At 36.2% G+C, this 72,089-nt stretch overlaps 3 protein-coding genes, 2 long non-coding RNA genes and 1 pseudogene across 5 annotated transcripts in view; 2 read left to right on the top strand and 4 right to left on the bottom strand.

Annotated features, from left to right (window-relative positions):
* Positions 1-17,196: 17,196 nt before the first annotated feature.
* LOC140866863 (uncharacterized) lies at positions 17,197-24,125 on the bottom strand. Its single transcript, XR_012144988.1, has 2 exons — positions 23,684-24,125; positions 17,197-17,353 (listed from the first exon to the last, which is right to left on the bottom strand). It is a non-coding gene; the product is annotated as an uncharacterized lncRNA (long non-coding RNA).
* Positions 24,126-27,225: 3,100 nt separating this feature from the next.
* LOC140866862 (uncharacterized) lies at positions 27,226-29,061 on the bottom strand. Its single transcript, XR_012144987.1, has 3 exons — positions 28,733-29,061; positions 28,143-28,592; positions 27,226-27,376 (listed from the first exon to the last, which is right to left on the bottom strand). It is a non-coding gene; the product is annotated as an uncharacterized lncRNA (long non-coding RNA).
* Positions 29,062-32,779: 3,718 nt separating this feature from the next.
* Positions 32,780-35,295, bottom strand: LOC140866100 (uncharacterized). Its single transcript, XM_073270994.1, has one exon. The coding sequence runs from the start codon at positions 34,942-34,944 to the stop codon at positions 32,968-32,970; it is 1,977 nt and encodes a 658-aa protein (XP_073127095.1). The 5' UTR covers positions 34,945-35,295; the 3' UTR covers positions 32,780-32,967.
* Positions 35,296-39,184: 3,889 nt separating this feature from the next.
* LOC140864640 (U-box domain-containing protein 40-like) lies at positions 39,185-41,209 on the top strand. The gene has a single exon (XM_073268926.1). The coding sequence runs from the start codon at positions 39,418-39,420 to the stop codon at positions 41,032-41,034; it is 1,617 nt and encodes a 538-aa protein (XP_073125027.1). The 5' UTR covers positions 39,185-39,417; the 3' UTR covers positions 41,035-41,209.
* A 26,847-nt stretch (positions 41,210-68,056) lies between these two features.
* On the bottom strand, positions 68,057-68,988 carry LOC140867817 (glyceraldehyde-3-phosphate dehydrogenase, cytosolic-like; annotated as a pseudogene).
* A 702-nt stretch (positions 68,989-69,690) lies between these two features.
* The window catches only part of LOC140862219 (putative late blight resistance protein homolog R1A-3), a 2,829-nt gene continuing 430 nt past the window's right edge, over positions 69,691-72,089 (top strand). Inside the window, exon 1 of the mRNA XM_073265226.1 lies at positions 69,691-72,089. This exon is cut by the window's right edge and continues 430 nt beyond it. Coding sequence (XP_073121327.1) covers positions 69,691-72,089 — 2,399 coding nt within the window.

Raw genomic sequence — 72,089 nt, 5'->3', positions numbered from 1 at the left:
ACATGCGGGCTTTGCTTGTCGGGCCTCAACTTATGACTAATGGGCCCTAAGGTGTTAGTGGCCTGCATTATAAATAAGTTATTACAGTACAGAAATTACACACAACAGGTCATAATTTGAGACAGGTTTTTCGAAAACCCTAGCCTCCTCTCTCTCAAATTCGGCCGCCCCTCCCTTCTCTGCGTGAGAAATTCCGGTCTGTGATTTTGAATTGCAGTCTGGAATAGCGAATCAAATTCGTTTATTCTCTTCGTAGAAAACTTCTGATAGATTTTCTAGTGCAATCTATCAGAGGGATTAAACCTCTATTCGTGGACCTGATTGAAGGAAAGCTTGTTCATCAGTTCCAGGGAGATACAAGAAGCGCAGAGAAATCTGTGTGGTGTCCAATAATCTCGCTTCGAGATTGAAGGTAAAATTTAATAATAGTTATTTAATTTTACACACACTTATAATTTAATCGTTAAACGGTTGATACCCACACTATGGAATTGTTCCATAATAAAAATTTTAAACTTCCGCCGCACCGGGTATCAATCGTGATTGATCTGAGAGCCGCGTTTTCCAACAATTCTTCCCAATAACCATCAAATAATCGATGAGTAAGGCAAGTTTAAATCCCAAAATTTCTCATTCGATCATAAATCGCAAACAACATTGTATTAATCTTACCAATTGGAAGAACAACACTCAGGTATTCATCTATATGCTCTGGAACTTATTTGGTACTAGTTACACTAATTCAAGTTTCTTCTTCTTCTAATTCGCTCTTTCTGATCTCAAGTGTTAGTAATTCTCGCAATTGAGTTCGAATGCTAAAAAGAAGATGCAACATCTCTACTAACACTGCAATTCCAGTCTTATTTCTAAATTCAAAATTCCGCTCTTAGTCCACCAATAAAAATTTACCGCAAATTTCCATAAATTCCCGAACAATCATCACAAAATCCAAAGATCAAAAGATAAATCCGTTATCACTGATTCATCGAGTGAATCATATCAATTCTTCTGAATCATCTGAAATATTCTTAAATCCTAGTCGAATCCATTGCAATTTGTTTCAAAATTTCTCAAAATACCTAAAATTGAACGATCTTCAGACATAATCTTTATCCGGATCGGTCAAACACTAAATTCAGATAGTGCTATCAATCTCTATCAGTTACGAGCCAACAAAATCGTATATACTGAAAATATAACTCAAATCATCAATGACTCTCAGAGTCAGAATCAAATCAATATCAACGAAAATCGCTAAAGTCATGATTATCAATAGAAAGAATTCTGGACAACAAACTCTGCTAAGTGAAAACAACTCAATTGCATTTCAAAATCGTGGGTAAATACTTCAGATCAGGCTCGAAGAATAAGGAAAATGAGCCAATCAATCAATATAAAATCAAGTGATCACTCATCAACAGGTACGACATAATGCCCATCATCAAGACAAACCAAAATCATGGTTGCCAACGTGGCCTCAATCACGAGGAGTCTGCACGCACTCATCGATTAGGACTCAGTCCTAAGGCATATTCGAATGTCGCAACAAATAAATCTAGATCACCAAGAAATCAGATAATCAAAATTCACCCGAATCAATATCAATGTCCAGAAAGAAATTTCAATTTCTCAAGAATTACGAATTTCTGAAATTCAGACTCGGAATTTCAATCGATGTCAAATGGCAATAATTATCAAAGTCAATGTCATGTGAATCAAAGTTGCATAACTAAAATAGGATTCAAGAATCTTCAAATTAATCGAAGGAAGGCTCAACTGTAACTGAATTCGGTGTCATCCCAAAAACACTAATTTCATCCTCTTATTCTATAGGAAAAATATTTTCTCCTCAACATTTCTCAAATTCACATCTTTCCAAAATATCAATCATAATAACTCCTCAAACCAATTCAATACTAGAAATTCATACAAGTTTTATTAAGACCCAATAAAACATCATTTTCCCAAAGAAAAATATTGGTTACATCAATGAAATCTCGATATCATCGATTGGGACCTAATCGAATTTTCAAAATATTTAATTAATCCTAATCTTCCCAAAAGTTTAGCATAAAAGTGTTGATATTCTTACATTCATAAATAACTTTCAAAAATATCGCAAACTTAGATCAATTCTCAATAATTCAATCATTTATCAACATCTAATCACAATAGATCCAAGCAATCGGACACAGTTTGTTCATTCATATATATCAATCTCATAATGCTATAAATATAAACATTAACTCAAAAGACATAATCAACTTAATGTCCTTACTGAGTACATCGGGATCTCAATTCATTTCTACTCAATCTCTTATTAACGAACACAATCAAGTTTATCATTCCTGATAAATCTATCGTCTATTCCGAATGCGCATTTTGAAACATCTAGTTTTGATCTCAGAGTATTATAAAACACTAACTCAAAACTTACACCACATTATTCAAATCAACGAGTCAGGATCAATAAAATTCTTACCTCGAGAATTCTTACAGGTTCATTACAATGGATGATCAAATCAGATCTCGTTCTGAAATTTTCTGAAATCCTTAATATCGAAGTTCTATCTCTGTTCTGTCTAAAGGTTCATCTGACGCAAATCAATTCAATCATTGCTAAATATTAAAATATCAACTCTTACCTCGATCAATCTAAGCCACAATAAACTTTGAGTGGTTTTTAATTCTATTTCCTCAAGAAGGAACATCATCTATTCATATTCTCGATCATCTCATCTTTCATCAATATCATTTCTCAATTTCTAGAGTATACAATTCTTTGCTCAACAAGGAGATTTAGTTGATAACGGCAGAGATATAACAATTCAGAATATCATAATAAAATCTCACTTGCCATCATACTCTCCTCAACAAATTCATGAACATAAAACTCTTTCCAAAACGTCAATTCTCATAGCGAGCAATCTAATCATCATAATTCAAATCTGGTTTGCTAGCTATCTGAACCATATCGGCTTAACAATTATAATCTCAAATAATCACAAGCACAAATCTCGAAATATCAAAATCATCAACTCTGTTTCGATCATCCTCTAATCATCATACTCATGTAATCGCATGAGTGTTTAAATTCTCATCTTGAATTCAGTTCTGATACTCTTTCATATAATGCATGCTTTTAAAATCAATTCACATAATCAAAGAGGCACATAATTCTGAATCAGTAAAGCATGATCGCATGTAATTCAAGTAATCAAACAATGAAATTAATCACATGCGAAATAAAATAATTCAAGCAGACTCGATCTACCCCACTCACTCACTTCTATTCCAGTCCAAGAATCTTATCGCTCTGATACCACTTAATGTGAGGACCTCGATTCTAATCAACTAATTTCAAATAGTAAAACAATCATCGACAAATAAATGAGCCAATTTTTTTTTTAAAGGAACAGTGCCTCGCTCGAGCGGTAGAAAAATATTCGGCTCGAGCGAGACCATCTCGGGCTCAACTATAAAAATCAATTTTAAACTCGTTATTCGACATACATCAATTCTAAGAATAATCGGGGTATAAAAATACATGCAGTATTATAAATCAACAATAAAAGCATGCTTCAATAAATAACCGAGTTCTAAAAAATTATTCGACTCTAAATCGACGCCTCACATCTATCATTCGATCCCAAGCTAACCATGCCGACTCTGACTAGCTCCTGCCCCACCTGTTGTCAAGTACATATACAAAACAAGACAACAGCCGGATAACTCCGGTGAGAATAAAATCCCAATAAAAGCGACGTAACATGCAATATCAAATAAATATGTCAAAATCATGTTATAACATAAACATTCTTCGATGATAAATAAATATGAAATGCATGTGCTTAAAAATCGGGATTATCAAATCAGATAATCAAGGGAGACTCGATACTTCGGTTGGGATCCCAAGAACAAAATATCGTATCAACTCATCTACGCTCCCGATCGGGGTGGCAATACGTATCTCAATCCTCTAGACTTCGAGCAACTATAATGAGTATTCGGGTCGCTAGGCGTAACTCAACAACCTAGGCCACTCAAATATAGCTCCCGAATCGTATAAATCCTATCGGGGCAACTCAGCCCATTTCAAAATCAATGGATTTAGGCTCAAGATGAATGCACATGAAACAGATGCAATTAAATCAAATTAAAACGACAATTCTATTTATTCAGACATCAAAATATCGTAGATGTCATCTCATTAATTCATATATTCAAAATCATGAATATAATATCAAAAATCATTGAAATAATTCCAAATAAGCAAACTCATGCTTTTCAATTCGAATATATGCATCAATTAATTCAAACAATTTCATATAAACAAAATCATGTCTTTTAAGTAATATCGAAATCAATTAATCAGTCAAATTCTCAGTCAATATCAAATAATCAAATAAACATGCAAGTATGTGATTTTAATCGGGAACTCGAGAACCTCAATCTCGCTCGAGTATTCATTCCCTTCGAAATCCACATCAGCTCATACCTCAATTTTCCAATCTGAAAAAGCTCAAATCCTTAGACTGCTGATTTCTGCCTCTAATTATCATCGACTAGCTTTTAATCTGCGAAAAATCATATAATGGTCAAAAGTCAACCTTAGTCAACTGTGGTCAAACTTTGACCAAAAATTTCCGAACTTTACTGCGCTCTCACCGCTTAATGATTTTGAATCTCGACTCGAAACTTGGATATTTAAATTCATCTCGTCGAGACGATCAAAATTGGGTAACATGTCGATGGTCGCCGGAAAATTTGGGGGAGGCGGCGACGCGGCGGCGACGAGCAAATCAACTCCAAAAATTATGAATTTTGGCATGGCTGTAGATCTCAATGAGACGATTCCAACCATATAAGCCACGATCGAAACGGAGGTCCGACGCGGTGGCAATCGGAGAAAAATAGGGTGGCGGCGGTGGCGGTTTAAAAACTCCGATCTGCACCAAATATGCCGAAATAATCTACCAAAAGCTAGTGAAATGTTCTACCCATCATCTACTATCATTTAGCAACTCGAAAACTAACAAAAACAAGCTCAAAATCGCGAAATCAAATCGAAGAAGACGATGAACAGTACCGAGAAAATTCTTTGCAGATTTCGTCCGTTCATTCTCACTTTTCCAGAGATCCAACCGTTGGATTTTTGATTTCTTTATACCAATAGATTCATCTTGATCTTGGCTACAATCTGACTGTTCGGATCTTCGATCAATCTCCGGTGAACGGCCAGAAAAATAAAAAAACTACGGCTGCTACAGTAAAGTCGAGAAAATGGAAAAAATTGGGGAAAAAATCTTGATTCGTGTTTTCTCAGTGTGAGTTTTCTATTTATAGTAACCCGATATTTTCGGGTCTCGGACTAATTTATTTGATACCCAACTTGTAAAAATTAGTCTTAAATATGATATTTTCTGGTACACGCACCCAACATCAATAACATCATTTTTCTGAAATTATACACTTTGACCAGTTAATTAAACTCATAAATTTCCAATTTAATTTCTAAGTCCAACTTAGACTCGGACCAGCCATCTCAGTCAATATTTTCCCAAATTAAATTTATCTGGCATAAATAATTATTTTTATTTCGATATCTCAATAATTATTTCAAAATGCCAAATAATACCAGATATCCAAAAATAGTCAAATTCATTGATTAATTGGTATGTGTATTTTATAAATACACTCTATAATCTCATTAGCAATAATAAATATTTCATCAACTCAATAATTATTTTAATTGCTAATTAATTCAATAATTAATTTTTGGGGCGTTACAATTCTCCCCCTCTAAGAATTGATTTCGTCCTCGAAATCGCATGCAATCTGAGCACATCAGATAAAGATCTGAAAGAATCTGTTGTAGCGACCCTACCCAGATCCACTACCTAATCAGAGTGATTAGCGCAAGCAACAATAATTAAAGCGTTAAATAGCGGATAATTCCAAAGTACAACAAATCCAATCAGCAGAATACAACCGACAATAGAAACAGTGTATAATTCTTTATACAACCAAATCGAAATTAGGGTATCAGAATCCCTAACCAACTACCTCTGCACGGTAGCAACCTCAACCCTGCTGGGAACCACCGGGACCGTCCAGCCTCAGACCTGACCCGCCACAAGGTGTCCCAAAACACGAAACATAAAGGGCGTGAGCGACTACGCTCAATACGGAAGCAATGATATAAATACAAATATGAGCATGCACATGACTTTAAAAATCAGGGTTAAATCACTTTACTCATGGCGCCTGGAATACACAGTACCGGGCAAGAGAGCGACTCCGCGTGGTACTCGTATATTCCCAAGACACGAATCCTCAGGAAGAATCGCCTCGACTGATGGAAACTGTCATGACTCACATCATACCCGATGCAGTCTCCGTAAAAACATATGCATGTGCTAAAAACAGTAAAACATAGCCAATACAGCACATACATCATGCATCACACACATATGTATAAATATCATGTCGGCTATCTCGGTCAGTACTTACGTACCTCTAACACTGCAGGTCAACTCCTAGCACACCCGTCTAGGTCCAAAGCCTACAAGTCTGCTCTACTGCGTCTACACATGCAAAAGTCCATGCATCACTATAAACGCTCTAAAAGCCTTAACTAAGCTATTTCATACTCCTAAATATTTTTAGGAAGCCAAATTATACCTTCATCCGTCGTCAGCCCGCTGGTGTAGAATCGCCTCAAAACTTAGGCACACCTCCGCTACGACGCCGGGATCGCTAGGAAACTTCCGGATTCCCAATAGGATGCCTAGAACTCCGTAGATCTAAGTAAGAAGGTTCGAAAACCAGAGGAGAGGAGGGAAATTGGTGCACAGAATGAGGGCTCGGACCCCTTATTTATAGACGGCGATCGGAACGTCCGATCCCTCATCGGAACATTCGATCGCGAACGGAGCATCCGATCGTGACATCGGAACGTCCGATGTCACCTCACGTGCGTAAGCAGTGACATCATCTTGCTGACATCGGTGATGACGCCAGCCCTAGCCAGAACGGAACCTCCGATCCTCCAACGGAACGTTCGATCCCGATCGGAGCTTCCGATCCATGCTTCGAAGCTTCCGATCCACTTCGGATAATTTTAGACAAATTTTAGTAATTAAATTCCTTAATTACCTTGATTAATTGCGGGTCACTACATTCTCCCCCACTTAAGAAATTTCGTCCTCGAAATTACATCTTAAGGAAAACATAGTACGCAAAATCAATGCTCTTATTATAACTGAACAATATACATTCGATACAACAGAGTACAAAATTTTAAAACAACTCGGGATGCTCGGCTAACATCCGACTCTCCAACTCCCAAGTAGCTTCCTCTGTACCTCTGCGTTGCCACTGTACCATCACCAATGGTATGCGCTTGTTACGAAGCACCTTGTCCTTCCTGTCGAGAATCCTGAGAGGTTTCTCCACATATGACAAATCGTGGTCTAGTTGCATCTCAGTCGGACGCAAGATGTGGGACTGATCCACCACGTACTGTCTCAACAAAGACACGTGAAACACATCATGAATCTTCGAAAGATTCGGTGGCAAGGCTAGACGATAAGCCACGTCTCCAACTTTCTCGAGAATCTCGAAAGGACCAATAAATCTTGGTGACAACTTGCCCTTGAGACCAAACCTCATCACCTTTCGGAAAGGTGATACACGCAAGAATACGTACTCTCCTTCTTCAAAATGAAGTGGCCTGCGGTGAGTGTTCGCGTAGCTAGCCTGTCGATCCTGGGATGCCTTAATCCTGCGTCGGATCAATTCTACTGCATCAGTCATCTGCTGAATCATCTGAGGACCCTCCACCTGCCGCTCACCAACCTCGTCCCAAAACAAAGGTGTACGACAACGACGTCCATAAAGAGCCTCAAATGATGCCATACCAATGCTGCTATGGTAGCTATTGTTATAAGCGAACTCCACCAATCGCAAATGATCGTGCCATGCTGGGCCAAAATCCATTACGGTAGCTCGAAGCATGTCCTCGAGAGTACGGATAGTCCTCTCCGATTGTCCATCAGTCTCTGGATGATACGCTGTACTCAAACTCAAAGTGGTACCAAGAGCACGCTGAAAAATCCCCCAAAATCTTGAGGTGAAACGAGGATCTCTGTCGCTCACAATACTCAGTGGAATACCATGCAAACGGACAATTTCTTGCACATACAGCCATGCCATCCTGTCGAAGGTGAAATCCCGGTTATATGGTAAGAAATGCGCGGATTTCGACAATCGGTCAACAACAACCCAAATCGCGTCGCAATTCCTGGAAGACATAGGCAAGTGGGTGACAAAGTCCATCGTCACATGCTCCCACTTCCACTCAGGAATATCGAGATTGTGAAGTAGACCTCCGGGTCGACGATACTCTGTCTTGACCTGCTGACACACAAGGCATCGGGACACGAACTGATAAACGCTGCGCTTCATTTCTTTCCACCAAAATCAAGTACGTAGATCCTTGTACATCTTCATGCTGCCAGGATGTACTGAGAACCTACTATGATGAGCTTGCGATAAGATCTCGTCTCTAAGTGTGGAATCATCAGGCAAAACCACACGGCCAGAAAGACAAAACAAACCATCCGCCTGAAAATGGAAACCAGCTGAATTCTCACCCTCAGTGAATCGGGCTAATCTCTGCATCTTGGGATCAACACCCTGTGCCTCACGAATACGTCTATACAAGGCTGGCTCGGCAAGCACAGACGCAACATGAACTCCCTGTTGTTCCTTCTTATGACGGAAAGTGAAACCCAAGGAACAACACTCGTCGACCATTCGTGACACTGCACTGGTACGAAGGGAACTCAAATAAATCTTGCGACTAAGCGCATCAGCAACCGGATTAGAAGATCCTGGATGGTAATTGATTTCGCAATCATAGTCCTTCAGCAAGTCAATCCAACGGCGTTGTCGCATGTTCAACTCTTCCTGAGTGAACAGGTACTTCAAACTCTTATGATCAGTAAAAATCTGGAATCGTTCACCGTACAAATAATGACGTCATATCTTCAGAGCAAAGACAATGGCTGCAAGCTCTAGATCATGTACGGGATAATTTCCCTCGTGAGTCTTTAGTTGCCTGGAGGCATAGGCAATCACATGCCCATTTTGAGTCAACACACACCCCAAACCCTGAAGAGAGGCATCGGTGTGGACTACGAAACCACCAGATCCAGTCGGCAAGGATAGCACTGGAGCAGTCGTCAATCGACGTCTCAACTCACGAAAACTGTCTTCGCACGCGGAAGACCACTCAAAAGAAACATCCTTTCGCGTCAACTGTGTCAAAGGCCTGGCTATCTGAGAGAAATTCTCCACGAATCGACGGTAGTATCCGGCCAAACCCAAGAAACTACGAATCTCAGATGCTGTCGTCGGGCGCGACCAATTAAGAATAGCCTCTGTCTTGCTAGGATCCACTGATACTCCATCTCTAGAAATGACATGACCAAGGAACACAACTCGGTCAATCCAGAAGTCACACTTGCTGAGCTTAGCATACAACTGATGCTCTCGCAAGGTCTGTAAAACAATACGAAGATGAAAGGCATGCTCATCCATGCTACGAGAATACACAAGGATTTCATCGATGAACACTACAACGAACTTATCCAAGAGCTCTCGGAAAACCCTGTTCATCAAATCCATGAAAACAGCTGGAGCATTCGTCAGACCAAATGGCATCACTAAGAACTCATAGTGCCCATATCGAGTACGAAATGCTGTCTTCGAAACATCCTCGTCTCTAACTCGCAACTGATGATACCCAGAACGCAAGTCGATCTTGGAATAGACAGAAGTACCCTGCAATTGATCAAACAGATCGTCAATCCGCGGGAGAGGATACTTGTTCTTTACTGTCACTTTGTTCAACTGACGATAGTCAATGCACAAACGCATCGAACCATCCTTCTTCTTGACGAATAGAACCGGGGCTCCCCAAGGTGAAACACTGGGTCGAATGTAGCCCTTATCAAGAAGATCCTGCAACTGCTGCTGCAACTCTCGCATCTCAGATGGAGCTAATCGGTACGGTGCTCGGGAAATCGGCGCTGTCCCTGGCAACAAGTCAATGCCAAACTCGATTTCTCGCAGAGGTGGTAACCTTGGAATCTCGTCAGGAAACACATCCGGGAACTCCCTGACTACTGGTATCTCCTCCATGTCCGGACCCTCTAAGGATGCATCAATCGCATAGATCAGGTAGCCTTCCCCTCCAGACTCTAAAGCACGTCGGGCTTTCAGAGCAGAAACCACTGGCATCGGGGGTCGCGCTCCCTCACCATAAAAATACCAAGCATCTTCAGCCTCGGGGCGAAATTGGACAAATCTCTGGTAGCAATCCACTACCGCTCGATACGAAGTCAGAAGATCAATCCCGATGATACCATCAAAGTCATCCATCGCTAAAACCATCAGGTTAGCGCTCAACAGATGTCCTTCAAATCCCAAAATACAACCCAAAACAAGACGCTTAGCTAAGACTTCCTGACCCATCGGAGTCGAAACCGCTAACAAGACGTCTAAGGAAACAAAAGGTAATCTATGCCTCTTAACAAACCGAGCTGATATGAATGAATGCGAAGCACCGGTATCGATCAAAAGATAAGCAGGAAAACCGCACAAACTAAAAGTACCTGCAATCATGTTCTCACTGTCTGCCTGAGCCTGCTCCTGGTTCAGCGCAAACACCTGCCCCTGAGCACGCGGGCGCGATGATTGTCCTCTCGAAGAAGACTGAGAATGATGTCGCTGCGATGGCTGCGAATGCTGATGCTGTTGCGGCGAAGGCTGCTGCTGATACTGCGATGGCTGATAGATAGTGGTCTGAGAACCACCAACACTCCCCGAACCACTCACTGTACCGGCCAAAGTGGGACAATCTCTCTTCATGTGACCCTCCTGGCCGCACTGAAAACAAACACCAGTGATATGAGGACACGGTCCTGGGTGATGCTTCCGTTTGCACTGACGACAACGTCGTGAATCACCAAAACAATGAACACCGCCAGATCCGAAAGAAGAAGAAGAAGTACCACCCTGTCTCTTAAAAGACTGGGCCCTTGGACCCAAAGAGCTAGATGGTCTGGATGCGGAAGATCCAAAAGTCCTGTTCCTCTGCAGACTGTCCTCTGCCTGGTGACAATTCTTCACCAAATTCTCGAAGTTCCTCTCTCTGCCCACGACAACCAACTGATGAATGTCAGGGTTAAGGCCCTGAAGAAATAGATCGTGCATCGTCTCTGAGCTACTCGCAATATGGGGACTGAAAGAAAGAAGCTCAAAGAATTTCTGCTGGTACTCATCAATGGTCATAGTACCCTGTCTCAAACTCAGCAATTCGCTCGCCTTCGTCTGACGCAAAGCTGGAGGAAAGTAATGCTTCTCGAAGGAAGACTTAAACTCAGCCCAAGTAGCGGTACCCCTGGCGGCAATCAATGGAGTAGAAGTAGCTCTCCACCACCTCTTCGCATTTCCCTCTAGAACAAAAGCTAAAGTCTCCATCTTCTGGGCTTCAGTACACTGATACTCCCGAAAACAACTCTCCATACGCTCCAACCAGTCCTCAGCAACTGCAGGAGCCTCGCCACCCACCAATGGCTTAGGAGCCATCTGAAGAAAATGGTTCATACTAAAACGCCTATGATCCTCATGATGATGTCTATGGTGATGTCTCCTTGGTGGATCACCCCAACGACCACCGCTAGCCTGACTCTCGTAATCATCATCTGCCATCTGTCAATAACAACAGACAACTCTTAAAATCCGCTTTACTAATTCCCAGTTGCAATGTGCTCTGATACCAATAAATGTAGCGACCCTACCCGGATCCACTACCTAATCAGAGTGATTAGCGCAAGAAACAATAATTAAAGCGTTAAATAGCGGATAATTCCAAAGTACAACAAATCCAATCGGCAGAATACAACCGACGATAGAAACAGTGTATAATTCTTTATACAACCAAATCGAAATTAGGGTATCAGAATCCCTAACCAACTACCTCTGCGCGGTAGCAACCTCAACCCTGCTGGGAACCACCGGAACCGTCCAGCCTCAGACCTGACCCGCCACAAGGTGTCCCAAAACACGAAACATAAAGGGCGTGAGCGACTACGCTCAATACGGAAGCAATGATATAAATACAAATATTAGCATGCACATGACTTTAAAAATCAGGGTTAAATAACTTTACTCATGGCGCCTGGAATACACAGTACCGGGCAAGAGAGCGACTCCGCGTGGTACTCGTATATTCCCAAGACACGAATCCTCAGGAAGAATCGCCTCGACTGATGGAAACTGTCATGACTCACATCATACCCGATGCAGTCTCCGTAAAAACATATGCATGTTCTAAAAACAGTAAAACATAGCCAATACAGCACATACATCATGCATCATACACATATGTATAAATATCATGCCGGCTATCTCGGTCAGTACTTACGTACCTCTAACACTGCAGGTCAACTCCTAGCACACCCGTCTAGGTCCAAAGCCTACAAGTCTGCTCTACTGCGTCTACACATGCAAAAGTCCATGCATCACTATAAACGCTCTAAAAGCCTTAACTAAGCTATTTCATACTCCTAAATATTTTTAGGAATCCAAATTATACCTTCGTCCGTCGTCAGCCCGCTGGTGTAGAATCGCCTCAAAACTTAGGCACACCTCCGCTACGACGCCGGGATCGCTAGGCAACTTCCGGATTCCCAATAGGATGCCTAGAACTCCGTAGATCTAAGTAAGAAGGTTCGAAAACCAGAGGAGAGGAGGGAAATTGGTGCACAGAATGAGGGCTCGGACCCCTTATTTATAGACGGCGATCGGAACGTCCGATCCCTCATCGGAACGTTCGATCGCGAACGGAGCGTCCGATCGTGACATCGAAACGTCCGATGTCACCTCATGTGCGTAAGCAGTGACATCATCTTGCTGGCGTCGGTGATGACGCCAGCCCTAGCAAGAACGGAACCTCCGATCCTCCAACGGAACGTCCGATCCCGATCGGAGCTTTCGATCCGTGCTTCGGAGCTTCCGATCCACTTCGGATAATTTTAGACAAATTTTAGTAATTAATTTCCTTAATTATCTTGATTAATTGCAGGTCACTACATCTGTACTCAATCTCATTGCAATAAAGAGATTCGGATATCTCTAACTCATATCATGTTCTATCTTCCAAGTGATTTCTTCGACCTTCTTTAAGTCATTATACTGAAACAACTAGAATTGACTTGTTCTAGAACTACTTCTCTTTCGGTACGTAATCTGTATCTGTCATCGGTTATCGATCAATCAAAGTAGTTCAAAGTCTCATTGAATTAAGTCTCATCTCGCCAAAGTATAAAGGAACGAATCTTGTTCCATTATTAAAGTCTGAATCAAGACTTACAACTCTGACACATCTGTCTCGCACTGTTCTGATTCTATTCGGAATCATAATCACTTTCTCTTACATCTATGACCACATCAGGTCAAATCGTACTCTATCGCTGATGTATTTCAGAATCATCATTCTCGAAATGAGAAGAAAATTTGCAGTACTCATCGTATCTCGCTTTGAAAAGATTCATCTCTAAACTCTTCTGGTATTTGTTCAAATCAGAACAATGAACCAAATCATGAATCTAGCCAACTAATGCAAACTCTAGCAGTACGGCTCGTGGAATATCCTCCCAAAACCATGAACATTCTCCTCTAGCTATCTGTCGGTCTGAAATAATATATTATACTCTGATAAGGCGAGAAAAAAAAAAGTTTCTTGAATATCTAACTCTGACCTAAATTCAGTTATCAGATTTTAGCTGTCTGTCAGTTGATAATGGATCAACCAAGAATACTTCGAAATCCTTTAACGAGTCAACAATTCCATCTTCAATCGATCAATCTTAATCTAGACTCAATACACAGTTTAGAATTCAGAGAAAACTTATGTCAATCAGACAGTTCCTAATATCCCAAACTCATATACTGAGTTAATCTTAATCAAATCGATATTCCTCTAATGTCTTCAAGTAAAAATTCGATCAATCAACATTTCTCAAAATTCCAAAATTCAATATCGGAAAGTTCTTTCTTCAATATCATTTCGTAGGATCACATATTCATCTGCGAGTCACAATATGTTCTCGCAATCATGGAGCAATCACAAATCAAAACTCAAAAATTCTCATCAAATTCTTCCCAATAACCATCAAATAATCGATCAGTAAGGCAAGTTTAAATCCCAAAATTTCTCATTCGATCATAAATCGCAAACAACATTGTATTAATCTCACCAATTGGAAGAACAACACTCAGGTATTCATCTATATGCTCTGGAACTTATATGGTACTAGTTACACTAATTCAAGTTTTTTCTTCTTCTAATTCGCTCTTTCTGATCTCAAGTGTTAGTAATTCTCGCAATTGAGTTCGAATGCTAAAAAGAAGATGCAACATCTCTACTAACACTGCAATTCCAGTCTTATTTCTAAATTCAAAATTCTGCTCTTAGTCCACCAATAAAAATTTACCGCAAATTTCCATAAATTCCCGAACAATCATCACAAAATCCAAAGATCAAAAGATAAATCCGTTATCACTGATTCATCGAGTGAATCATATCAATTCTTCTGAATCATCTGAAATATTCTTAAATCCTAGTCGAATCCACTGCAATTTGTTTCAAAATTTCTCAAAATACCTAAAATTGAACGATCTTCAGACATAATCTTTATCCGGATTGGTCAAACACTAAATTCAGATAGTGCTATCAATCTCTATCAGTTACGAGCCAACAAAATCGTATATACTGAAGATATAACTCAAATCATCAATGACTCTCAGAGTCAGAATCAAATCAATATCAACAAAAATCGCTAAAGTCATGATTATCAATAGAAAGAATTCTGGACAACAAACTCTGCTAAGTGAAAACAACTCAATTGAATTTCAAAATCGTGGGTAAATACTTCAAATCAGGCTCAAAGAATAAGGAAAACGAGCCAATCAATCAATATAAAATCAAGTGATCACTCATCAACAGGTACGACATAATGCCCATCATCAAGACAAACCAAAATCATGGTTGCCAACGTGGCCTCAATCACGAGGAGTTCGCACGCACTCATCGATTAGGACTCAGTCCTAAGGCATATTCGAATGTCGCAACAAATAAATCTAGATCACCAAGAAATCAGATAATCAAAATTCACCCGAATCAATATCAATGTCCAGAAAGAAATTTCAATTTCTCAAGAATTACGAATTTCTGAAATTCAGACTCGGAATTTCAATCGATGTCAAATGGCAATAATTATCAAAGTCAATGTCATGCGAATCAAAGTTGCATAACTAAAATAGGATTCAAGAATCTTCAAATTAATCGAAGGAGGACTCAACTGTAACTGAATTTGGTGTCATCCCAAAAACACTAATTTCATCCTCTTATTCTATAGGAAAAATATTTTCTCCTCAACATTTCTCAAATTCATGTCTTTCCAAAATATCAATCATAATAACTCCTCAAACCAATTCAATACTAGAAATTCATACAAGTTTTCTTAAGACCCAATAAAACATCATTTTCCCAAAGAACAATATTGGTTACATCAATGAAATCTCGATATCATCGATTGGGACCTAATCGAATTTTCAAAATATTTAATTAATCCTAATCTTCCCAAAAGTTTAGCATAAAAGTGTTGATATTCTTACATTCATAAATAACTTTCAAAAATATCGCAAACTTAGATCAATTCTCAATAATTCAATCATTTATCAACATCTAATCACAATAGATCCAAGCAATCGGACACAGTTTGTTCATTCATATATATCAATCTCATAATGCTATAAATATAAACATCAACTCAAAAGACATAATCAACTTAATGTCCTTACTGAGTACATCGGGATCTCAATTCATTTCTACTCAATCTCTTATTAACGAACACAATCAAGTTTATCATTCCTGATAAATCTATCGTCTATTCCGAATGCGCATTTTGAAACATCTAGTTTTGATCTCAGAGTATTATAAAACACTCACTCAAAACTTACACCACATTATTCAAATCAACGAGTCAGGATCAATAAAATTCTTACCTCGAGAATTCTTACAGGTTCATTACAATGGATGATCAAATCAGATCTCGTTCTGAAATTTTCTGAAATCCTTAATATCGAAGTTCTATCTCTGTTCTGTCTAAAGGTTCATCTGACGCAAATCAATTCAATCATTGCTAAAGATTAAAATATCAACTCTTACCTCGATCAATCTAAGCCACAATAAACTTTGAGTGGTTTTTAATTCTATTTCCTCAAGAAGGAACATCATCTATTCATATTCTCGATCATCTCATCTTTCATCAATATCATTTCTCAATTTCTAGAGTATACAATTCTTTGCTCAACAAGGAGATTTAGTTGATAACGGCAGAGATATAACAATTCAGAATATCATAATAAAATCTCACTTGCCATCATACTCTCCTCAACAAATTCATGAACATAAAACTCTTTCCAAAACGTCAATTCTCATAGCGAGCAATCTAATCATCACAATTCAAATCTGGTTTGCTAGCTATCTGAACCATATCGGCTTAACAATTATAATCTCAAATAATCACAAGCACAAATCTTGAAATATCAAAATCATCAACTCTGTTTCGATCATCCTCTAATCATCATACTTATGTAATCGCATGAGTGTTTAAATTCTCATCTTGAATTCAGTTCTAATACTCTTTCATATAATGCATGCTTTTAAAATCAATTCACATAATCAAAGAGGCACATAATTCTGAATCAGTAAAGCATGCTCGCATGTAATTCAAGTAATCAAACAATGAAATTAATCACATGCGAAATAAAATAATTCAAGCAGACTCGATCTACCCCACTCACTCACTTCTATTCCAGTCCAAGAATCTTATCGCTCTGATACCACTTAATGTGAGGACCTCGATTCTAATCAACTAATTTCAAATAGTAAAACAATTATCGACAAATAAATGAGCCAATTTTATTTTTTTAAAAAAAGGAACGGTGCCTCGCTCGAGCGGTAGAAAAATATTCGGCTCGAGCGAGACCATCTCGGGCTCAACTATAAAAATCAATTTTAAACTCGTTCTTCAACATACATCAATTCTAAGAATAATCGGGGTATAAAAATACATGCAGTATTATAAATCAACAATAAAAGCATGCTTCAATAAATAATCGAGTTCTAAAAAATTATTCGACTCTAAATCGATGCCTCACATCTATCATTCGATCCCAAGCTAACCATGTCGACTCTGACTAGCTCCTGCCCCACCTGTTGTCAAGTACACATACAAAACAAGACAACAGCCGGATAACTCCGGTGAGAATAAAATCCCAATAAAAGCGACGTAACATGCAATATCAAATAAATATGTCAAAATCATGTTATAACATAAACATTCTTCGATGATAAATAAATATGAAATGCATGTGCTTAAAAATCGGGATTATCAAATCAGATAATCAAGGGAGACTCGATACTTCGGTTGGGATCCCAAGAACAAAATATCGTATCAACTCATCTACGCTCCCGATCGGGGTGGCAATACGTATCTCAATCCTCTAGACTTCGAGCAACTATAATGAGTATTCGGGTCGCTAGGCGTAACTCAACAACCTAGGCCACTCAAATATAGCTCCCGAATCGTCTAAATCCTATTGCGGCAACTCAGCCCATTTCAAAATCAATGGATTTAGGCTCAAGATGAATGCACATGAAACAGATGCAATTAAATCAAATTAAAACGACAATTCTATTTATTCAGACATCAAAATATCGTAGATGTCATCTCATTAATTCATATATTCAAAATCATGAATATAATATCAAAAATCATTGAAATAATTCCAAATAAGCAAACTCATGCTTTTCAATTCGAATATATGCATCAATTAATTCAAACAATTTCATATAAACAAAATCATGTCTTTTAAGTAATATCGAAATCAATTAATCAGTCAAATTCTCAGTCAATATCAAATAATCAAATAAACATGCAAGTATGTGATTTTAATCGGGAACTCGAGAACCTCTGTAACGCCCAGAAATTCGTCACGTAAATCCGCATGCATAACTAGGGGATTTAATAACTTTAAAATAATGTGAAAATGTGTTAAATTCTTTTATGAGTTATTATGTGAATTATGTGATTTATTTGCAAGTTTTAAATATTGTTTCGGCATTTAAATCGGTATGATGTGATTTATGAATTTATTTGAGAAAGCTTATTTTATGATCGCGTAGGCGGGACCGTGGACGGACGAGATGTTTGTTTTCACCCAAAATATTTTATGAGATTTTTAGGAGCCTTAAAATATTATTTTAAGGTATAATTTGAAGAAAATTATGGTATTTATATATATGTATATTTGTGTGTCCATTTTTATCCAAAATAAGTCATTTTAATGACCTTTAATAACTTTTAAAAATCCCCTATTTTTATATTTCGGGATTTAAGTTAAATATCAAATTTAATTATTTTGTATTTAAGAGTTTTAAGTTTATTTTATTTTATTATATAATTAGTTAATATCTTAAGCTTGTTATATTAAAGATTTAACCTAAATTATTCTCCCTAAAACTCTATCCCTATCTCATGCCAAAACTCTCTTAGCCGCCTCCATAAATCTTCAGAAAATTTTTCATCTTCAAGAACGCATCCCACATAATTTTCTTGAAGTTTTTGGGCAAGGATTTTCAAGCGTTCGTTCCGGCGAGCCCGATACGCGTTGATTTCTTTGTTTTGGTCCAAATCTTCAATAAGGCACGTTTGATTCCCTTCTTGAACACCATTTAAATTATATTACACTGATTTTATGCATACAAGATCTGATATTTCATGTGTTTGTGATTTAGAAATTGAAACATTTAAGTTCATGCATGAAACTCACGTTTTTGCACTTATTGGTTCGGTTTATGCAAGTTTCTGGACGTGGGCTGGTTCGAACTGCTGCCTTATGGTTCTTGGGTCTAGGAGGGTCTCTTAGGGTCAAAATGGCTGGGTGGTTCGACCATATAAGTGGCTAGATAAAGCTGGAAGTATGCTGGTGCAGAAGGTGGTTGAGCAGAAAAATTTGGACAGATTTGGGTTCTGTAGAAGATGGGTTCGATTGGGCAATGCATTGGCTTGGCTTGGACCAGGGCTGGGTCAGGTACTTGCCCCTGGATCTTGGGAAGATTTTGGTGCCGGTTCTCCGGCCATTGGTGGCCAGAGTTTGTCGGAATATGCCAAATACTAGAACTGCTACAGGATAGAGAGCAGTTTGAGCGGTTTTAGGAAAATAATTCGTACGGACTGTAGGACTCGAGTTATGGGCTGGTTTCAGCTTGGTTAGAACCCCAAGACCTTGGGAAAGGTTGGGTCAGTTGGGCTCCGGCCAGTGATGGCCGGAGCTGGGCGGCCAAAGCCCAAAAATGGCCGAGGTGTGCTGCTGCCACGTGAAGAGAGTTGAAGGAAGTGGTGTGTACTGTTTTAGGGCAAGTCGGGCAGTAGGGTCAGGGTCTCGGGCAGGTTTGTTCCGGGTCGGGTTAGGATGTTTTAGGGTCATGACATATGGGTACGGGTCTGGGTTATTTTATTTTGGGTTCGGGTAATTTAATTAGTGATTAAATGTTTAAGTTATGAATATTTGAATTTGGGTTAGATAATTTATTATTTGGGCCAGATTAGGTGTTAATGGGCCAAATTAAGAATAATGGGCCAGATTAAGTTGTTAATGGACTTAATAAGTTTATTGGGTCAAGTTAATTATTAATGATACTAGTATTTCACCCGTGCGATGCACGGGATATTATTTTATATAATTAACAATAAATATTAGTAAATATGAAATTTTGAACAAATAAATAAAATACAAATTAGATAAATCGATTATTATTTTTAGAATATCTAAATGAATTATATATTGTACGGTTAGAAAACAAATTCTTAATTCTCACAAAGTACATGGTAACTTATTGTTTTCGACAAAAAAAAATATAGATACTCACCTCAAATAAAATGAGAAAGTTAAGAAAAATGGAATTCACTAATTAATCTTCAATGACAAAATTAATAAGTTTCGTAACACGATATTAATCTCTATTTTGGAGGGAATCTCTTTATATCATTTTGTCAATGACATCTGGAAAAAGTTAAAATGATAGAAAATTTGTTAGATTAATAAAACATAAGTAAAAAATTACACCTAATATAAAAACTAATGAGTAAAAAAAAAGATATAAAATGTGATATACACATCAAGAAGAGAAAAAAATGTAGCAAAAATTTTTGTTTAATCGATAGCATCCACACTTTTCAAATCTCTGAAGCTCTTAAATTCAAACATTTTCGAAATAAAAGTATCATCGAAAAACTCGCATACATTTGTTTTAGTTATAAATTTGATTTTATATTTCAGTCTATTTTCTGCAACAGTTATGTTTTTTATAGCATAAAAATGACTATTTTTTTATGATTGGTTTCACTTTCTCTGTGACATCATATTTTATTGTTCTATGCATGCGTGAACCCTATAAATAGAAAGAAAAAAAAATTATATTTACATTTATAGATAGATAAATATCAATAAGAAATATATATATATATATATATATATATATATATAAATATATATATATATAAATATATATATATATACCTCAACATTATGAAATATATATGCATCACAACGTGAAATCTATCTTGTTTTCATACGAAAGTAGATCGTAACAATGAACCAATCGTAGCTAAGCACTCAATGCATGTCTACTTCAAGGATAACTCTAATAATTGTAAACAATAATCGAACACATGACATTGACTCTGATACCAAATATAGGACAGAACACTTGTCGCTTTATCAAAAGCTATAGCTGGTGGTAATGGTACAACTCAAATATTTTAAACTACGCAGCAACTCAAACTTCATGGTTCGATTGCTCTATCCAATAGGAACAATTATTGTACCCCAAAACTATTTATATATTACGTGTGTGTTCAAATCGAAATGGTAATTTTCTTGTATATATGATAGATTTTTCAAATTTTCATCAGTAAACAGTAAATTGTGATTTGATATACATACATGTAAAAATTATTGAGCATTTCACACATATATATGGTAAACTATCAAACTTTGATTGAGTAGATTGTTATATTATATAGATACATCAATTATGAAATATTTTGCATATATATTATAAATATATCAAAATTTGAACTGAAGCAAGTTTTCAGACGTATTTTTCTCCATAAAAAATGTGTACAATGTTAATATTTACCTCTTTTTTTTATAACATAAGTATATTTTGAAGAAAATTCGACTTTCTAAATTATGTAAACGAAATAACATATTTTGAATGAAAATTTATATATTGTTATATTTATTTACACAAAACTACTGTGAGACGGTCTTACGGATCAGTTTTGTGATACTAATCTTCTATTTGGATTACCCATGAAAATATTATTTTTATGAAAAAGTATAATTTTTTATTGTAAATATGAGTAAGGTTGACCCGTCTCACGGATAAGATCAGTGAGATAATCTCAATAGAAACTTACTAATTTATTTATAGTATTAATCATTATCTATTTTTTATTATTAATTTTTTTGCTAATTAAATTTCTTTAAATAAATTAAATTGAACGAATTATTTTTGGACATTATTATAGATATATATTTATATTGTGAACCAATTCTAAAAGAAGAAAAATTTGTAAAGAGTTTACGTGTATTAATTATAGTTAATTATATATATATGTATATATATAGAATTATTTGATTGAATTATTATTTTATGTTTTTGTATTTTAAGTATGTTTTTAATATTTCAAGTGTGCTCAAGTTAAAATAGAAATTTTTATGTATACATGGTAAATCCACCAAATTTGAGTCGGTATATATATATATATACGATCCTCTGCACCCTAGGGTGCAGGAAATTTTAGTGCGACCACTAAAACCCGGTAGTGGATTTTAATGGTTTTTGTGTTTTTTTTTTTGCACCACTAAAACTCACCACCGGTAGTGGGTTTTAGTGGTCGCACACAGTTTTTCTGCACCCTAGGGTGCAGGAGATCAGAAGTATATATATATATATATCATTCATAAAACATTGTGCATATGTTGTAAACTTTCAGACGTTTATTTCTCCATAAAAAAAAATGAGTATAAAATTGATATTTTCTCTTTTTTTCTTACAACATAATTATTTTTAAAATAAATTATATTTTCTAAATTATGTCAACGATACATACATATATATATATATGCACACACACACACACACACACACATATATATATATATATGTATGTGTGTGTGTGTGTGTGTGCATGAAAATGTGAATCAATGTAAACAAAAAAAAAATTTAATATTTAATTTACGTGCTTTAATTATATATATAGAATAAAAAATTGGTATGCTATCATGTATAATATTTATGAAAATTTTCATACACCATATATAGACAAAATTAATTGAAATTTATATATATAGAGAGAAAAAAATTAATTAAATTTTAGAAATAATGATAAAATATTATCAAATTTCAAATTTTGAATTAAAAATTATTATATTATCATGTATTGAGTTTATGAAAATTTCCATATATATACCAAATTTCAAATTTTTACTAAAAATTGGTGCAATATCATAAAATATCATAAAAAATTAACTGAAATTAAAAACCGTGATAACACAATATCAATTTTTAAAAATAAAACGGAGTATTTTTATATTATCATATATTGCGTTAAGTAATTTTCACTAGATATTGGACAAAAAAATTAACTTAAATTAAAAATGATGATAAAATCTAATTAAATTTCAAATTTTGAACCAAAAATTGATACATTATCGTATATTGTATTTATGAAAATTTCACTATCGAAATAAAAAAAATTAACTGAAGTTTGAGACATTATTATATATATAACATTTATTTTTCATATGTATTTAGATACACAAAAATTAATTGATTTTTTTAAAAAAATATAACATTTTATCAAATTTTAAACCAAAAATTGATAATTATCATATAGTTATGGATATTTTTTATAAAAAAAAACTAATTGAAATTCAAATTTTGAATAAAAAAATCATCATCATCATTCATAATTACATATATATATATATATATATATACACTATTAATTTATCTGGTTTCTTTTTTTAGCAATTACATTTTGGCGGGAAATTACTATTTTTAGTAAAAACTCTTCTTTTATATATATATAGATTGAATAATATATTTGGGCTAAAAATCTAAGTTAATGGGCATAAGTTAAGTTATTGGGTCAGTCTATAATTTTATGAGTTTAAGTCTAAGGGGTCAGCAGCTCGAACAAGTTCATGGAAAATAAAAAGGGTCCGTAAATATATATTTAATTCATGCATGTATTTTATTAGTTATATAAGTATGATTTTTAAGAAAATAAATTAAATATATATTTACGGACAAATTTTCATGAAATAAAGAAATAAATGAGATTTTTTTTAAGTTCATGCATCATGTAAGAATTTTTATGATAAGTTTAAATGTATGTTAAGAAAAATATATTTTTTTTATGGAAGTTAAAGTGAAGGTGGAAAGTGATGTGGTTGGAGGCTGGGATACCTGGGCTTGGTGACCTTCCTAATGATGTATAAGTATAATGAGCTTATGGATCCAGCTGAGAGGGCTGGTGAAGTGGCAGCACAGAGGTGGAAACCCCACCGCCGCGTACGTTGGTTTATAGATTGATCAATTGCTTAGTATGATGCCACCGACATGGATACGACCTGTTGAGAACTAAGAAATCATGATATGTTATTTTTACGAAAATTATAAAGTATGATGAATTATGTTATAGCATGATGATTTAGAAGTATGATTATTTATTTATGTTTATATGCATATAATTTTAAGCTCATGCACGTATAATTATTATTCACGTATTTTATATGATGTGTGCTTGTGTGTGGTTTCATTTTGTTATGTAAGGATAGAACGTGCTGAGCCTCTAGGCTCACTAGATTTAAATGGTGCAGGTGAACAAAATGTCAATAAGGATAATGTGTTCCCGACTGACGGCGAGAGCGTATGAGTTTTCAGGCAGCTAGAACCCGTGACCATTGCTCTAAGATGAATTTTATGTTGAGACTAGAACATTTATTTCTGCATATGATTTATTATTATAGATTTTCAGTATATGCATGGATTTTTAGATTTAAGTATTTATTTTCTAAGTTTTCATGAATTTTTGGTGAAAAAAATATTATTTTAGAAATTTTATTATGGCATTCTTTTAAATTATTATTTAGTAATTAATTTAATTGCATGCGTGTACTTTTATTGTACCTTTTGTGTATTTGTATTTTAAATTAAGTAAAGTTATTTTTAAGTATGATATATATATGTATGGGCATATATATATATTTATATTTATTATTTTATATTTTATCGTTAGAGAGTTTTAAAAAAAAAAATCCAGTAGAAGTTTTAGGACGTTTCATTTGGTATCAGAGCCATGGTCCTTGGAGGGTTATTAGCCTGCTACACGGAGCTCAGAAGCCGCACTGCCAGTCTGTAAGTTTTAAGTGCTTTAAATTATGATTTATGCATGGAACACAAGAGTTATGTTTTTATTGATTTATGAAAATGAGAATTTAAACTTATGACAGTCTTAAAGTTAAAAATACTTAGTTGTGCAATGCGGTTACGTAGAGAATTTATGGAAATTACAGTATGCCTCTAAGATGCGTTACACACCAGGATGACTAGAATGATATATGTTTAGAAAATTAAGTTTGATAATTTATGAGACGTAAGTTTGACATTTAGATTTGTATTTGACATTTAGATTTGTAGATTAAGTTATTATTTTAGATTTAAGTTTGACAAGTTAGGAATTTTTTTATTTTTTTAGATTTAAGTTGAATTTTAGATATGTAAATTAAGTTATGTTTTCGGGATTTAAGTTTGAAAATTAGTTTTGAAAAATTTTAGTCATATGTTATTAGACGACTAAGTTAAATCAAATTTCGAGGACGAAATTCCATTTAAGAGGGAGATAATTGTAACGCCCAGAAATTCGTCACGTAAATCCGCATGCATACTAGGGGATTTAATAACTTTAAAATAATGTGAAAATGTGTTAAATTCTTTTATGAGTTATTATGTGAATTATGTGATTTATTTGCATGTTTTAAATATTATTTCGGCATTTAAATCGGTATGATGTGATTTATGAATTTATTTGAGAAAGCTTATTTTATGATCGCGTAGGCGGGACCGTGGACGGACGAGATGTTTGTTTTCACCCAAAATATTTTATGAGATTTTTAGGAGCCTTAAAATATTATTTTAAGGTATAATTTGAAGAAAATTATGGTATTTATATATATGTATATTTGTGTGTCCATTTTTATCCAAAATAAGTCATTTTAATGACTTTTAATAACTTTTAAAAATCCCCTATTTTTATATTTCGGGATTTAAGTTAAATATCAGATTTAATTATTTTGTATTTAAGAGTTTTAAGTTTATTTTATTTTATTATATAATTAGTTAATATCTTAAGCTTGTTATATTAAAGATTTAACCTAAATTATTATCCCTATCTCACGCCAAAACTCTCTTAGCCGCCTCCATAAATCTTCAGAAAATTTTCCATCAATAAGAACGCATCACACACAATTTTCTTGAAGTTTTTGGGCAAGGATTTTCAAGCCGTTCGTTCCGGCGAGCCCGATACGCGTTGATTTCTTTGTTTTGGTCCAAATCTTCAATAAGGCACGTTTGATTCCCTTCTTGAACACCATTTAAATTATATTACACTGATTTTATGCATACAAGATCTGATATTTCATGTGTTTGTGATTTAGAAATTGAAACATTTAAGTTCATGCATGAAACTCACGTTTTTGCACTTATTGGTTCGGTTTATGCACGTTTCTGGACGTGGGCTGGTTCGAACTGCTGCCTTATGGTTCTTGGGTCTAGGAGGGTCTCTTAGGGTCAAAATGGCTGGGTGGTTCGACCATATAAGTGTCTAGATAAAGCTGGAAGTATGTTGGTGCAGAAGGTGGTTGAGCAGAAAAATCTGGACAGATTTGGGTTCTGTAGAAGATGGGTTCGATTGGGCAATGCATTGGCTTGGCTTGGACCAGGGCTGGGTCAGGTACTTGACCCTGGATCTTGGGAAGATTTTTGTGCCGGTGCTCCGGCCATTGGTGGCCGGAGTTTGTCGGAATATGCCAAATACTAGAACTACTACAGGATAGAGAGCAGTTTGAGCGGTTTTAGGAAAATAATTCGTACGGACTGTAGGGCTCGAGTTATGGGCTGGTTTCAGCTTGGTTAGAACCCCAAGACCTTGGGAAAGGTTGGGTCAGTTGGGCTCCGGCCAGTGATGGCCGAAGCTGGGCGGCCAAGCCCAAAAATGGCCGAGGTGTGCTGCTGCCACGTGAAGAGAGTTGAAGGAAGTGGTGTGTACTGTTTTAGGGCAAGTCGGGCAGTAGGGTCAGGGTCTCGGGCAGGGTTGTTCCGGGTCGGGTTAGGATGTTTTAGGGTCATGACATATGGGTACGGGTCTGGGTTATTTTATTTTGGGTTCGGGTAATTTAATTAGTGATTAAATGTTTAAGTTATGAATATTTGAATTTGGGTTAGATAATTTATTATTTGGGCCAGATTAGGTGTTAATGGGCCAAATTAAGAATAATGGGCCAGATTAAGTTGTTAATGGACTTAATAAGTTTATTGGGTCAAGTTAAGTATTAATGATATTGAATAATATATTTGGGCTAAAAATCTAAGTTAATGGGCATAAGTTAAGTTATTGGGTCAGTCTATAATTTTATGAGTTTAAGTCTAAGGGGTCAGCAGCTCGAACAAGTCCATGGAAAATAAAAAGGGTCCGTAAATATATATTTAATTCATGCATGTATTTTATTAGTTATATAAGTATGATTTTTAAGAAAATAAATTAAATATATATTTACGGACAAATTTTCATGAAATAAAGAAATAAATGAGATTTTTTTTAAGTTCATGCATCATGTAAGAATTTTTATGATAAGTTTAAATGTATGTTAAGAAAAATATATTTTTTTACGGAAGTTGAAGTGAAGGTGGAAAGTAATGTGGTTGGAGGCCGGGATACCTGGGCCCGGTGACCTTCCTAATGATGTATAAGTATGATGAGCTAATGGATCCAGCTGAGAGGGCTGGTGAAGTGGCAGCACAGAGGTGGAAATCCCACCGCCGCGTACGTTGGTTTATAGATTGATCAATCTCTTAGTATGATGCCACCGACATGGATACGACCTGTTGAGAACTAAGAAATCATGATATGTTATTTTTACGAAAATTATAAAGTATGATGAATTATGTTATAGCATGATGATTTAGAAATATGATTATTTATTTATGTTTATATGCATATAATTTTAAGATCATGCACGTATAATTATTATTCACGTATTTTATATGATGTGTGCTTGTGTGTGGTTTCATTTTGTTATGTAAGGATAGAACGTGCTGAGCCTCTAGGCTCACTAGATTTAAATGGTGCAGGTGAACAAAATGTCAATAAGGATAATGTGTTCCCGACTGGCGGCGAGAGCGTATGAGTTTCCAGGCAGCTAGAACCCGTGACCATTGCTCTAAGATGAATTTTATGTTGAGACTAAAACATTTATTTCCGCATATGATTTATTATTATAGATTTTCAGTATATGCATGGATTTTTAGATTTAAGTATTTATTTTCTAAGTTTTCATGAATTTTTGGTGAAAAAAATATTATTTAGAAATTTTATTATGGCATTCTTATAAATTATTATTTAGTAATTAATTTAATTGCATGCATGTACTTTTATTGTATTTTTTGTGTATTTGTATTTTAAATTATGTAAAGTTATTTTTAAGTATGATATATATATATGTATGTGCATATATATATATTTATATTTATTATTTTATATTTTATCGTTAGAGAGTTTTAAAAAAAAAATTCAGTAGAAGTTTTAGGACGTTTCAACCTCAATCTCGCTCGAGTATTCATTCCCTTCGAAATCCACATCAGCTCATACCTCAATTTTCCAATCTGAAAAAGCTCAAATCCTTAGACTGCTGATTTCTGCCTCTAATTATCATCGACTAGCTTTCAATATGCGAAAATTCATATAATGGTTAAAAGTCAACCTTAGTCAACTGTGGTCAAACTTTGACCAAAAATTTCCGAGCTTTAATGCGCTCTCACCGCTTAACCATTTTGAATCTCGACTCGAAACTTGGATATTTGAATTCATCTCGTCGAGACGATCAAAATTGAGTAACACGTCGATGGTCGCCGGAAAATTTGGGGGAGCGGCGATGCGGCGGCGATGAGCAAATCAACTCCAAAAATTATGAATTTTGGCATGGTTGTAAATCTCAACGAGACGATTCCAACCATATAAGCCACGATCGGAACGGAGGTCCGACGCGGCGGCAATCGGAGAAAAACAGGGCGGCGACGGTGGCGGTTTAAAAACTCCGATCTGCACCAAATATGCCGAAATAATCTACCAAAAGCTAGGGAAATATTCTACCCATCATCTAATATCATTTAGCAACTCAAAAAGTAACAAAAATGAGCTCGAAATCACGAAATCAAATCGAAGAAGACGATGAACAGTACCGAGAAAATTCTGTGCAGATTTCGTCCGTTCATTCTCACTTTCTCGGCGATCCAACCGTTGGATTTTCGATTTTTTTATACCAATAGATTCATCTTGATCTTGGCTACAATCTGACCGTTCGGATCTTCGATCAATCTCCGGTGAACGGCCGGAAAAATAAAAAAACTACGGCTGCTACAGTAAAGTCGAGAAAATGGGAAAAATTGGGAAAAAAATCTTGATCCGTGTTTTCTCGGTGTGAGTTTTCTATTTATACTAACCCGATATTTTCGGGTCTCGGACTAATTTATTTGATACCCAACTGGTAAAAATTAGTCTTAAATTTGATATTTTCCGGTACACGCACCCAACATCAATAACATCATTTTTCTGAAATTATACACTTTGACCAGTCAATTGAACTCATAAATTTCCAATTTAATTTCTAAATCCAACTTAGACTCGGACCAGTCATCTCAGTCAATATTTTCCCAAATTAAATTTATCTGACATAAATAATTATTTTTATTTCGATATCTCAATAATTATTTCAAAATGCCAAATAATACCAGATATCCAGAAATAGTCAAATTCATTGATTAATTGGTATGTGTATTTTATAAATACACTCTATAATCTCATTAGCAATAATAATTATTTCATTAATTCAATAATTATTTTTATTGCTAATTCGATAATTAATTTTTGGGGCGTTACAGCTATTTAGTTTTCAAACTACGATAAATATATATATTTCTATTTATATAAATTTTTAGGTTTTTATAATTTAAAATATATTATTAATTATATTATATTATATAAACAGTTTTCTGATCCGACCATTCGATTAAAATAGTCCAACCAGTTGGATCGTTTTTAGGGGTGTGCATTCAACGGTTCAAACCGAAAAAACCGATCGGACCGTAAATTTCGGTTTTTTTGGTTCGGTTTAAATGGTTTTTCGATCGGTTTTGGTTTTGATTTTTGATATTTTTGGTTTTTCGGTCCGGTTTACGGTTTTGAATTTTAAAAAACCGAACCGACCATTTAAAATATAATAAATAATAAAAATAATTAATATATGTTATTTTCATTAGGTTTACAGATTTGCCTCCTCCCTTCTTGATTTTTCACCGTTAATCCCTAACTTGGTAAACGTTAATCGTTATATTTTTTTTATTATTTTATTTTGATGTCTGTAAAATAACTAACAATTTGGTTACAAAAATCATAGCGATGCATATTTTTATTTCTTAATTATGATGTTTTAAGATAATCAAAAACTTGATTTGATCACTGTTTTTTTTATTATATTTATTTTAAATAATTTAACATACAACTTCATTTATAAGTCAAATTGTTACTGAAACCGTAATAACCGACCGTAATAATCGAAACCGTAATAAAAATAACCGAACCAAATCAAAATAAAATGGTTTGGTTTCGGATTAGGAATTTGAAAAACCGTAAACCAAAACACTGAACCGAAATTTGTTAAAAACGAACCGAACCGACCATTGCACACCCCTAATCGTTTTTTAAGTTAAATCGGTTTAATCACCTGCCCGGTTATAAAAATATTGCTTAAATGAACAAGGACTAAAAACCAAAATATAACTAAACTTAAATGACCAAAACCCAAAATTGAATACTTACAGAACCAAATCACAAAACAAGCAAACTTACAAGACTATTTTGGCTATTATCCCAATATCTTTATTAATGTTAGTGTATCGAAGTATGTGTTGCGTACTTGTACAATCTTTTTTTAATTAATTTGATTTATATTCAAATAGGAGTAATATCATAATATAATATCTACATTCATATTATTATATAGAACTAAACTGCAATTTGAAATGTCGAAATTAAAAAACAAAACAAAACAAAAACAAAAATATAATATCTATATCGCATAAGAAAAATTTTAAAAAAAAAAAAAATGGTGTCTTATTTTGTCTCTTTATATACAAACTAGATTTGTATTTTTAACTAAACTAATTTTCTTACTAACAATGCAACAGATCTAATAATTGCATTACCTCCTTTTCCCAAACCTAGATTAACATTTTTTAAAAAAAATCATGAAGGGTGCATTTGGATAAAGTGTCTACGAAATCATTAGTATCGCATAATAAAAGATATTCAGATTCAACTCTTATGCTTATTTACATTATAGTTTAATAATAACTATGGATTTAAAATCCACATAATATTGAATCATTTGAATTCTAATGCGATTAGTTCTATTAGACACCGGTTGTTGGGATGATAAAACATTGATTAATTATTCATAATTTTTTTGTCTAATGTTTGAGTCAAGTTTTACAAATGATCAGTGTTATGTACTCTTATCAAATTATAGTTATATTATCTTTATAATATGCATCCTTCATCATCATATCAATTAGCCAAACTGTCCTATATATAAATATGTGGTGTATTTGAATTTTCATTGTTTAAGTGATATAAAAATAAAAATATATTCGAAATCATGAATTTAATATAACTTGATCCAAATGCACCCAAAGATATGTCAAAAAAATTGTATGTGTACATTGTAAAGGATATGAAATCACACGAGTTAAAAATAAAATTACGAGACTAAAAGTCGGGTAAGATTACCCGCCCGGGTATACCATAATTCCTCTTACCAGTCCCATTTAACCGTGGGCCATTTTGAGTGGGCCCTCGGACAAACTAAGGCCTTGCATGAAAGCAATTGGACCAATCTCTTTCCTAGGCCCATACATGAAAACCTCAGTTTGGTTCGGTGTGTATTACATATACTCGGTCCTCTCGTGCACACTCAGTCCTCTCGTTCACATTTTGCGTGCTTATAAAATTCATATCTTAAAAAATACAAAAATATAAAATTATAAAAATACAAAAAAATATAGTGTTTTCATAAATAAATAAATAATCACTAATACACAACAAATACATCAATTTTAATGTGAGTGGCATTTTTATAAATAGAAACACACAAAAAAATCACAAAATTAATTTATTTTAGTAATAATAAATAAAAAATCTTATGACTAAAAAACGATAAATTCATATAAAATAACCAATTTGTCTAATAATTTTGGATATATATCCTCTGAAATCTTGAATAAATCGTAGAGTTTTTCATATTAAATATATTATGGAATAAAATTATTTTAAAATCCTAAAATGTCATGAACTAAATTAATGATCAACCTATCCATTATAAAATTAATATAGTAAAATCATATAAATAGATTACTAATAATATATATAATGGCGGCACAGGTGTAAGGCCGGGTTGTAACTTGCACTTTTTCTAATTTCAGTCATGTTATGAATCAAGTTACGTTTTTGGTCCTATAATTTGAAATATTTTTCAATTTCAGTCGATTTTGGGGAAAATCGACTGAAATTGAAAAATATTGCAAATTACATGACAAAAAACATAACGGCAAAAACTCCTATGAGACGGTATCAAGAGTCATTTTTATGAGACGGGTCTCTTGTATGGGTAATTCATTAAAAAATATTACAATTTATGCCAAAAGTATTACTTATTATTATAAATATGGGTAGGATTGACCCGTCTCATGGATGAGACCGTCTCACAAGAGTGTTACTCAAACATAACTTAACTTATACCAGAACTGAAATTTAAAAAAGTACAATTTACAAGACAAAAAAATGTAATTTTCTCAAAATCTTTATAATCTTCGACTTATGAGCCACAAGATCATTACTTCCCTCAATCCAGGCACACCACACGTGAGTTTTCTTTCACCTACTTGCCTAAAAATTACAAACTTATTATGGAAATTTACCTTTCTCAATCACATAACTTTTTCTTCCATATTTTTTAATATCTTATATCATTGCTACACTAATAGCAAAATTTTGTGGCTCCCACGAGTATCATAATATTTGGAACAACAAACCAAAAATATAGAAATATTTACGTGAAATATGTTTAAAACGAAGGTTGAACTAGACAGTCATTAACATTTATCAATTATCATCTTACAAAATTCATATGACACACATTAAAAACATTGGTTTTAAGCTTCAACGCAAACTAAATAGTCTTTTATTATCTAACAAAATTCACAAGATACAAACACAGTTAAAAGAAGAAGAAAATTGTTTCTACGAATGAACTTGGTATGGCTACATGCCTATGCTGAGATTACTACAACACCCTTTGCGAATCGCAACGTCGCATGGCAATGTCAAGAAACTAGTGTGACTATACAAAACTTGAACACAATCAATGGTAACCCTTTGATCCTCTAGATTGGTAGAGTTCCAACCTCTTCTTCCCTTCATACGCCAAGGTTTCGATTTCTTTGTCTTGCATTAGATTCGATTGCTTCGTAGCCCATTCCAGCACGATCAGCACGTCGTCCTGAGCCAACGTCTCGCTATCAGGGACGTGCAATGCGAGGTAACAGAGCAACACAAATGAAGGGACCTGCACCATTTGCTCGCCAAAGTAGATCAGTGGGATCAAATGTTTAGTCCCACCGGCACTGATTATGGCCTTGGAGTGATTTACATGCAGGAAGTTGTCACTCGAGGCGAATTTGTTAAGGGCTATGGCTGCCTCACTTGTAACTTCAGGCTCCCTGTCATCCAGCAACTTCACTAACGGGCAGATGAATCTTGTCTCTGTTGCACGAAAAGTTCTTGCCAAGTTTCCTATGGACCTGATGCTGGGAATGAGGAGTTCCGAGTCTGCTCTTTCGATGATTCTTAGGAACTGGTCCACGACAGCTTTGGCGGCAGGAGCAGTGGGTTTAAAGGCAGAACGCCTCAGTTCTGCATCTCGTTCGGCTACTGCTGTGATCTCCATTAGTGCCATTGCTGAATTGTATTGAACTTCTTCAGGCCCTTTCTCCAATAAAACAGCAAAGCATAGAAGGGCTCTTGATTCTGTTATGCTGCGACAGATGGTTATATTGCCGGCACAGAGGTGGCGTAGAGCTCTAGCCGCCATGGACTTCATCTCTGCCTTTGTTGCAGGATCTTCAAATTCCCTTCCCTTGATGCTGTTTCCTGTCAAGGCGAAATGGTGCTTGTGCTGCTGTTGATGGTTAGTTTTCGAGTTTTTGTGGGTGGGTTTCGTGTTGTTTTCGTGAGAATGCTGGGGGGTCTTGCCTTTGGGGTTCATGCCCGATTTCATGGCAAATGTGTTTGTAACCACATTGTGCATCTGGCTGGTGCTTTCGTTCCCCATCGGGTGCATGATCTGGTTTTGAAACTGCTTATCCTCGTCCTCATGCCTAATGCTAATGCCATCACCAGGCTTGGTTGTGTTGGAGTTGGAATTCGCCATCACAACCGTGTGAATCGACATGTTTTGCTTACCGATCAGATACTTGCTGTGTTCTTGAATCGTTTCAAAGGCGAGATGGCTAACAAGCAACCGAATCGTGTTGTTCTGCGCGAAATGATCCTGGCACTTGGGATGATGCGCGGCCAATTCAGAGACGGCCCAAGCAACCACAACCTGAACACTCATATGTCCTTCTTTGAGGATTTTCGCAAACACTTGGCAAACTCCTGAGTTCACAATGTGTTCGACGCTTTCCGGATCCCTTCCGAGCAACCCGATGGCTCTAGCTGCATTTTCTTGCCCTTCTTGTCTCCCTTCTTTAGCCAATTTCAGCAATGGAGGCACCCCTCCTTCCTCAACGATCAATTTTCCATACCGATCATTGTCCCGTGCCAACGACACGAGCGACGCAGCAGCGTCCGCACGCTCCTCCAAAGTACTCGAGCACAAGATCGCAATCTGTTCCCATATCAAGCACAAAATCGGCTCATTCGCAGCAATGGGCGGTAGCCCGAGATACTCATCATCGCGATCATCGGCAGGGGTGGACACACGCAGCAGCCACGAGACGTCCCCGATCGAGTTTTCGAGCTGCTGAGAGATCTTCCTGAAGGCAGCCGCCGGAATGATGGTGAAGATGCGCCTGAAGCCATTGGCACGGCACTTGAAAACCAGGGTCAGGGCCTTGTCGAGGACTTGCTCGGTGTCGTCGATGATCCGTCGCGTGGGGCGCTCGTAGAGGTCGCTGCTGGCACGCGCCGCCTGCCGGAGGAGGCCCGCGAGCTTCTCCGTCTTGGCCTTGATTTCCAGGCATTCTTGCCGGAAGGAGCTGGCGCCGTCGGACCATTTTATCACCTCGTCCGCCAACTGTATCGGCTTCGCGAGGATTTGCTTCACAATGTCCGCCATTCGTCACAGCGGACTCCTCAACAAGAATCCAAGATCACCCCTCCGACAAAATCAAGGACGGAAAGCAACCCGCTATCATACAGATCAAACCAGAGATTCTTTCAAAGTCTGATTCGTTTCACGTGACGATATTCCTTCTCTAAAACGTACACCAAAATTTTCCTTCTCCTCCTTAATCAGATCAAGAAAATGTTATGACAGATTCTGGGTTGTGGGCTGGAGTCTGCATGGCGATGTCAGCCGTGGGGGGTGGTGGGAGACGGCGGCGTGACGGTGGTGGGGAGATATTTAATGGTGAAACGCATACATCTCAGAGTCTTTTGGTATTGCATTGCAAGAGTGACTGTTACAGCCTTAATTATAGGATACCATTTTGATTGGTCGAGAAAATGCATGAGCCCTTTTAAATCCGTTTGGTACACTTTTTCCACTTTATTTTTTTGTATCGTATTGGCGGTGGGCTAGCTGACACCATTGCTTGTATTATTTCTGAATTTGGCAATTGCTCAAAATTTTATGCAAACGATTTGTTTTTTTTATTAGAAACAAAAAAATAATTGATGTTATTTATGCTCTAGCTATTTGTGTTAACCATATTTTAATGTATAAAATTTATGCATGAAATGAAATTTGAGTGCAGATAACATCAACTGGTATTTGATTTTTTTGCAATTTGCATTATGTTTGTATGGTTGCCATTTTGATCATCGTTATTGTCAAAATCATATCTTAATCATTATCATTTAATTTTTTATATTTATAATTTTTTTTAAATCAAGAATACTTAGGGCGATACTATTCATAATACCTTGGCAACGTATCACACTACAATTTTCTCTAAACCAATTGAGATCAATGTAAGCATCAAATTTGAATGTATAAGTCACGACACAAAAACTCATGTCAGACAGTCTTACAAGTTAATTTTTTGATACGAATCTCTGACCTTATCCGACTAATGAAAAATTATTAGTTTCATGTCAAAATTATTACTTTCATTGTTGATATGAATATGATTTGGTCATCTCATATATGTAAATCAGTAAAATCGTCTTATAAAAGACCTACTCAAGTAAGGATATATAGATAGAATGCTTTTATTATTAGAAAAGTCTTTTGTCACTTTAAATAATTTTACTTTTTATTATTAGAAAAGTCTTTTGTCACTTTAACTAATTTTAATTTTTCTATATATTTTAATAAAATTAATTTATAAGTAATTGATTTATAAAGTAGGATAAATGTGATTTAATTTTGATTACTTGAGATATTTAGGGGTGATTTTGATTAAATATGTTGAGTTAAGCGTGCATGTGTGATAGTAGTACTGACATAGGTGATATTTGGGAATCTCTAGTGCGTCAAGCTGCTGACGTTGTGCTGCTTGATCAGGTTAGTTAGGTGGGCCGTAAAATAAATACACCAAATCTTAACGGATAATATTGTTTCTACTTGAGACATGACCGGTGGCATGAAAATGATAAGACTGATCTCGAATGAATATGAGACAACACCAACAGTAAGGCACGTCCCTTCTTGTACCCACGAACTTAACAATTCGATTCATCTGCGCTGCCTCAATATAGGAAAATTAAGTTGTGTATTGGCAAACAGTTGTAGTTTTTGATCTAATGATAAGCGTTTGATCTTTAACACAACATGATTATAAGTCTCATCTTTTCATGTGGGAAATTTGAGTTGGAATGAGGTTTAAATTGGATTAATTTTTTTTAAAAAAATAAATAGATAACGATTCTAAAATTTTATTGAAAAGTCGAGGATATATATAGATATAATTTGCACAAAGATAATAAATAATCAAATTAGATCATAATGAGAATAATCACTAATCAGTCCAGAGTATTATATGGCCTATGATCAATTAAACTCTTTCAAGTGTTAATTAGATGATAAAACTCTTTCAATGCATGTGATCAAGATATAATGCGCTTGGGCTTCAATATTATCGCGCAATTTTGTTTGCAATTCATATATTTATATTCGGGATATACTTGACAGTTAACATTATAACATAAGTTATAAATAGATCTTCTCTTATCCATTTAACGGATCGATTCGATTCACGTATAAAATGAAAATAATTTTGATTAAAAATAATATTTTATATCGTTGTTTGGATAAAATAATAATAGATTTTTTTTCAGAAAATTAACCCCGCATGAAACAATGTCACGAGAATTTTGTGTTACAACATATATTGATAAAATCCACGAACCAGTGATCACATTATATATACTCACATGGCTCCTTATATAAAATGACTAGAACAAAACGACCAAGAGATGTATGGAAGCAACACCAAGCGACAAAATGCACCCATCAAGCCTTGCCAAAGCCATCTATGAAGTGGGGTTCTTTGCCAGAAGAAGGCTTTTACCGGACGATTCACGGAAGGGAGAAGTTCATACATGGAAAAGGTAAACCCAAAAAAATTTAGCTAAAAAACATTAAATGACAAGTTAGCTCGACTAATTAGTTGAGTTCGTATAGCATGGCGCGAGATATTACAACTGATCACCTTCCTCGGCCGTGTTAATAACCAGTGGGACTTGAATTTACTGATATGTATCAGTTCAGATATGTGACATATGCGTATCATATGCTGACATAGACTAATATTGGAAGATATATATCGAATATTTATTTATAGGTATATGTATTAGGATATATAAATACCGAGGTAATTCGATAAACCGTAGTAAAATAAACTACATCAAATAAAAATTTCAACCACTTGATTTAGAAATATTTTTGTTACATACTATACATTTTTTTTAGAGTAACAAAATACATTAAACTGAAATGTCTTTTGATACAATCATTTGCAACAAAGATGGAAAAAAAATGTTCCGGGTCGCACAATTTTTTTTTTGAAATTTTTTATATATTAATTTTGAATAATTTTGGATTAATTTGATATTAGCTTAGGTAACTCAATTCAAAAAATTAAAGCATTGGAGGGCTTAAAATTCTAGTCTGTATAGATTGATATTTCTGGCTCCTTCATTGGTTATATGTAGAAAGAGAATTACAAATTCGATTACAAATTGAATTTGAAATTACAAAATAATCTTTATGCTAATTAATTTGAAAAAAATCTTTCACAAATGCATTTATGATAGTTTTGTAATTTTAAATGTAATTTGTAACCCAATGTGTAAAACTCATTTTACAAGTTTTTAATATTATTTTGACTTTTTTTAATAGTTAGTTTAAATTATGCTAGTCGGTCATCTACTTTAGTGGGTCACTATTTAGCTCAATTTGATATTTCTTCTCCTACACCTTTTTGTTGGGTGAACGGAAAATTTTCTTCTTAGTTGATAAACATTGTATCATTGAATTCTCCATTCTAATAATAATGATACTTCTTTCGTTAAAAAAATTATATATATATATATATGACTTTATTATCAAAAACTAGAAATAAAAAAATATGAATGTTTCAAAATATTCGATATATTCATCAAATTAGTTTATAATTCATAAATCATTTAATAAAAAATTTCATGCACGCGATAATTGTGTGCATAGATTTTTAACGTAATTGATTATTTTAAAAATTTTGATGTTATTGATAATGATTAACAAATATTTAGGTCGTATTTGGATTGATAGATTTCAAATATTTTTTTTTGTTTATAAAAGTAAAACCCATATTTTATATCCACTGCAACATATTTATATAGCATATCTCATGTTAATTGGTTAGGATACTTTTCAAATTCACTTAATGATGATATCATTTGAAATCCATTATACATTGAATTTCTAAGATAGAAATAATTAAGGTGTAGATTTAAGATTTATTATATTCTTTCATTATAAAAAAATAAAACTATATATAATCTAAATTCATAGATTTGAAATTTATCAATCCAAACACAATGTTAGTTATTTTTTAAAATTACTAAAATAGGTCATATAAACTTATTGAAGGAACGAATAATTATTTTTGTACATTAAATTATATAAATAAAGTAGTCAATCTAAGATGTGATTGTGTATCTCATATAGTAAGTATAGTTATTATTTTTGTCATCTAAAAATTAGACAAACAGATCCTTGAACAAGTGAAACCGAGGTTTTTAATTAGAATTTTTTTTTTTCGTTTGGTTGTATAATTAAAATTTTCCCGAATATAATTATACAGCAAATTGGTATTTTAAACACTTAAAACTTAGAAGTCAAACTGAGACACTTGCGAGGCTAATCTCGTAATTACAGAACAAAGGAGGCTTTGATGTCCTGAAAACGGTGTCGTTTTTGTTGTCATCTTCACTATCTTTTTCTCTTTCGAACTCAGACACGCAGTTTACCAAGATTCGACTCCTGATGAGCATCTATCACTTTAGCAAAAACCTAATCTTTAAAGTGAAAAAGCTGAAATCTCATCGACCCTAATCCCTCGAGCTCATCATCTTAATGAATCGGTAGTGGAGTTTGGTGCAAATGGGTGGAAATGGAAGATTCCGTCGATTAATTATCTCTTTCCGCAGATCCTCCGCCTCCAAAGCTGCGGCGGCGGCGGAACTGGTTCCTCCGTCGGAGTTCCTCTGCCCCATCTCGAACTCCTTGATGTTCGATCCCGCAGTTGTTTCTTCAGGGCAAACCTTCGAGCGTTTGTCTGTACAGGTGTGTAAAGATTTGGGTTTCACGCCCACTTTACCCGACGGTTCCACGCCTGATTTTTCGACTGTGATTCCAAATTTAGCTCTCAAGACCACCATTCTCAACTGGTGCTCGAAATCCGGGTCGGGGGTCCGGCCCAACCCGCCTGTATATTCGGACATCGAGTCCATTGTCAGTTCTATGACGGGCTCCTCTGCTTCTGCTAAAAGTCCCGACAGCGCCAAGGTTCGGGTTTTGGAGCGGGAGCTGCTGAAAGGGGTGGCGGAAACTCCTCAGGTTCTGTTCTCACATGCTTCATCTGACTTAAATCCTCGCAATTTGTACTGTTCTTCCAGCTCCGAAGAATCAGTAATCGCTAACGCGACGCCGTTTTTGCCCTTCGCAACTCGGCCCACTTGCTTTTCGTATTCTTCTTCGCCTTCTACTTCGTCAGAGTTCGTAGTCGACGAGGGTTCTTCGAATTATGTTTCTGCTCTGTCTTCGAATTCGTCTCCGGGGGAAGATGACAGCTTTGCGAGCAAGCTGCAGAATCTAGATGTTTATGAACAAGAACAAGCTGTGATTCTATTGAGAAAAACAACAAGAACCAATGAAGAAGCCAGGGCGGCGCTTTGCACAGAAAGGTTGTTGTTTGCTCTGAAGAATGTGTTGGTTTCGCGGTACGCGGCGGTGCAGACCAACGCGGCGGCTTTCGTGGTGAATCTTTCGATCGAAAAGGGAAATAAGATCAAGATTGTTAGAGCTGGGATAGTTCCTTTGTTGATTGATTTGTTGAGGAATGGGTTCGATGAGTCGAAGGAACATGCCGCGGGGGCGCTGTTTAGTTTAGCGATTGACGATGAGAACAGGACGGCGATGGGGGTTCTCGGCGCGTTGCAGCCGTTGATTCACGCGCTGAGGTCCGGAAGCCGGCCTTGCCGGCTGGACTCGGCGCTGGCATTGTACCACTTGACATTGGTGCAGAGTAATCGAGTGAAGGTCGTGAGGCTTGGGGCTGCAGGGGCTTTCTTGGGGCTATTGAAGGATACAGAGGTGGCTGCGCGCGTAGTGCTGATCGTGTGTAACCTGGCCGCGTGCGACGAGGGCCGGGCGGTGTTGTTGGATGCCGGGGCCGTGCGTTGCTTGGCGGATGTGTTGAGGAATAGGAAAGAGTTTGCCTCTGAGTCGACTCGGGAGAACTGCGTAGCTGCGTTGCACTCGTTGAGCCTTGGAAGCTTGCGGTTTAAGGGCTTGGCTCACGAGGCAGGTGTGGCGGAGGTGTTGCGAGAAGTGGTGGAGGCGGGAAGCGAACGTGCGAGGGAGAAAGCGAGGAAGATTTTGGAGGGCTTGCGCGGGCAAGAGGAGGCGGAGGAGGTTGATTGGGAGGCGGTGATGAAGCGCGGAGTGAGCGGAATGGGAATGAGGTACCGAGTTGGGATGAGTCCCAACTCAACTTAGTTGTGGGCTCTTGTGAGTATGAATGAAAGTTGTGTAATTAAACATTATTGACGTTTGGATGAAGCATGTCGAAATTCATGGCTACTTTATTTTATATGATGATAAGGTTTTTGTTGGATTTTATTGGTGCCTTAGGCTTTGTTTCTTTTGATATAGATAATTATTTATTTTTCCATCTGTAGTTTTAACTTTTATGGATGAAGCCGGAATTTGCTTTCCATATAATAAAAACTCTTATACTAATCATTTTTCTACTCTAAACAAATTAAATTTTAAATTTCATACAAGGGGAAAAAAATGGTTTTCAAGTACAAAGTTTGGTAAGAAAAAAATATTCAAGCATGTGCCAAGGTCCCAAGGATTGCTGGTATATACAACGTGTTATATGTCCACATTAGATTTACGAGCCAGTTTGCTCATTCAATGAACTTAGATTCGACAATGTTCTAATAAGTAAAAATTACTTTAGATAAGCTAAGCATTTTCTAAAAGAAAGTGCTTTTGTTCTTAAAATCAAAAAGTGTTTGGTTTGACTTTTGAAAATAAAAATGTTAATATAAAAAATTCTAAAAATATGACTTGTATGTTTTTGGTTCAACTTTATTTGAAAAAAATTAAAAAATATATAGTTTACAATTTCATCCAATTGAAAATTTTCTTTTTTAAAAAGACCATTAAACATCGTATTTGATAATATTTTTTTAGTCAAGTACTTTTGTGCCACCTAATAAAAGTGAGTGACTTGAGTAGTTGAGTTGTGTTTATTTGGTTAACTTCGAGACATTTCTTCCAAGTTTTAGCGGTTTAGCCAACTCGAGTGAGTCATCAAAATTGTGCATAATTAAAAATGGAGAACTTTGAGAATTGAGATAGAGCCTACTTTTTTTGATATAAAATCTATATTTTATACTTGTCAAATATGTGGTGCTTCAACTTTGATTAAGATGCTTCTAATCTTTATTTGATTTTTTATTTTTTATTTTTTTTTTTGTTTCTGTGGAAAATGGGTGGATTAGTCATTTTCAATTGGCTCAATTCAGAAATATCTAAATAAGCAAACTGTGTTTTTTTTTTTTTAAAAAAAAAAAAAAGGGAATGATCGATCACTTCTCACCTTGCACACCATCAAATTTCTTCACAATAATTACACTCATTGCACTGTATGAAAATTGAACCGATAACCTAGACTTTGATATTAATTGTAAAATCGAACACTTGCTATTTTATTAAAACTATAATTTATAATATTTGACGCAATGCCAATATTTTAAATCGTATAACAGTTGAAACATTATATTCCAAACGTTATATTTTAATTATATTAGCAAGTACATTAGGGCACATACCATATATAATCGAAGGAAACAAAATACGGAGAGTCCTTCACAGTTCACAAAGTTCCGCCATCAAACCATGGGCGGTTTCGATATATACATCTGAAATGATCACATAGGTGAAAACAGTAACTATAATAATTTGAGTCAAAATTTCCGGATAATAATTATTTATTGAATAATGCTAGAGATACAACCAATATATTGTCTCGTGAGATTTTGATATGATATTGTGAGATTTTGCATTCAATGTATTGTGAGATTTGATAAATTAAATTTTGTATTGATTTTTTTGTAATGTAAAAATTGTTGTACAAATTTAGTTGTACATGTAGCATTACTCTTATTTATTACCCAATTTTTTTTTTTAATTTATTACCCAGTTTTTTTTTTTAGAGAAAATTTATTACCCAGTTATTATTTAGACATAAATTAGACAAAAAAAATCGAATTAGATATTCGACTTCTTTTAAACTAAATTTAAATTGAATAAATAAATCCTGTCTTTAAATATATATATATAGTTATTTGCATCAACCACCCATGTGAAATATTGAAAATGCACATTTCTCCCCTATGAAATTTTAATAAGCATCTTCAACTCCGACCTTTTAAAAAATTAGCACACTCGCCCTTCAGATGAGTGATTGTTGCGCACGCGCCCCTCATGCGACTGAGCAAAGATTTTGATTTTTTTTTTGCACCAAATACCCCTGTGAAATATTAAAAATGCATATTTGACGCCTGTGAAAATAATTTTTAAATCTATTCAACCAATAATACACAATTTTTAATAAAATCCAATTATAAATATTTAGCAAACATTTTTTGTTTTATTAATTTTTATTTTTTTATTTTAAATATATTATCATTAATTATTTATTTTCTAAAAAATATTATTACTTTATCCTGTTATCATTATTTTATTAAACTCAATTAGTATTTTCAACTTTTCCATTAAACATGCATTCATAAACAAGTATTTAAATAATTTTAAATACCAAAATATTGAAATAAACTGATAAGTTCAAATATATTACTTTTTCGATTTAGGATTATATATTATTGAACCAAAATTTAAATTTTTAGAGAATATGCTTGCACAATTTGTAATAAATAATAAATAATAACATGCTTATATAATTCTAAATGGATTTAATATTTTGGTACTTTTAGGTATTTAAATCTCGTTTATGAATGCATTTTTAATGAAGAAGTTGAAAATAAGAAGAAAGTTTAATAAAATAATTATAACAAGATAAAATAATAATATTTTTTAGAAAATATTATATAATCATAATAAATTAAAAATTAAAAATAAAATTAATAAAAAAAAATGTTTGCTAAAAATTTTATAATTAGATTTTAATAAAATTGTGTATTATGGGTTGAATAGATTTAAAAATTATTTTCACAGAGGTCAAATATGAATTTTTAATATTTCACAGGAGTATTTGATGCAAAAAAAATATCAAAATCTTTGCTCATTCGCATGAGGGGCGCGTGCGCAACAATCACTTATTTAAAGGTGCGAGTGTGCTAATTTTTTAAAAGGTCAAAGTTTAAGATGCCTATTAAAATTTCACAGGGGGAAAATGTGCATTTTCAATATTTCACAGGGGTGTTTGGTGTAAATAACTCTATATATATATATAACGAAAAGAATTTTTTTTTTGAAACATTAACGAAAAGAATTTTTGACACAAGAAGAAAATCTATTTCCATCTAAAAAGTGAATAGAAAAGCAAAAGTTTTGCCTTATGAATTGACAACCTTACCCATAAAATATGCTCTCTTCGTCTTATATATTTAGATTGAATTTGTTTTTCCATCTCAAATTTTTAATTCATTTTCATATTTAATATTATTTTAGGTACTCTTTTACCAATATATTGTCCATTAACATTTTTAATTCATTTTCATATTTAATTTTATTTTAGGTACTTTTTTACCAATATATTGTTCATTTAACTGCTAAAAAATTCTGTTGGGATCGGTTCAGAGGGTAGAGGGGGGGGGGGGGTGAATACACTCTGAAACTTTTCTTCTACTTCTTTAGAATGATCAAGTGAGGTTTAGTTCACTTAATCAGTTTTCTCAACTTCTAAAATGTTTTGAACAACTTAAATAGTGCGGAAATAGTTCAGAGGTTTTAGTGATGCAAAGTTTATAATGCAATGTATGAGCAGGATGTGAGATAAGTTGCAGTAAATGCTAAAGCACGATTTTATGGAAGTTCGAAGGCTTAATCCTTCTACGTCTCCCCTTCTTCCACTTAGGAAGGAATTCACTAGAAGACTTTGGTTATTACAACGTCTTGTAATACACCCACTTCAGACTTAGGACTTATCCAATGCCTAATCCGAAACTCCTAGATTTACACAGATAAGATTCTCAGTTCTTATCAGACTGGTGGAAGCTTTCAGAGCAGCTTCAAGTCTCTTCAACACTGAGTATAGTTGAGTTGAGCTTCTCAGACTGCAGAGCGGTCGAGAGGCTTGAAAACCCTAGGATGATCCTTGACGATCAGATATGTGAACTGTAGGCGAGGGTTTATTTGAGCAGCAGATGAATGATCTTGTAAGTGTGCTCAAGTATATCAGATGAGGACTTCTGATATTAGTCAAGTGATTGAAATTTTTCTGAGTTGCTTGTCTCTCTTCGTTGTCTCGTCTCCCTTCTTATTGTTGTTTGAGCAATCTTCCCTTTATATAGGTCAATCATCAACGTCTTTATTTTGAACGTTCTGATGCTGCATTGAATGCACATTTAATGCTCATAAATGCATTGATGATTCTGCATGAGGATCGTACACTGCAGACAACTTCCAGGATCCAAAACTGGAATAAACGGTCGAATGCTTTATCTGCAGTCATTCTGTGTTTTTGCCATTTTGGTACAACCTGTTGTCTTGATTTGCAGGAGTCAACAAATCTTCTGAAACGCCGGTTCTGCTTTTAATAAAAGATCCTGCAAAGAACATCTTGTCACAGGTACTTGTCTCGAGATATCTAGATAGGCAGTTGGCATTCTACCGGTAGAGATATTTGTCCTCTGCTGGTTTGAATAACCAGTCGATAAGCTTGTGACTTCAACCGGTCGAGAGATAAAGGCGGTTGACAAGCTTCCGGTAGATAGATTTATCCTCTGCTGGTTTTGATAGCCAGTTGATAGGCTTGTGACTTCAGCCGGTCGAGAGCAAAGGCGGTTGACAAGCTTTCGGTAGAAGTTGTAGTAGGTTCCTGAAATACAATGGTTGGCAGCACATTCCTATACAATGAGTTGTTGTTTGTTATCACCAAAATATCGGATTCAACAATTTCCCCCTTTTTGGTGATGACAAAACTTAAGTGCTCCAAGAACAATATGAAAGCATTAAAATGAACTTCATTGAGAGAATGAATTTCATTAAGTACAATAAGCATTTTTATTACACCTACAGAAAAAAATAAGATGCGGCTGCGATAAGTAAAGAAGAGATAAGTTGTTCATCTTTTGAACCAACTGGCTCCTCCTGACCTATCGCCTTCTCTTCTTCTTCTGTCGGCTTCTTCTTTTCTTCTGGACTCTTCTTCACGTCTTCTTGCCTCTGCTGCTCTACGTTGCTCTTCTTCCCCCTTTTTGGCATCACCTTGGTTGAGCCGAAGGATGACCTCAGTGAGTTGAGTGCCAAGGCAGGCTTGCATAGTGTCTATTTTTGCATCGATTTGAGCAAGTAGAGTGGCTTGCATAGTGTCCATCCGATCATTCAACTGCTTATGAAGGCGATTTTCGGATCGGATAACTTGTTCGGAGACGGTAGAGAGCGTGTTGATTTGAGTGCGATGATGATTAGTGATCTCTGTGGACAGACGAGCGAGGTCTCGAGACACGGTCTCGAAATGCCGAATCATCGTCTGGCGTGAATTATCGACCGATAAGGAAGAGTTTGTTATGTCTTGAGAGAAGGACCTAACCGTTTGCATGAGCTCATGAAGCCGATTTATCAAGGTATGATCTAGAGCTGCGGCCATGGCTTCAATTAAAGAATCATCAGTCTGAATCATTTGCCCTTCTGAGTCATTTCTTGGTGAAACAGGGCTAGACTCACGATGATGTGGTGCGGGTGAACTTGCTGGAGAGCTACCCGATGGACCTTCCAATAATGGTACAGTTGGAGATGTAATAGTTTCGACTGCAGCCAATATGGTTGGTGGAGTACCAGGATCAGCACTTGGTTCATCCATAATGAGATCTTCCATAAACTTTTCAGTAGATGGAGACGGTTGAAGTGCTGGATCAGCATCAGTCACTTGCTGTTCTGGAGATGCAGGTGATACAATAGTGCTTGATATCTCCGTTGGGGGCACTGTTGCTTCACTACTGCAAGGAGCCTTTGTCACAGAGGTGACAGGTATCTCTTGTGCAACCACTTCTAAAACATCTTGTGAATGACCGGGAGAAGTGAGAGCGGTCGTCACGGGAGAGGAGCGAGCAATCACAACTGCTTCCGGTTGAGTAACTGCTTGGACTGCGGTTGAGGAGGGGTCGACCGATGAAGATGCTGCTACACTCGATCTTAGAGCATATGATTGAAAGAGGTCAGCAGTGATGAGATCGGTCAGAATCCCATCTGAAGAAGGAAGAGCATAGACGTCTTCTTCACCCTGATCTTGAGTGAGAAAGGTTTTCATCATCACTTGTGCTTCCAGCACATAAGCTTGCAAACAGGCTGCTGAAGCTGGTGTTTTGACATTGTTGAGAGCTTGGAAGTGCTGAAGTAGTTGAGTGATTTGACGTAGACTATCCTGTAGTCCAGTCAAAATCACAAAGTCATCGGCAGCGGTAGGACTCTTGGATTTGAAATTCTTGACACGCTCATTAATTAGCAGTGATAGCAGGCTTCCTCGAAGCTTCAAGTCTATGAGATGTCTTCTTCCCAGAGCCTCCACGATGTCTTCAGTATCAGCAAATAGAAGCATCTTCTGCTCAATGACGTTTAGAGATTTCCATTTAGGAAATATTTGAGCGAGTGTCAAGTGAGTGCGGGAGTGATGCCATCTGTCAAAACGTTGTAGATGACGCTTGACAGTACGGAGTACGTGAGAGATGATCATATTGAGTTCTATCGTAGCTGCTGGTTGAGCCTTGGGTGTGTAGATCATCACACCTTTCCCTTTGTCTTTGGGATCAGCTAGAGTGACCTCAGGAGCTGATGAGGCACCTTCCCGGATTATCACACCTTTTGTAGGACGAGGAGCAGTAGAAGCAACAACGGTAGTAGTCTCGACCGTTGGCGGGGTAGGAGCAAGTCCAGAAAGAGACTTTAGCTTCTTGTGCTGCCTCTTCTTCTCGCCTGCAGGCGTGGATGACACAGCTGCTTTGGAGACCGAAGGGGATGACCTGCTGAAAGCTTGAATCAGTGGAACATTCTCACGTGATTCATCTTCAGAGTCAGATTCGATGATCAGTTGACGCTTGGCAGACTTTTTGGTATGGACTGGTTTGGCCACGACCGAAACCGTTGAAAGCGGTTGAGGGATAGCAATAGCCTTTGCGGTTGAGGGCAAGGTGTCGACCGCAGTCTCTTTCTTGTTCAGGAATTTGAGAATCGTAGACTTGTTGAGCCATTTGGTGGGATGCAGAGGCTCAGTCTTGGAAAAGTCCACTCCAAGGACGCCCAAGATGTGGCAGATTTGCAAAGCAAATCCCTCGGATTGCCCTTTCCCCCTGATCATTTCACATAGAATATTGAACAGAATGTCTGACCAGTTTATGTTGATCTTGGAGGCAATACAAGCCATGTATTGAAATTTCTCCAGCGTCACCTTGTCGTAAGATCCAGCCTTGGCCAGAAGATTCTTGGCCACGATATTAGTCAGTAGCCTGAATGGAGCTTTGAGAGATGTCTTCTGGGCCGGCAGTTTGATCGGAGCATCAGTAGTTGAGAACTCCTTCAACCAATAAGAGCAGTTACCATCTGGAAGATCCGTGCATTTTGTCAAACCCCTGGAGGGCAGATCAAATGTGCTAGCGAAGAACTTCTGATTGAAGGAGTAGACCTCTGTCTTGATCAAGCATTTGATAGTCCCATGCTCGATTTGAGCGGTTGCGAAGAACTCCTTCAAAACAGGCAAATCGCAGATGGCGCTGCATTCCAGAAATTTCTTCAGTCCAGAGGCTTCAAGCATGGTGAAGACCTCAGTTATTCCTGCGTTGTTTGCCTTAACAACGGAATCAAAGTTGATGGCGAGGCAAGTCTTCTGGATCGACATGATATCTATAGATAAGAACTCGAGCAAAGAGTAAGCAAAAGCTTGAGAGTAATTCGATGGAGCGTTTAATACAATATGAAAGTTTTTAGCAAAGGTGAAAGATTGATATACGAGTGTAAAGAAGTATATAGGAACCTATGGGCCATAGGGTGATGTCATGAAAAGTATTTTTGAAATTCAAAAAGTTTTGAAGAGCATAATCACGGCGCCCAATTAATGTCATTTGGTTCAAAGCACCAAGCTGCTAGTACGAAGTCTGTCAGAGACTAGTTAAAGGCGGATGATATGCCAATATTAATGGCAACGTAACAGCTAATCTATTAATGTCATATTGACAATCATTCCCCCTAAACACATGCATACTAACTTAAATCTACTAAGCCAAGAATATTTCGAAAATATGAAAACTTAGCGTCCGGTAGAGGCTTGGTGAATATGTCTGCTGCTTGCTGATCGGTAGAGATGTATTCCAGCCTAATTTCCTTCTTTAAGACATGATCTCGGATAAAGTGATGCCTGACATCAATGTGCTTTGTTCGAGAGTGCATCACTGGATTGTGAGTGATGGCTATGGCACTTGTATTGTCACAGTAGATTGGAGCTTCACTCGACCGAATCCCATAATCATTAAGCTGCTGTTGAATCCAGAGTATTTGAGCACAACAGCTGCCAGCAGCAAGGTATTCTGCTTCGGCGGTCGAGGTAGCAATTGATGTCTGCTTCTTACTTGACCACGAAATTAGTCTATCTCCAAGGAATTGACATGTGCCACTTGTACTTTTGCGATCAATTCTACAACCTGCATAATCTGCATCTGAATAGCCAATAAGATTAAGATTTGAATCTTTGGGATACCAAAGACCCACATTAGTAGTTCCTTTAATATATTTAAGTATTCGTTTGGTAGCAATGAAATGAGATTGCTTAGGTGCGGCTTGAAATCTAGCACATAAACAAACTGAATACATGATATCCGGTCGACTGGCAGTCAAATAGAGCAGTGAACCAATAAGGCCTCGATACATGGTTACCTCAACCGGAATTCCCCCTTCATCTTTATCAAGCTTAATTGATGTACTCATGGGGGTAGATACAGTTGAGCATTGTTCCATTCCAAACTTCTTTACCAATTCCTTGGCATACTTGGACTGATTGATGAATATTCCAGTTTCAAGTTGCTTTACTTGAAGTCCAAGAAAGAAGTTTAGCTCGCCCATCATGCTCATTTCAAACTTCTCCTTCATCAGTTTAGAGAACTTTGAGCACAACTTGGGGTTAGTTGACCCAAATATAATGTCATCAACATAAATTTGTACTAGTAACACATGATCACCTTTTACAAATTTAAACAGGGTCTTATCGACCGTTCCAATTTGGAAATCATGTTCCAGTAAAAATTTTAGCAAAGTGTCATACCAAGCACGCGGTGCTTGTTTTAATCCATAGAGAGCTTTGTCAAGTTTATAGATATATTGAGGATGAGTAGGATTGACAAAACCTGGTGGTTGTTCAACGTACACCTCTTCTTGAAGTAGACCATTGAGGAATGCAGACTTCACATCCATTTGATAAACTTTAAAATTCTTGAAGGCTGCATAAGCAAGAAAGATGCGGATTGCTTCTAGTCTTGCAACTGGCGCGAAAGATTCCTCAAAGTCTATGCCTTCTTCTTGTCTGAATCCTTGAGCAACAAGTCGAGCTTTGTTACGCACAACAGTGCCATGTTCATCGAGCTTGTTACGAAACACCCATCTAGTTCCAATCACATTTTGATTTTTCGGTCGAGGAACTAGATGCCAAACATTGTTGCGGGTGAATTGATTCAACTCTTCTTGCATAGCTTCAATCCAGCTGGCATCTGATAGAGCTTCATCTATTTTCTTGGGCTCTACCTGAGATATGAAAGCGGCATGCAAGAATTCATTAATCATTTGACCACGTGTTTTTCGAGGAGCAGAAGGGTCACCTATGACCAACCCAGGTGGATGATCTTTGTTCCACCTAAAATAATTCCCTAAAGGGTTGTCATCAATTGGTTGATGAACGTCCTCGTTTACTGGATCATCATTGGCTGGAGGATTGTTATCAACCGGTGGATCCACTTCTGGCCTTGTTTGATCACACCCGGTAGAGGGAACTGGATCATCCTTCTTTGGAGGATATAGATCACTGTCACTCTCTTCCTGTAGATTTGTGTTTTCCAGTCTGTGACTCAGATCATTTATGCTCCCTTGAGTTTGTTCTGTACATAGAGTAGATTCATCAAAAACAACATGAATGGTTTCCTCGACCGTTAGTGATCTTTGATTGAACACTCGATAAGCTCTGCTAACGGCTGAGTAACCAATAAAAGTTCCTTCGTCTGCTTTGGCATCGAAGGCTGTCAAATGGTTTTTGCCATTGTTGTGGATAAAGCATTTGCACCCAAAAATTTTGAAATAAGAAATGTCAGGTTTTGTGCCATTCCAGATCTCATATGGAGTTTTGTTAAATCGTTTATTAATCATAGATCTGTTTTGAGTATAGCAAGCTGTGTTAACTGCTTCTGCCCAAAGTCTTTGAGAAACATTTGAATCAGCAATCATAGTTCTGGCTGCTTCTTTTAAAGTACGGTTCCTTCTTTCAGCCACCCCATTTTGCTGTGGGGATCTAGCAGCTGACAACTCATGCTTGATTCCCTGATCATCTAGATAAGTCATAAGAGTGATGTTTAAAAATTCAGTCCCTCTATCACTCCTGATTCTATCTATTACAGTAGATTGTTCATTTTGCAAGCGTTTAAAAAGCTTAATCAGGTGAGGTGCAGTTTGATCTTTTGAAGAGAGAAAGATGACCCAAGTAAATCGAGAAAAGTCATCTATAACAACAAGAGCATATCTCATTCCCCCTATGCTTCTTACTGGTATAGGACCAAATAGGTCCATGTGAAGTAAGTCTAAACATTTGGAAGAGGACATACACCCTTTATTTTTAAAAGTTGCTCTCACCTGCTTTCCTAGTTGACAAGCAGGACAAACTTTGTCTTTTACAAAATCTCCTTCGGGCAGACCAGAAACCAAATCATGCTTCCTCAAGTTAAAAATGGACTTAAAATTTAGATGATTTAACCGCTTATGCCACAACCAATGTTTATCATGATGAGCAGTAAGACAAGTGGGTGAAGAAATATGTGAGCAAGACCAGTTTACCTTGTAGGTGTTTAGGTCTCGTACACCGGTCATAAGAGTCTCACCTTTGTCATTTTTTATGAGGCACGTGTGTTTGTGAAACTCGACCGAATGATCATTGTCACATAGTTGACTAATACTTATCAAATTATAGCATAGTTTGTCAACAAGTAACACATCTTTAATAATGATGTTACCATGGATGATCTTACCCTTACCCACGGTTTTACCTTTGGAGTTGTCTCCAAAGCTGATCTTTGGTCCTTTGCACAACACCACTTCTGTTAGAAGTTCTGGATTCCCTGTCATGTGTCGTGAGCAACCGCTATCTAAATACCAGGTAGTGTCCTTGATAGAAGTGGTTTTCTCGCCCGTTTGGACTTTTAGTACCTGCAAAGAGTGAAGAACTTTTGGTACCCATATCTAGTAGGGTCCAGGTCGGATTAGCCCTTTCGGGACCCACACCTGGAACACCCTTACAGGTTTGCCCGTGTGTGTGTCCAGAAATCTGTGCGGTCGATAGGCAGTAAATGTGTGTGCTTGTGAGGTTGCTGTGTGCTGCTTGCCTTTTTTATTTTCATCAGTTAGCATGTACCTCTTTTGAACTGGCCTGCAATTAAAGTACTGGTAAGGCTTCTCCTTTGACCATATTTTCTTAGAGTAGTTAGACTCATTCCATGGCCTTTTGAAATTAGATTGGTTTCCCTTTCTTCTTTCATTAGGTTTTGGTTTGATCCAAGTTCCTCTTTGATTAGAGGTCTGGGGATCCACATATCCCAGCCCTCTATGCTTAGAGCTTCGTTCGTTCGATACTTTCTGATTTTTGTCAAAGCTGCACTTATCGTGTTCATATATCGTGCTGGACCTGACAAATCTTATTTTGTTAAGATTGCCTTTGTCCAGGCTTGACTGAATACAGGATTCCATAGACTGTTCATTTGTTCCAAACCCTAGACCGGTTTTATCATGCACCGGTCTTTGGATTTCTTGAATCTTGTCAATGGTTACCGAAGATTTATTCCAAGCCTTAATGGTTTCAAGTAGTTTTTTATTTTCAATCAAGGTAGCTTGGAATACTCTTTTCAAGGTGTCGTTCTCAGTAGCCAGCAGACTTAGCTTGACCTTAAGACCATCAAGCTCTTTTTGCTGCATGCAGCTTGATTTGCTTGACTTATCTTTTAGGTTAGCTCTTTCTGCCTTTACTTCCTCGAACTCCTTGGATAATGCTTTGTATTCATTAGCCATTTCGTGTAAAGCAGTAACTAAATCACTGTGAGTAAATTCAGGTGAGCCAAAGTCAAATACCTCCTCAGCTTCTTCTTCGATGTCGGCCATAAGGCATTCCACTTTTTCATCATCGCTGTCATCTGAAGAGCTTCCGGTATTGGAGTTGTCAGAGTCAGACTCAGCCCACTTGCTTTTGCTTTCATCTGCTACTAGAACCCTTTGGTCTTTTCCTTTTCTAAACGTCCTTTTATCCTCCTTACCCCTTCTTCTTTCGGAGAATTGCTTCTGATCATTGTTCTTAGGCTTGGTGCAGTCTGCAATGAAATGGCCTGGCTTTCCACAGTTAAAACAAGTAGGACCATCGTTTGTATGGTCCGATTTATGATAATTTTTAAATTTAGAATTGTTTTTACGCATAAATTTACCAAATTTCTTGACAAAGAGTGTCATGGCTTCATTGCTGATTTGCTCAGCTGATCTCTTTGGAGGTTCCTCGACCGGTGGACGTATCACGGTTGAGGTTAAGGCCTTGGTTGGTTGAGATGTGGATGGTTCATCTTCTGTTCTCATGTTGAGCTCGAACTCGTAGGCTTTGAGATCAGCAAAGAGATCATGCAGTTCAACCTTGCTCAAATCTTTTGACTCTCTCATGGCCACTGTCTTGATCTCCCATTCTTTGGGCAGAGCTCTCATAACCTTCACAGCAATTTCACGGTTAGTATAAGTTTTACCTAAAGCAGTAAGATCACAGATGATACTACTGAACCGTTCATCAAATTCAGCCATGGTTTCCCCTGGCTTCATTTTGGCGTTGTCATATTTTTGAATGGCCAGAGTGAGCTTGTTTTCCTTTGTCTGGTCATTCCCTTCACACAGCTGAGTGAGCTTCTCCCAAATCTCCTTTGCTGTGGAACATGACTTGATTTTGCTGAACATATTCTTGTCCAGTGTTTTGTATAGGATGTCCCGGGCCACATTGTCAAGATTGGCCTTCTTTTTGTCCTCAGTGGTCCACTCAGCTCTTGGTTTCTCAATCATTTGTCCTGCACCATCGGCTAGAGCTGGGTTGACCTTCATAATTTTGATAGGACCGTCTGTTATGACATATAGCATGTCATCATCCTGTGCTGCAAGATGTGCCTGCATGCGAATTTTCCAATCATCATACTCTTCTTTAGAAAACATAGGAATTCTGTTGAAAGAAGTCATGATTTGAAAACTTCAGATCAGCAGTTGAGAAAGGAACCCGCTCTGATACCACTTGTTGGGATCGGTTCAGAGGGTAGAGGGGGGGGGGGTGAATACACTCTGAAACTTTTCTTCTACTTCTTTAGAATGATCAAGTGAGGTTTAGTTCACTTAATCAGTTTTCTCAACTTCTAAAATGTTTTGAACAACTTAAATAGTGCGGAAATAGTTCAGAGGTTTTAGTGATGCAAAGTTTATAATGCAATGTATGAGCAGGATGTGAGATAAGTTGCAGTAAATGCTAAAGCACGATTTTATGGAAGTTCGAAGGCTTAATCCTTCTACGTCTCCCCTTCTTCCACTTAGGAAGGAATTCACTAGAAGACTTTGGTTATTACAACGTCTTGTAATACACCCACTTCAGACTTAGGACTTATCCAATGCCTAATCCGAAACTCCTAGATTTACACAGATAAGATTCTCAGTTCTTATCAGACTGGTGGAAGCTTTCAGAGCAGCTTCAAGTCTCTTCAACACTGAGTATAGTTGAGTTGAGCTTCTCAGACTGCAGAGCGGTCGAGAGGCTTGAAAACCCTAGGATGATCCTTGACGATCAGATATGTGAACTGTAGGCGAGGGTTTATTTGAGCAGCAGATGAATGATCTTGTAAGTGTGCTCAAGTATATCAGATGAGGACTTCTGATATTAGTCAAGTGATTGAAATTTTTCTGAGTTGCTTGTCTCTCTTCGTTGTCTCGTCTCCCTTCTTATTGTTGTTTGAGCAATCTTCCCTTTATATAGGTCAATCATCAACGTCTTTATTTTGAACGTTCTGATGCTGCATTGAATGCACATTTAATGCTCATAAATGCATTGATGATTCTGCATGAGGATCGTACACTGCAGACAACTTCCAGGATCCAAAACTGGAATAAACGGTCGAATGCTTTATCTGCAGTCATTCTGTGTTTTTGCCATTTTGGTACAACCTGTTGTCTTGATTTGCAGGAGTCAACAAATCTTCTGAAACGCCGGTTCTGCTTTTAATAAAAGATCCTGCAAAGAACATCTTGTCACAGGTACTTGTCTCGAGATATCTAGATAGGCAGTTGGCATTCTACCGGTAGAGATATTTGTCCTCTGCTGGTTTGAATAACCAGTCGATAAGCTTGTGACTTCAACCGGTCGAGAGATAAAGGCGGTTGACAAGCTTCCGGTAGATAGATTTATCCTCTGCTGGTTTTGATAGCCAGTTGATAGGCTTGTGACTTCAGCCGGTCGAGAGCAAAGGCGGTTGACAAGCTTTCGGTAGAAGTTGTAGTAGGTTCCTGAAATACAATGGTTGGCAGCACATTCCTATACAATGAGTTGTTGTTTGTTATCACCAAAATATCGGATTCAACAAATTCCATAAAAGTAAAATGACAAATTTCTTTACAAAACATAAATACGAAGAATGGCACGAACTTGGCTACGGCTATTAATCGATTCAGTGTCAATAATGGCGCTTCAATCATCGATATTCGAGTTAAGAAACCAAATTATAAACATGAAATGCAACGACAAAATTAATCAAACCAACATTACCATTCGTACTTAACAGCCTTCTACTTGATCCAAAATCATAAAATTGCAATAAAAAATGGAAGGCTAGCCATAGATTTTAATAAGAAGCAATATATGATTTATATCCAACACTGAAATTATTTAGTAATATTTTTAACTTTTAACAAACAAGAAGATTATGTTTTTCATCTTACTACTACTTCACAAATATGTTATTATTATAAAATTGTTTGCAAATACTATTTTAATTTATTATAAAATAATTTCACATTTCCAAATTCTTCCGTTCTAATTCTTATTTCATTGGTCTTCCTTGTGCCGTTCTGGCTTTGAATTATTTGCAGGCAATTTCTATTCATTTTTTCTAGGACAACACTCAATCATCGCAATTATTTTAATCATGCATTTCTGCCTAGCTAATCAATTCATGATTGGATAAAAATCAACGTGCTTAAGTGTGCTCTGAAACAAATATATATATATATATACTAGGAAATTGCACGTGGGTGACTAACAATTGAAAAAATGATTATGAAATTTAGGTAGTGTTTGCAACCTCTAAATATAAGTGATTATGAATTTTTTCTTCAAAAATTTGTGAAAATTTTTTCATAATCACTTATTTTTAGAGGTTGCAAACACTGCCTTAGATATGTTTAAATTCTTTTAAATATCACTATGTTTAGAAGTATTTATCAATCTAAATAGAGTAAAACACAATACATGAAAAAAATCGTGCACGGCAATAACTCATATATATTCACCTGTCCATTTGTGACACTTGCAATCTGTTTTTTTTTTTTTGGTGAATTTGATATAATGACAATTCTCTTCAAGTCGATCGGAGAAGATAAATTTTTTCATCCAAATACTAATCATAAAGAAAAACAATAAAAATAATGTAAGATCGAGGGTATGTTGTTTCACCCAAAGTTATATATAGCTGATGGTAACGGTGCAACTCAAATATTTTAAATTGTACAACTCAAGCGCCACGTTTCGATTTTTCACTCAACATGGATGACAAAATAAAATGATAAGATAAAATCATATATGAGAAAAAAATGAGTATTCAAATATTTTAATTTTTTTAAAAAAAAGTTTGGTTTTTCAAATTACTCACATATGAGTAATTAACATGACATTTTGAAATTTAATACTATTTTCATTATCTTCTGTTGAGTTAATTAATTTTTGAGTAGATGTTATGTGAGACAATCTCACCGATTTTTATCCTTAAAATGAGTCAACACTGTTCATATTTACAAATAAAAATAATACTTTTGACAAAAAAAATTAATATTTTTTCTTGTGTGACCTAAATAAGAAATATATCTAATAAAATTGACTTGTGATATCGTCTTCCAGGAGTTGTTCATTTAATTTTTTTCGAATTCTAATTACTCCGACGTATGTTCGTCACGTCTGGGATCCACTACTAATCACTCAATAAACATGTAATTAACTTAATTAAAATATGGAAAAACTGCAATTTCGGTCCTATATGTTTGTCACTTTGTGATTTTGGTCCTCTATATTTTCATATTTTAGTTTTAGTCCTACAAGTTTTGATTTTTGACAATTTCAGTCTTTTTATTCGAAAATGCTTATGTGACACTATACACGTCAGCTTCACATCAGCACTACATTGGTGCCACATCAGTGTCACATCGGAAAAAGGACTAAAATTGCCAAAAAATAAAGATAACGAACTAAGAAATCTGAAAATATAGAGGACTGAAATCGCAAAGTGACAAACGTACGGGATCAAAAAAGTAATTTTTCCTTAAAATATTAACATATAAATAGCTGAATATAACAGAAACTTGTGAGTTAATTATACAACCCAATCGAATTACAAAAAAAATAGAAATATCCTTAAATTAAAACCAATGGTGTCATCTGCTTCTAGATCCTGATAATTGACTTAACATTGATTCACCTTGTGAACAACTTGCAAGTTGCATCATCGAATGTGATGTTCATGATAGAAGCGAGGACATTAGTGAAATTGCCAAGTACTCAATGTATGAGTACACAAGTTTATATGCAATGCATAAAATAAGACTACTTTGGTAAACCTGGATTGAAAAAAATTTGAAACTCATGCTAAGAGTGTAGGCACCCCAATATGATTCGATGTTCCAAAAATTCATTGGATGCCACAAATACTGACCGTGATCTTGGACATACATTGTCTTGGATAACCTCACATATTTTTCTATGGATCTAGTGGGTGTCACACGGTTATAAGAAACAAGAGCTGAACAACCCTACTCAACTGACTATTTCAAGGGATATCAGGCTCAACGTGATTAGCACATGTTCATATATACATACATTACAAGATACTAATGCATCATATGACAGATAATACTACAATATATAAATTATGATCGATGCATCCTCAGCTGGATATATCAGTCATTACTTACATATCTCTAAAAAAAACTTGTTAGCAGCACAAATTATAAAGTCTATAAAGTCACAGCCTAAAGATAAGTGAAAATCATATCACTATTTTTTTTTATCTAACAGTCTCTATTATTCCAATAGATACTCCCAATAACTATTAAGTATTCAGGACTGTACTTTCATCAATCGTTAGTCCGTAGAAGTCGAGAGCTCCGCAACTGAGCATAATTTTGTTACAACCTCAATAGTACACTGCTCCTTGCTAGCCCTCGATAATAATGGGTCATGGCTAGAAACACTCAAATATATACTGAATAACTCAAGAAACTCTGTTGCAGTTAGACATGATTGCCGCATGAGAATCTCATGACTATTTTAACTTATTAAATTTTTTTGCAACAAACATTTTGTTATGATTTTTATTTATAAATTAGTCAAATAAAACATAATAAAATATCGTTTTGATATGATTTTTTAGTGTTTCTAATTTTTTAATTTTTAATCATTTTTGTCAACCAATGCTTTCTTGTGATTTATATTTATAAATCGCTTTAATAAAACATGGTAAAAAAATCATTACAATAAGAATATGACAAAAAAAAAATGATATGATAATTATAGATATGAGAAACATTATATTTATACACTCACATGAGCTATTGAAATGTCTTATCTTAAAATGTTAATGTAAATGTAGAAAAGCGATGATCATAAATGATGACACTGAAACTGCAACAGTTACATTGTTCGAACACACCAATACACGCATACCATATATGTAAACATTGAAATTTAAAAACTTAACTTTTTTTCCCATTATAAAGACTAAAAACTATAACAATATATTTATGGGATGATCTTGCAATTAACGAATGATTTTTTTTACAAAAGATGAGATGGATAAACCAGTTATGACTTTTTGTAACTTAAAAATACATGTTTTGAAGGTAAATTTTTGTAATTAATAACTAATTTTTGTAACATAAAAATACATGTTTTGAAAATATATTTTTGTAAAAAAATCTTTACAAAAATTAGTTATTTACATTACTCACTATTTATTCTTATTACGAAAGGCACAATATTATTTATTATTTCAATTTATGTTTATCATTTCAAGAGCAAAATTTTGAATATTTCATCATTGGATCGGAGCAAATTAATATTTTATAAATGACATTTATACAGCATGAGATAGGAAATTTTTAACAAATACATTGATCGTTAATGATGTTGACATACAAATAATAGAAGACGACAAAATACCGGAATGCAATTGAGAATAATAAAATTATTTTTATTCTTGCAAGTAAATTTTTTTACAATAAAAAAGAGACCTTCTAACAAAATAATAAAATAAAAGACAACATAATAATTTCTATTAAATATGATGATAATATTGATTCTCATAGAGAATAAAAACCGCATTGTATGAAAAAAAATCATGAAAGAGAGAAAATATCAAAATATAAAGAAAAAAAAATTTGACACAATAATTTAAATTAAGGTTTAGAATGCATTAGCTATATCTGAAACATCCTAAAACTCCTACTGAATTTTTTTTTTAAAACTCTCTGATAATAAAATAATGAATATAAATATATATATGCCAATAAATATATATATCGTACTTAAAAATAACTTTACTTAATTTAAAATACAAATACACAAAAGATACAATAAAAGTACACGCATGCAATTAAATACTTAAAAATAATTACTAAATAATAATTTATAAGAATGCCATAATAAAACTCCTAAATAATATTTCTTTCACAAAAATTCATGAAAACTTAGAAAATAAATACTTAAATCTAAAATCCATGCATATACTAAAAATCTATAATAATAAAACCTATGCGGAAATAAATGTTCTAGTCTCAACATAAATTCATAATAAAGCGATGGTCACGGGTACTAGCCGCCTGGATACTCATACGCCCTTGTCGCCAGTCGGGAACACATTAACTTCATTAACATTCTGCTCACCTGCACCATTTAAATCTAGTGAGCCTAGAGGCTCAGCACGTTCTATCCTTACATAACAAAATGAAACCACACACAAGCACACATCATATAAAATACGTGCATAATAATTATACGTGCATGATCTTAAAATAATATGCGTATAAACATGAAATAAATAATTATATTGCATCCTCATCATGCTAAACATAAACATCATATTTAATGAATCTCATAAAATAACTTTTCATGATTTCTTAGTTCTCAACAGGTCGTATCCATGTCGGTGGCATCATACTAAGCGATTGATCAATCTATAAACCAACGTACGCGGCGGTGGGGTTTCCACCTCTGTGCTGCCACTTCACCAGCCCTCTCAGCTGGATCCATAAGCTCATCATACTTATACATCATTAGGAAGGTCACCGGGCCCAGGTATCCCGGCCTCCAACCACATCGCTTTCCACCTTCACTTCAACTTCCATAAAAATATTTTTCATAACATGCTCTTAAACTTATCATGAAAATTCTTAATGATGCATGAACTTAAAATTCTCATTTATTTCTTTATTTCATAAAAATTTGTCCGTAAATATATATTTAATTTATTTTCTTAAAAATCATACTTATATATCTAATAAAAATGCATGCATGAGTTAAATATATATTTACGAACGTTTATTTTTCCAAGGACTTGTTCGAGCTGCTGACCACTTGTCTTAAACCCATAAATTCCTAGACTGACCCAATAAGCATTAAGCCCAACATGACCTGACCCATTAATTTTCATGGACCCCCAGGTCCATGGCAAACTAATGGGCTCACTTAAAATATTAATTAAGCCCATTTAAATTGCTTAACTCAATATTAATTTAATAATTATTAATTATCTCATTAACTCTTAGTCCGACCCATTAACCTAAAAATTAGCCCATTAAATTACTAAACCCAACACGACTTGGCCCAATAATTCTCATGGATCACACGGCCCATGGAAAATTAGTGGGCTTACCTTAATAATTAATAAAGCCCATTAAATTAGTCCAATTAATTAATTAATCAAGCCCAACCCATCAATTAACTACTTAAACTCTTAATTAATTAAAATAAGAGACCCAAGCCCAAATAATAAAATCTAGACTCGGACTAAAAATATTTTGACCCATCAAGAATTGACCCAACCCGGACCCGGACCCAAAGACCCGAGCCCGGCTCACTTGAAACCATAGAACCCGACCCTAACCTATCCTCAAACCCCCTTGCGGCAGCTGCCGCCTTAGCCCCTTAAACACCTTGTTCTGGCCACCACCGGCCGGAGCTCCGGCACCTGGACCACCCCATGGTCCAGGTGAAATCCCAGCCTGGGGCCTGGCTCGAGCCAAGCCCTGCATGGCTCGGCCACAGCCCCTAAATCCCAAGAAAACCCCACACAGCCCCTCCCATGGAACAGCCCTTACTCCCCTTAACTTTCTGACCAGCGCCGGCCACCCATGGCCGGAGCTCCGACACCTGGACCACCCCAGGGTCTAGGTGCAACCCCTGGACCAGGCCTGGCTCGAGCCAAGCCTTGCATGGCTCGGCCAAGGCCCCTAAACCCCATGCAACCTGCGCAGGCCCTTTTTCTGGACAACCCATGATACTTTGCATGTTCCGACCAGATCCGGCCACCAAAGGCCGGAGCTCCGGCACCTGGACCACCCCAGGGTCCAAGTGCATCCCTCGGACCAGGCCTGGCCCGAGCCAAGCCTTGCATGGCTCGGCCAAGGCCCATAAACCAGACAGCTCCCTCTGCCCGCCTAGCTGCTGTCCCAGCCCCTTCTCCCTTGGTTCCAGCCCTTCCAGCCGTGAACCACCTTGCCTAAACCAACCCCTATGAACCCACCTAGACCCATGAACGATCATCCAGAAGTTCGAACCAAGCCATGTCCAGAAATAGTGCAAAACCGAGCCATGAAGTGCAAAAACGTGAGGAACATGCATGAACTTTAATGTTTTCTTTTCTAGATCATAACACATGCAATATCAGATCTTGTAAGCATAAAATCTTTGTAATATGATTTAAATGATGGCCAAGAATGGATTCGAGATGTGCCTTGATAATTATTTAGACGAAACGACGTAAACGACGCGTATCGGGCTCGCCGGGACGAACGGATCTTCTAAATAATCCAAAAAACTTCAAATATCGGCTATGGGGCTGGGAAAACTCTGATGGAACGTGAAAATGGTGGAGAAGATGGTGATGGAGGCGGCTAAGAGATGAGGCGTGGGTTTGGGAGGGATTTAGGGTATAATATTTAGGATAATCTAGGTTAAATAATTAATAGATAATTAGGATAATTAAATACTATAATTTTAAAATTTAAAATACATTCTAATTTGCTAAAACTAAGTAAATCCCGAAATTATTATTAATGGGATTTTTAAAGCTTAATAAAAGTCGTTAAAATGACTTATTTTGGGTAAAAACGGACATATAAATATACATATATATAAATACCATAATTTTCTTAAAATCTTACCTTAAAATAATATTTTAAGGCTCCTAAAAATCTCATAAAATATTTTGGGTGAAAACTAACATCTCGTCCGTCCACGGTCCCGCCTACGCGATCATAAAATAAACTTTCTCAAATAAATTTATAAATCACATCATACCGATTTAAATGCCGAAACAATATTTAAAACATGCCAATAAATCACATAATTCACATAATAACATATAAAATTAATTTAACACATTTTCACATTATTCTAAAATTATTAAATCTCCTAGTTATGCATGCGGATTTACGTGACGAATTTCTGGGCGTTACAATTCTCTCCCCCTTAAATGGAATTTCGTTCTCGAAATTGGATTTAACTTAGTCGTCTAATAACAAATGAATAAAAATTTTTCCAGAACTAATTTCCAAACTTAAATCCCAAAAACATCACTTAATTTGCAAATCTAAAATTCAACTTAAATATCAAAAATTCTAACTTGTCAAACTTAAATATACAATTCATAACTTAATCTACAAATCTAAATGTCAAACTTACGTCTCATAAATTATCAAACTTAGTTTTCTAAAAGTATATCATTCTAGTCATCCTCGTGTGTAATACGTCTCAAAAGCATACTGTAATTTCCGTAAATTCTCCACGTAACCGCATTGCATAACTAAGTATTTTTAACTTTAAGACTGTCATAATTTTAAATTCTACTTTCATAAATCGTTAAAACATAAGTCATGTGTTCCATGCATAAAACATAATTTAAATCATTTAAAACTTACAGACTGGCAGTGCGGCTTCTGAGATCCGTGAAGCAGGCTAGTCACCCTCCAAGGACCATGGCTCTGATACCAAATGAAACATCCTAAAACTCCTACTGAATTTTTTTTTAAAACTTTCTGATAATAAAAAAATGAATATAAATATATATATGCCAATAAATATATATATCGTACTTAAAAATAACTTTACTTAATTTAAAATACAAATACATAAAAGATACAATAAAAGTACACGCATGCAATTAAATACTTAAAAATAATTACTAAATAATAATTTATAAGAATGCCATAATAAAACTCCTAAATAATATTTCTTTCACAAAAATTCATGAAAACTTAGAAAATAAATACTTAAATCTAAAATCCATGCATATACTAAAAATCTATAATAATAAAACCTATGCGGAAATAAATGTTCTAGTCTCAACATAAAATTCATAATAGAGCGATGGTCACGGGTACTAGCCGCCTGGATACTCATACGCCCTCGTCGCCAGTCGGGAACACATTAACTTCATTAACATTCTGCTCACCTGCACCATTTAAATCTAGTGAGCCTAGAGGCTCAGCACGTTCTATCCTTACATAACAAAATGAAACCACACACAAGCACACATCATATAAAATACGTGCATAATAATTATACGTGCATGATCTTAAAATAATATGCGTATAAACATGAAATAAATAATTATATTGCATCCTCATCATGCTAAACATAAACATCATATTTAATTAATCTCATAAAATAACTTTTCATGATTTCTTAGTTCTCAACAGGTCGTATCCATGTCGGTGGCATCATACTAAGCGATTGATCAATCTATAAACCAACGTACGCGGCGGTGGGGTTTCCACCTCTGTGCTGCCACTTCACCAGCCCTCTCAGCTGGATCCATAAGCTCATCATACTTATACATCATTAGGAAGGTCACCGGGCCCAGGTATCCCGGCCTCCAACCACATCATTTTCCACCTTCACTTCAACTTCCATAAAAATATTTTTCATAACATGCTCTTAAACTTATCATGAAAATTCTTAATGATGCATGAACTTAAAATTCTCATTTATTTCTTTATTTCATAAAAATTTGTTCGTAAATATATATTTAATTTATTTTCTTAAAAATCATACTTATATATCTAATAAAAATGCATACATGAGTTAAATATATATTTACGAACGTTTATTTTTCCAAGGACTTGTTCGAGCTGCTGACCACTTGTCTTAAACCCATAAATTCCTAGACTGACCCAATAAGCATTAAGCCCAACATGACCTGACCCATTAATTTTCATGGACCCCCAGGTCCATGGCAAACTAATGGGCTCACTTAAAACATTAATTAAGCCCATTTAAATTTCTTAACTCAATATTGATTTAATAATTATTAATTATCTCATTAACTCTTAGTCCGACCCATTAACCTAAAAATTAGCCCATTAAATTACTAAACCCAACACGACTTGGCCCAATAATTCTCATGGATCACACGACCCATGAAAAATTAGTGGGCTCACCTCAATAATTAATAAAGCCCATTAAATTAGTCCAATTAATTAATTAATCAAGCCCAACCCATCAATTAACTACTTAAACTCTTAATTAATTAAAATAAGAGACCCAAGCCCAAATAATAAAATCTAGACCCGGACTAAAAATATTTTGACCCATCAAGACTTGACCCAACCCGGACCCGGACCCGGACCCAAAGACCCGAGCCCGGCTCACTTGAAACCATAGAACCCGACCCTAACCTATCCTCAAATCCCCTTGCGGCAGCTGCCGCCTTAGCCCCTTAAACACCTTGCTCCGGCCACCACCGGCCGGAGCTCCGGCACCTGGACCACCCCATGGTCCAGGTGCAATCCCAGTGTAACGACCCACTGTATCAAGACGAGTCTTTTCAGCGTGCTTATGTCCTCACTCACACGCACCCTGGAAAACTTCCCAGGGGGTCACCCATCCTATAATTTCCCCAAGTCAAGCACGCTTAACTTTGGAGTTCTTATGTGATGAGCTCCCGAAAAGAAGATGCACCTTCTTGATATGAGCAGTACATATGAAATCTTTTAAACCCTCCTCAACTATGTAGTCCCATACCTACACAGTCTCAGAATCCCCTCTCATTCCGGCACGGGATCGGTTCATTCATGTCTCCCTCCGCCTAGAAGCCTACCAGGAGCCGCTCATTGTCCGTGCAACCTCTTGGCACCGGCGATCACTCCCTGCCTCCTCAGCCCCGGGCGTCACACCCAGCCTGGGGCCTGGCTCGAGCCAAGCCCTGAAAAGCTCGGCCACAGCCCCTAAATCCCAAAAAAACCCCACACAGCCCCTTCCATGGAACAGCCCTTACTCCCCTTAACTTTCTGACCAGCGCCGGCCACCCATGGCCGGAGCTCCGACACCTGGACCACCCCAGGGTCTAGGTGCAACCCCTGGACCAGGTCTGGCTCGAGCCAAGCCTTGCATGGCTCGGCCAAGGCCCCTAAACCCCATGCAACCTGCGCAGGTCCCTTTTCTGGACAGCCCATGATACTTTGCATGTTCCGACCAGCTCCGGCCACCAAAGGCCGGAGCTTCGGCACTGGACCACCCCAGGGTCCAAGTGCATCCCTCGGACTAGGCCTGGCCCGAGCCAAGCCTTGCATGGCTCGGCCAAGTCCCATAAACCAGACAGCTCCCTCTGCCCGCCTAGCTGCTGTCCCATCCCCTTTTCCCTTGGTTCCAGCCCTTCCAGCCATGAACCACCTTGCCTAAACCAACCCCTATGAACCCACCTAGACCCATGAACGATCATCCAACAGTTCGAACCAAGCCATGTCCAGAAATAGTGCAAAACCGAGCCATGAAGTGCAAAAACGTGAGGAACATGCATGAACTTTAATGTTTTCTTTTCTAGATCATAACACATGCAATATCAGATCTTGTAAGCATAAAATCTTTGTAATATGATTTAAATGGTGGCCAAGAATGGATTCGAGACGTGCCTTGATAATTATTTAGACGAAACGACGTAAACAACGCGTATCGGGCTTGCCGGGACGAACGGATCTTCTAAATAATCCAAAAAACTTCAAATATTGGCTATGGGGCTGGGAAAACTCTGACGGAACGTGAAAATGGTGGAGAAGATGGTGATGGAGGCGGCTAAGAGGTGAGGCGTGGGTTTGGGAGGGATTTAGGGTATAATATTTAGGATAATCTAGGTTAAATAATTAATAGATAATTAGGATAATTAAATACTCTAATTTTAAAATTTAAAATACATTCTAATTTGCTAAAACTAAGTAAATCCCGAAATTATTATTAATGGAATTTTTAAAGCTTAATAAAAGTCGTTAAAATGACTTATTTTGGGTAAAAACGGACATATAAATATACATATATATAAATACCATAATTTTCTTAAAATCTTACCTTAAAATAATATTTTAAGGCTCCTAAAAATCTCATAAAATATTTTGGGTGAAAACTAACATCTCGTCCGTCCACGGTCCCGCCTACGCGATCATAAAATAAACTTTCTCAAATAAATTTATAAATCACATCATACCGATTTAAATGCCGAAACAATATTTAAAACATGCCAATAATTCACATAATAACATATAAAATTAATTTAACACATTTTCACATTATTCTAAAATTATTAAATCTCCTAGTTATGCATGCGTATTTACGTGACGAATTTCTGGGCGTTACAATATCAATTTTATTCCATAAATCAATAGTTACAAAATAAATGATCTAACATATAAGATAGAAAATTACAAAATCAATATTTAATGTAATTCGATTAATGTATTTCATTTATTAACAAATAAATAATAAATCACATTATTCAAGATATACATATATGAGATAGAAAATAAGACGAATTCATGGTATGAAACATGTCATAATTACTCAAGATTAATCAACAAAACAATGGAAAACTCTGTTGAGATGCAATAATCGTCCCTGCTGGTAGAGCGATCGAACCATGTTTCTTGAGATGTTGTACGGTTTAAAAGATTTGAGTTGCACCATTACCGCCCGCTATAAGTTTTGGTAAAAGGGCAAGCAATTAGTCCTACAATTGTATCAGAGCCAATGTCATGAATTTGATTCTTATTGATTGTAAAGAGTGCAGTTATTGAGAGTGAGATTGTTGAGGTGCAAGAATTTTTCCTGCTGGTAGAGCGATCGAACTATGACGTGGATGTTGTACGGTTTAAAAGATTTGAGTTACGGTTTAAAAGATTTGAGTGATACCATTACCACCAGCTATAGCTTTTGATAAAGCGGCAAGTGCTTGGTCCTACAATTTATAATAATTGCGCTGTTTATTATTGGAGATTTTAATGATAATAATATTTTATATCAATCTCAAATTTTCATTTAACTAATTTCATTGCAAAGATTAAGCAACTTGCGAAACCACTCATACATAAAGTGCAAAAATTCAAACAGAAATGCGAATCAATGAACTCTGTTTGACGTGTACTCAGAAGCTAATAATATTCTCAGCTAGAAAAACTTAAAAAATCCTCGGGAAAGCCAATGGCTCGGTTAATTATCTAAAACAACAAAAACGAAATCGAGATGAATGAAATGAAACTTGATCTCCTTCAAACGTACAACTCAAGCAGACGTCGCCATGTAACGAATCAGGTCGATCACGCGGTTGCTGTCACATGCAATGCAAGTCAGATTTACATCAGAAATGAATGCACTTACTGATCCCAATGTTGGCAATGAAAATACCACTTTAATGTAATGTGAGTTACCTGTAACTCCATTCATTGTCGTACCAAGAGAGAAACTTGATGAAGTTGTCGTTTAGAGCAATTTCGGCCTTGGCGTCGAAGATACTTGACCTACATTGATGCCATGGATAAAGGTAGTAAGTTCCATGGCTCAAACGTTAATTTCTAGTGGATTTATAGATCAAAATAACGAACAAAGGAAATCAGTAGGTCGAAAAAGAGTGGAAAACAGCCGGAGAAGACGATCACCTGCAGTCACCAAGAAAGTCGGTAGACACCACATCATCTTCTTTGTATCCTAGGATACCCTTCAACTTACCCTCAGATTCCTCCATATGAAACAGCAAACAAGTCAGACCCCATTCGGCAAAATGAGTCTGAATCCGAGGAGGGATTTCTGTGGTCTAAAAGAAACAAGAAAATGGTATTTTACTTGATCGCTGCTTTGATTTCATCATATGAAGCTGCCTTCTCGAGCCTTGTAGTGAGATCGATCGACAACTGAGATATCGATGACTGGAACACGAAAAGCCATGCCAGAGCGCAAAAACACCAACACGCGAAGAGTGTCAAACTCCGCTGCCAAATTAAAACAACTACTTGAAAACCATCCAGAAAAATAATGAGAAGAACATACATCGGGAGATGAAAAGAGGAGAGAGCAAAACACATACCATGAGGGAAAGCTCGAGATGGCAGCCGGCCGTCTACTCTACCTCTACCCCACGTCATGGGAGGCAGAAGGAGGAAAACTGAGGCAACAGATAATAAAAAGTCTGAGGGAAAAAAAATCAGGCGATATGGAGATTGTACCACAACGTGAATGAGTTAACTAAGCCACCATTATTACCATGGTAAAGGAATGCACAAATGAAAAGGGAAGTAACGGCCGAAGCAAATAAATGAGCGGCTGAGGCGCTGAGCCCATATATTAATTACATGGTACAAAGCATGAAATCATAACCGAGGACATGGAGAAACCAAATTTAAACCTGATAGCTAAGAGTATACATGGAAATTCACAATTCAAACTGGCTTATTTAGATTATAGTAGATATATATATATATATATATATATATATATATATATATATATAACTATATTTTGATCCCGTAATTTTGTCATTATGTGATTGTAGTCGTTTATATTATCAAAATTTAATTTAATTTTTTTATTTTTCCAATGTTAATCCCTTTTCATTGGGAGTACTGATTTCACACCATGCATATCACCGTCACATCAATATTATATTGGTTTCATGTCAGCACCCATTCAAAAAAATTATTAAAATAGAAAAAAAATAAGAAGAAGACAAAGATAACATACTTAAAAAAAAAAAGACCAAAATAAAAAGAAACAAATATATAAGACTAATCAACAGTTTTCCTATTTTTTTTTCATTATCCATGATAGAAGCGTTTACTTTCCTTAACAAATTATTTGTCGGTCACAAGTCACAACCAGAGCTTCTGTTTGTATCTTGTTATGAAACTGAGAGGAGATTTAACATGGCCTATGCTGCTATAATCTCGCTTCAGCTAACTCTCCAGAACATCCTCCTTCACCCTCATATATATTCCTTACCTTGTAAGAAGAAAGATATCGAGTCGTTGTACGAAAAACTTGAATTCTTGCAGCGGTTCTTGGAAGAATATAATCCATCCCATGAAAGCAATGAAAGAGCAACTCTTCTGGAAGGAAGAATAAGAGATGCAGCTTATGAAGCTGAAGATTTGATGGACCTCCATTCGAACAATCTATCTGATTCGAATCATGATTTCCGGCCATTCGCTAGTGAGACGAGGGACTATCTCATGCATCTTGTTGCTGCGTTTAGGAATGATACATACAAGTTATTCCCATATAAGAAGGCGATGATGGGGCGAATCAATATTGAGCTGATGATAAAGAAAGTTGATTCCATAATTGGAGAAGCGACAAAGATTAAGGAAAAAATGGGGTTGGAGATCATAGAAGTAAAAGGTTCCTTCATGCAAGAGGAGATAATGTGTAAGGATTATTCATCAAAATTTGTTTCAAGTACAACAGAGAACTTCATGGTGGGATTTGAAGATCACTTAATGCGGATTAAGGATCAACTTACCGGACAATCATCTGCTCTCAAGGTCATCCCAATCGTTGGGATGGGAGGTATCGGTAAGACTACTTTGGCAACACATGTTTATAATGATCCATATGTTGTATATCAATTCAACATTCGTGCTTGGGCCACTGTATCTCAATCATATAGTGTACGAGAAATCCTGTTAGATATGCTGGGCTCAATGAATAAATTGACCGAGGAAATGCAACGAGAGAGTGAGGATCGATTAGGACTTCATGTGTACCAAAACTTGAAGGGTCAAAGGTACCTCATCACAATAGATGATATTTGGGATATTAATGCTTGGGATGCCTTGAAAATGATGTTTCCAGATGACAAAGCCGGAAGTCGAATCATGTTGACCACTCGGATTGCAGATGTGGCCGTGTATGCTAGCCCTTCAAGAACTCTTCATCAGATTTCTCTTCTAAGTGATGATCAAAGTTGGATGCTACTTTGTGCTAAAGTTTTTGGTAATGAACCTTGCCCTATCCATTTAAAAGAAATAGGGAAGACTATTGCACATAATTGTCGAGGACTTCCCCTTTCAATTGTGGTAATTGGTGGATTACTCTCCAGGATAAAGAAAACGCGAGTGGCGTGGCAATCCATCGCTAAAAATGTATCTTCATTAGTGTCCACAAGTGCTGATCAATGCTCAGACATACTGAGATTAAGCTACAACTATTTACCTCAATATTTGAAGGCGTGCTTCCTTTATATGGGAGTTTTCCCGAAAGCTTATGAGATAAGTGTTTCCAAACTCACTAAAATATGGGCTGCTGAAGGTTTTCTGAGACAAGTTCGCGGTCAGAGCCCGGAGGAGGTGGCAGAGAGGTGTGTGGAAGACCTTGTTGATAGAAGCCTAATTTTAGTGTCTAAGAAGAACTCAAAAGGAAGAATCAAAACTTTCAGGATTCATGATATCTTGCTCGATTTCTGCTTAAAAGAAGCCAAGAATGAGAAGTTCCTTCAAATAACAAGAAGTAGCGCCAGTTTGTTTCCACCAGGTTCAACAAGCGAGCGTCGCATAAGCATTCATCCAATGAGAAAAGCCAAGCACATTCTGCTTATTCCTGACTTCTTGTCATGTACCCCTTCCGTTCGTTCGCTTGTTTGCGTGGGACAAAGCTTTATTGGCTCGAGTGTGTTCTCAAGACTCAAACTACTTAGGGTACTTGATGCTACTCAAGTAGAGTTTACTGAATTCCCATCTCAAGTTTTGGAGCTTCTGAATTTACGCTACATCGCTTTGATATGTAACGGGGATATACCTGCATCCATAACAAAGTTATGGAATCTCCAAACTTTGATTATTCTTCGAAAATCCAAGGAATATAGGGAAAGTCACTTGCCTGTGGGAATCTGGATCATGACACATTTAAGGCATGTAAAGTGTTACGGAGCTCGTTTGCTCGATCCTGTTCTTGCAAAGTTCGATTTTTGTGGAAACCGTTTAGTTCTTGAAGATCTCCAAACTGTGTCAGGATTGTGCAATCTGAGATTCACTGAGGAAATGTTGCAGAGCATTCCAAACATCACGAAAGTCGATGTTTTATACGACTCTCGCAGCTTCGGCGAAAAAAATTGGTCGGACTACGAACTCGAGAATCTTGCCTATCTACATCAACTCCAAGCTCTGAAGATACGTGTGATTCCATCCAAAGGACTCTACAAAAACTTGATTTCACAGTCAATGTTCAAGTTTCATTTTCCACCATCACTCAAGACATTGACTTTAGGTGGCGTCGGAATCCCGTGGCATGATCTGGCGATCATAGGTTCATTACCGAATCTTGAAGT

This window comes from Henckelia pumila, chromosome 4, assembly GCF_033568475.1.
Source record: "Henckelia pumila isolate YLH828 chromosome 4, ASM3356847v2, whole genome shotgun sequence".
In the NCBI taxonomy this organism is placed as follows: domain Eukaryota; kingdom Viridiplantae; phylum Streptophyta; class Magnoliopsida; order Lamiales; family Gesneriaceae; genus Henckelia; species Henckelia pumila.
Note: the sequence above shows the minus strand (reverse complement) of the source record. Positions and strands in the feature narration are given on the sequence as shown.

Coding starts and splice junctions, on each gene's coding strand:
- LOC140866100 (XM_073270994.1), bottom strand. CDS start 34,944: ATGGCGGACATTGTGAAGCAAATCCTCGCGAAGCCGATACAGTTGGCG.
- LOC140864640 (XM_073268926.1), top strand. CDS start 39,418: ATGGGTGGAAATGGAAGATTCCGTCGATTAATTATCTCTTTCCGCAGA.